The 60948-nt window shown below is 35.3% G+C and overlaps 2 protein-coding genes across 4 annotated transcripts in view; one reads left to right on the forward strand and one right to left on the reverse strand.

Moving 5' to 3' along the window:
* MS3_00006891 (uncharacterized protein) overlaps positions 1-12173 on the reverse strand; it is an 18995-nt gene extending 6822 nt beyond the window's left edge. The window contains exons 1-9 of the mRNA XM_051215127.1: positions 12045-12173; positions 11924-12006; positions 10017-10117; positions 9823-9972; positions 9697-9787; positions 9613-9644; positions 7210-7543; positions 4831-5083; positions 1-72 (exon numbers count right to left, since the gene is read on the reverse strand). The exon at positions 1-72 is cut by the window's left edge and continues 119 nt beyond it. Of these exons, the coding sequence (XP_051068309.1) occupies positions 1-72; positions 4831-5083; positions 7210-7543; positions 9613-9644; positions 9697-9787; positions 9823-9972; positions 10017-10067 (983 nt within the window). The 5' untranslated portion in view covers positions 10068-10117; positions 11924-12006; positions 12045-12173. The remainder of the gene's footprint in view (positions 73-4830; positions 5084-7209; positions 7544-9612; positions 9645-9696; positions 9788-9822; positions 9973-10016; positions 10118-11923; positions 12007-12044) is intronic.
* A 4676-nt stretch (positions 12174-16849) lies between these two features.
* Positions 16850-60044, forward strand: VPS39_1 (Vam6/Vps39-like protein). 3 transcript variants are annotated; one of them, XM_035733112.2, is made up of 14 exons: positions 16850-17408; positions 21972-22475; positions 24397-24719; positions 33457-33858; positions 38027-38338; positions 44184-44420; positions 45638-46066; positions 48206-48602; positions 50963-51516; positions 53976-54196; positions 55014-55239; positions 57024-57408; positions 58085-58230; positions 59649-60044. In XM_035733112.2, the coding sequence occupies exons 2-14, from the start codon at positions 21986-21988 to the stop codon at positions 59892-59894; spliced, it is 4368 nt and encodes a 1455-aa protein (XP_035589568.1). In that variant the 5' UTR covers positions 16850-17408; positions 21972-21985; the 3' UTR covers positions 59895-60044. The 3 variants fall into 3 exon arrangements, with proteins under 3 accessions (XP_035589568.1, XP_051068311.1, XP_051068310.1); XM_051215128.1 differs by lacking the exon at positions 59649-60044 and adding an exon at positions 55798-56245 and having other exon boundaries at positions 58085-58254; XM_051215129.1 differs by lacking the exons at positions 44184-44420; positions 45638-46066; positions 48206-48602; ... (4 more) ...; positions 58085-58230; positions 59649-60044 and adding an exon at positions 36581-36653 and having other exon boundaries at positions 38027-42414.
* Positions 60045-60948: the final 904 nt, after the last annotated feature.

Consider the following 60948-nt stretch of genomic DNA (forward strand, 5'->3'; position numbering starts at 1 on the left):
CGATTAGATAAGCGAGACCATAAGGAAAGCATCTCGCCATTATGACCATCACGTTTGGGTTTTTCCAGACTTCTACAAAATATGAAAACATTTTAACCAATGGAATAAAATATTGTAGTAACTAGTTGGAACAATAAATACACTGAGTCAGATTGGCTATAATAAATTGGAATGCATGAAGTATTTGGCCAGTAGTAGTGTTTAGGAAGTCTAGGTGGTTACTTCTAATGGAAGAATGCTAAGATCATGCCCTAACACGTTTATTTATATTTTGCCAGGTTGTAGTCGCTGCCACTAAGTCAAGCCCATATAGGCATTCTAGATTCTAGACATACCAATTTATTCCTTCTTGAGCCATATTTTGACCTTTTCAATTATTCACTTAACAATCGTGGCCGCTTTCACATGATCGTGTTCGTCGATTGTTCATCCTATTCATTACGTATATGTAAATTATTTTTGTCTGAATATAAATACTGAATTACGCTTGATCAAAACGAGTTGGCTCACTCGCCACATCGATGCGCGTCACGATTGTATGAAACAAACGTATTCAAAATTCATTCTCGTGTTTGGTTCATTTCATTCCGTTATTCACTAACGCGATTGTCGGCATGTATATTTCGGCAACAATCATCAGAAACAATCTGACTGGAGACAGATATCAGGCCACTAAAAGGTAAATGAAAATGAATGTTGCATATCTAGAGCTTCGTAAGTTTAAATGAGAAGGTGTAACCTGCAGAATTAACTATTTTGGATGTAATAAATCTCTATTGATTCCACTAGATAATCGCCCTTCACTAACATGAACTGGTTTACTATAGTTGGATAATGAATTTTTATGACTAAACGAGGTTTGCGAAAATTGTTAAATTCCATAGTTAACAATACAGATTGATATTAGACAAGAATAATAGGCTGTGAGATCAGAATTTTTAAGAATGATGACTTTTATTCATTTTAAATTTACCGAAACGATTGTTTAAGAATCCTCTTTTTTTCAGCAAATATTGATCGTTGGTAGTACCATTACAATGTATTTCCAAACAGACAAAATGGAATTTAAACAGTTATGATACTATCTGTTTACAGTGAAGAATATTTCCTCCTTATCCTATGAAAGGCCCATTTTATGTCCAAATAGTTCAGAATCAAATTTAAAGAGATTACTGTTAAGCTATTACAGTTACATATTTATATCCTATTAAATTCAGCCCTAATAGAAGTCAATCAAACCTCTAATGGTTCAGTGATGACTTCTAGAACTGTGTTGCTCTAAGCTCAACAAGCATAACTAAGTAATACAGTAAATCAATTCAAATATAGGCGTAGAAGTGTGGTATAGTAAATGAACACTTAGTTTATTGGTCTAAAGGTTGATAACCATGTTACTACCATTTTGTGCAGCTTATTTGCTTCTGCATCTGTCAGTCATAATCAACGTAGAACCTGGCACATATGTGCAACTGTTGAAGTCGGCACACCTTATGATTATGGCAAAATAAGAGAGTTAAAACTTATCTCAGAATAGTAGAAGTAGTGACGGTATCAATAATGGTAGAAAAAATTACACATGGACAGTATGATTCGAGTAGGAAGAATGAATTCAATGAATAATAAGTATGAGGTAATTTCAAAACTAGGGATCTAATTTCAATAATTGTTTGTCAGGTATACGGCTTACTATATAATGTATATTGACCTATTTGGATAGTAGGAGGATAGGTAATTAGACCCTTTCAAATGTTTAGATTTTCAGGCAGGTAAATGCTACTAATGAATGGAAATGATCAAACAAACTTAAAATTAAACCTTTTATTTAACTTCGTTTGATTAACCAAAAGTGTGCTATTAATTACTAGGAATCTACTAAAGTTAACCAAGTTAACAACGTTTCTTCATACGGTACTTTGGCATTTGTCCCATTATTTACGAAACCTCTGTAACAAATCGTGGAATAAATGTTAATGGAAAATAGCCGCATGAAGTTTCAATTTGTTAAGCATTAGTTAACCGAAGATGTGCTTACGAACGGTTTACTATATACATACTTTAGTTAATAAATTGTCCGTTGCTTTAAAGAATATTCAAAATGAACTTTAAATATGCTAGACATATAGTATTTGAAGATAAATAAATATTATATGATTCGAGTGGAATCATTTGCCCTATCAACAGTTCAGCATATCTGTTTGATAAATCACAATGCTTTGGTATAAGAAAATGCATTGTAGCAGATAACAATATAATATGAATGGTTGTGTATCCATTGTAACGTTATCTATGTATAAGTCTAATATACTTGATGTTATATCACAATATCGAACTAGTGAGTAGCAGTCAACGTCTGCTTATGAAATGGACAGTTCAATTACAAAAATAGACTACCTATTATAAGTAAATGATATATTCTAGTTATATTAAGCATTTCCTCCACTATACTATCTACCAACAAGTGAGAATATGAATGAACATTGAAGAGTTTACTTATTTTTTACTGATAATAATACTATGAAAAGAATTATATATATATATATAATGTTAGGTCTATCGATGGTCTAAATCACCCAATTGAGATACGCACAAAATCGATGTTCACAAAACCAATGATTTGTTTAGAACAGCTAATATTTATTGAATAATATACTAGATTAGTTACAAACTTCAATTTTTGAGTTGTTGGAGATGGTTGGAAGAAAGTTAAGGGCGGCCAAACCAAAACGTGGCATCAGTACTTGAAGTCACTAACTTGTAGTCTGAGCCATGTTGGTAGATGCAGAATACTTGGTTGGGGTCCGCGTGACTATCGTAACCAATGGTTGGAGACTCGGTGTGACATTGTTCAGAATCGATCACAATGGTGTAGGTGTATACACTCTTTGTCTTCCCTCAAACGATGAGATTAAAATTGCTTAGTATCTTTCTTTCTACGAACTAATTTCTTCTTCCTATACTATATCCTTATATGCAATTTTTCTTTTATATATTGCCACCTCTGAATTAACTACTTTTACGAATCCGGTGTTCATCTTGTTGTGTTAATGAGGTATGGGAACTTGGACCGATGCATATATGTGCCTGGTCCTACGTTGTAGCTGACTGACTTGTGAGGTGTCTGCGGTGTTTACCGCGTCTTTTTGTCTGAAATAAAAAGGGTTTCCGAATAATAGTAACATAAAGAATAATTCCAAAATACGATAGTGCAAAAGACAGCTTTTAGGTTTTAGCAAAAAACCGAACCAAGAGTAAACAATATGGAAACCGTTGCGTTTAAACAAGGGTTAAACAAATGCACAAAATAGTGAATAACTGCTACAGTGATTGAGATAAAGTAATCATAATGATAAATACAATAAATGTTATAAGTACATGTGAATATTTCAGAATATCACACGACAAACTTGAGTTACAACATCAGCTTAAACATTCCTAAGAATACAACTATTCACTGAATATAAATAAGTAGTATAAAACAATACTCAAAAGAGTCGAAGGGAAATGATTAAGGATTAAATGTAAAACCAACTTCCTAATTCTATCCTTGATTATGAGTGATTTCTCAAATTTAAATTGAATTATAATCTAAAATGAGGAATATTTGAGCGAACAATTGTTCTCAATAACTTCATCATCAGGCCGTACCCAGAGGGCTTTATCCTTGCATGTTCGTGAACATGTACCAGCAAGGTTGGGAAAAAGAGTCACTAAATCGATCAACAGCATTATCCTTTCTCACTTGGCAGATAGTGAACATCATATGAAAGTAGATTAGGCTTCCTCTGTCTTATATCAAGTTCTAAAAAATCTATCTCATGGAGCTAGATTACGGTTACTCTACATAGCCGAAGCCATCTGGATCAACTCCAGAAAACCAAACTTATGTATATAGTAAAAGGTATATCCAGCCTCTATGTTTACCTTGGCCTACGACTGGATCACCGGATACCTAAACTGAATATTACAAACCTCTCACTCTCGTCCTTTTTTTCTTAATTACCCGTATCTTAATCTTCACATCCATCATTCCCAATCAGTTTATCGTAATTACCTTGATAACACCCCTCTTATTACATATTATATTCACACAACAATATTATTATTATCTCAGTTGACAAGATAAAATACATTTCATTCACGCGAATTTTTCGCATTTTCATTCTTGCTATAATACTATTCTACTGATTGTGACTGGACACTTTACTCCAAATCATTCTGACCTATATTAAATAACCTTTCTAACTTGCGAATAACACAATTTTGAAGTATATATGTCGTAACAGATGCAAACGTTCACTATTTTTAATATAGAACATTATCAAATTCATTATTACATGCCTTATTTTGGAAAATATCTCAACAACTATGAACTTATAACTGTAGAGGCTGATGATAAAGTTATTGAAAACAATAGTTTGCTCAAATATTCTTCATTTTTGAATATTCTATGGGGATTCTTAAACTCAGTATAGGGGTTGTGGAGGTTATTAAGTTTTTGATTGAGATCATAAACCGATTAATGCTGGACCACCATTGAAAACTTAGAAGCACTGAACGGCCATTTCGTCCTATTGTGGGACTCTTCAGCAGTGCGCATCCACGATCCCGCTTACGGGATTCGGACCCAGAGCCTTCAATCTCGCGCCGTCCACTGATTTCAGGTTTCCAATGGCGTTCTAACATCAATAGGTTCATGATCTCAACCAAAAAAGATTTCTAAACTGTTGAATTATAATTGAAACAAATTACAATGACTGAATTGATTAAATCAGACATACATGACTACTTAAATGAGTTTTTTTCTAAATAATTTACTTCACATTGACTTACATCTCTTTAGTATCCATGGTATCGGACAAATTTGTATCTTTTGAATAAAACACTTCATTCTCTTTATAATTACACTTAATTGTTTGATTCGAATTACTATTGAGTTTATTTTCATCAATTGAGTTGCTATGATCATTTACTGTCAAGTTATCTCTATTAGTAGACATAATTTGTGTTGAATTTCTCTTCAAATAATTAGACGATTTAAGAGTTTTATTAGATTTTACATTAAGAAAATGTTTTTCAGCTTTAGCTAGAAAAAAAAATAAACAAGAAGCGATAATAAAGATTTTTTCATCTTTATAAATAGGGTACCAGGATAAAATACCATGTCAATAGAATTCAAAAAGCTTTTTTAGACGTAGGTATGCGATAGCTGGGTTTTAAAAGAAGGGGAGAATTTATTTGGAACTGACGAAAGTTTGTATCAATGTACGGCTAAGGGTGAGGTAGCCACGGATAACAGCCACTGCCAAGAAAGTCCTATTCACTGCATACTCTCGATGAGGGTGTCGTTTACGAAACTGAGAGGGCTAAAAGCGAATGTCTAGCGCTTTAACCGGGTTGGTGAATATAAAAGATCCACTTAGGAGAGTTGGAAAAGCCTGATTCCAAACCAATGGTGGTCTCCAGGATCTTGAGGGGACGAATGGCGTATGCGCCTATTGTTGGTCACTAGCTACCATGAAACTGCATCTCCTGACGTTGCTCCACTGATTCGTGAATTAGACTCTTAGATCAGAGGCTTGACGAGTGGCCACTGAAGAAAACCACCTGCCTCGGTTTGGGCGCTAGGGCATTATTCCAGCCCTCACACAAATCGAATGTTGAAGTGTGATGCATATGTTTGGTGCCTCCTTGTACCAATGTTTATGTGTTTCAATAAATAAATAACCACATCATATCGATGTAAAATTATACCCAGGTAGATGACATTACAGTTTTATAATCACTGTCAATTGTTGATGATACATGATTACATCATTATTACATAATATAAGAATTATAGTATCATGTGCTGTTACTTAGGAAGAGTAGATGATTTAAGATTCTGAGTTGGTTTTGATGACACAAGTCTATAAAATTTCTATTAGAATCAAATAAAGCTGTTTTATCATTTCTTAATCACTGATGGTGTTTTAGACAAAAATAAACTGCGACTCAATCAACGGATTACCAGAAATAATCTCGAAATTTTAGATAAGGAGAAGTCAGTTTGACGAACTCATAGACTTGAGCTGACTTTCAACGATTACTCCACAACTAAAATTAGTATAATGAAATCAAGGTGATGGATGATGCTTTACCAATTTGAGAAACAAAATTAGCTCAGTAATTAAAACCTTGACATTAGGAGAATTCAATGCTAAAGAATATATGGAGAAATTAAATTCTCTAAAATTCCCAACCAATTATCTCTTCCTTTTTTATTTTAGCGTGAAATGAATTCACAAGCTTATACAATGCTTATTAGCACCAAGTTCAGCGATACACCATACACGTTTCTTTGATACTGGTGAAATTTGAAAATAACATAGTTTATTAACGATAAGAAACCAAGTCCCATGATGTCCGGTATTTAAGGTTGGTTCGTGCTTCACTCGTATCCTTAAGATTAGGAATCCATGTGTGGCATTAGTCAGATATTACAGTTTCCTAATTCCCCTAGATAGACCTTTTGTGAAGGAGATTACGTGTGGGGACAACTGATTGTAGTTCTAACACAAACTTGCGAAATATCTTGGTAAAATATGAGAACAATACACTGAATACTTCACTTCCAAATTTCCACCATGTATCCTTTACATCCATATGATTCTTCCAGTTCACAACCCCTTCCTATTTTCCCTTCTATTCTCTTCAACTCAATCCTCTAAGCCTTCTGCTCTCATGTTTCTCACTTTTATTGTTTTACATACTACTTATGTTGACAGACTTAAGTAGCATACACTACAGACCAAGGCACCATCACGTTCTAAGCCAAGAAGCCAACCTACAACTATATGGAAACAACTCTCAAGTCTTACTATCTTTAACCGTACCAAGCTATTTTGAGGTTCTTTTAATTCTATTCCATTTACGAAGCCACACCATCTTAGAGATGGTGAATAATGTATTCAGTAGTTTGTATCACATAAACGAAATCCTTAAATCCTTAGATTCTAAATTCAATTTATTTGTTGAAACCTTAGTGTTGATTTAGTAAGACTAGTTAGCATATATATTAAATTACATTTACATTACTATCACAAAGCGTCTTTGGTCAACTTTAACCACAAACTGTCAAGCCTTTTAAGTTAAGAAGTGGATTAATAAAACAACAGTAGAAAAGAATGAAAAAAAGAATGTTGGGTTGAAAAAACAAGATTATTGTATCACCTTTAATGTTTTCCGATAAAATTAAATCTTCTTTATTTCGACGTAGATCACAGACCTTTTTACGTTCAGCATCTGAATAAATACGTCTTCCAACAGCCTGTCTCATTTGTCTAGCTTTATGCTCGTGTAAGCTAGAAGTTCTAAGTTTTAAACTTTTCACGAGATAAGGGAAACTATGAAGTGATAACGCCTTAGCACGACTGGACAAGTCATCAATACTCTGTTCAGTACATTTGCAATGATTATGTGTAGTATTATTTGTTGTTGTTGTTGTTATTGTACGACTAGATAAACTAGTTTCGTGTCTAGGTGATTGTTTGAAAAACTTTTCTGACTGAAAAAAAACATAAAAGGAAATAACGCGTAGAGAAAGGGGCTGTCACACCATACATTATGCCACTTTAAACAGAAATCAGCTCACAGGACGAAGTTATGTGTTTACAAATGTTTAAACAAACATATTTCGAAGTAATTTTAAAAACGCATCAAAAACAATTTTATGCCTATGAGAACGTGTAAAATCTCACCAAAAATAGGCTTCGTAAGTATCTATCTAACAATATATAGAAAACTGTAAGAACCCATTATTCTTCACAATAAATATCTTCATCAAATTGCATGAATATTACGATAGAAGTATCCCTTGTTATATCTCAGTAATAAGTCAGCCAGTCAGTCATCTACAACGTAAGACCAGGCACATATATGCATCAGTCCAAGTTGCCATACCGCATTAGCACAGCAAGAAGAACACCAGATTCATAGAAGTAGTTAAGTCAGTGGTAGTAATATATAAAAGAAAGATTGCATATAAGGATATAGTATAGGAAGAAGAAATTAGTTCGTAGAAAGAAAGATACTAAGCAATTTTAATCTCATCGTTTGAGGGAAGACAAAGAGTGTATACACCTACACCATCGTGATCGATTCTGAACAATGTCACACCGAGTCTCCAACCATTGGTTACGATAGTCACGCGGACCCCAACCAAGTATTCTGCATCTACCAACATGGCTCAGACTACAAGTTAGTGACTTCAAGTACTGATGCCACGTTTTGGTTTGGCCGCCCTTAACTTTCTTCCAACCATCTCCGATACCGGATAGCATTGCACGTCGTGGTAATCGGTGTTCGGGCATACGTAACACGTGGCCCAACCATCTCAGTAGATGAAGATTCATAACCTCATCAACTGATTTACCATCATTTCCTAATACCCTGCGTCTAACCTCACTATTACTTACCCGGTGATCCCAACAGACGCCAGCAATATTTCTAAGGCATCTGTGGTCAAGTACTAGTAGCTTACGAGTGTCTTATTCTCTTAATGGCCATGTTTCGCTGCCGTAAAGTAGGACAGAACGGACTGCCGCGCAGTCCAAATTTTTTGTATGAATGATACAAAGAATAGATGCCTTTAATATTAACTAGCAGTCATAGATAAGTAACTGATAGTTTACAATAACCTAAGTGTAATTTGGTGTTTGAAAATTACAAATAGAGATATCCAGATTTTTGCTTATCATTCACTACCTAATGGTCCAATAAACTTTGTTCTTTAGTACAACTAGGCTGATTGCAAAGTTTTGAAATTTAAAACGGTTTTAAATCAGTTAATTAACCAATATAAAAAAAATAAATCACTAAATAATTTACTTTCACATCGGTCAATGGCCAGGACTACTGACCTCAACTTCATTCGCTAATGTATAGTAAAGAAGGTTGGACAATATGAAACACTTCTATTGATATAACTAATAAAAGGCTACAACTTTTAGACCTTACATACTGAGACTAGTTTCGAACTATTGAGAATATTACTTCTATCATAAGTATTTAAACATAATCTCACTCGTTATAAGCAGAGTTAAATGGTCACTAGCAGTGAAACCCAGGAGACGCATTTCGCACTAGTTGAGACTAGTCAGTCCGATGCACCTACATTTCAGAGTTGAAGTTCACTAAGCTGAATGGATAACGTGATGGTATTTGAAGCGGACGGTGTAGGATTCAAGTTCCGAAGCGAGTACATTCGGCTGACCAGTCTCGAATAAAATGAAACGCTAGTCCTGGATTCCACTGCTAGCTAGCATCCAACTCTGTTTATGATGCTCGTGACTTAACAAAATATTTGAGCGATTCACTTGGAATCCATATATGTCAAAACGGACTGATCAATTAAGGTTTTAAACACCACTAGGAGGATTTAAACAAACACTACAAATGAATTATAATCCCACTCATATGTCAAACGCAATAAAAACCACAGGTTTTCCTTTTATGATTCTTTGACAAACAAACGGCTTAAACGGAAATGAAAGTTCCGTAGGATTGATAAACTTTAGACAAAAGATAATAACCGAGTGAAATAGATAAAAATACTACTAATAAATATAAACTTACATTGGTTAATACTTCACTACGATTACTGCACTCTACAAAAATTAGAATATTAACGAATTATAAAACACCAAGCCGTAAAATTACTTTGAGAATCTGTTCTGCTGGTGCTGTCACACGATGTATTTTGATTCAAAGTAGTAAGAACTGATTCACTGGGTAAATTAGATAACAGTTTCTAAATCTAAAGATAAAGCGTTCTAACATTCTTACGTCATCTATACAACTGGAATTAACTTTAGCAATTAATGATCTATACAATTTCGATCGCTTTTGTTCTGTTATCAAAAAGTGTTTTAATTTAGTTTCTTTCAATAACTGTTCATTGTGTGTTAATTCACTGATATATCTGGCATTTGAATCCTGGATATTATAAAATACTTTACCATTTAAAAATAAACAACTACCTCCGATGGTAGAGTAAAGTGGTCCTTGAGCACACAACTATTACAACTCATGTAAAGACGATGAACAAGCAAAAACTTTGTTTATTGATTATGCTGTTAATCTAAAAATAAGGAGTATAGCCATAAGCAAAGGAGTGAACTATTACACCAAACAATAATAAGAAGAAGAGTAAAAATAAATCAACGATCAGAGAATTAGCTTATAAATAGTGTCGTAAGAAAAGATATTATTAATCAGGTTGATATTTAAGCCAATAATAATCATATTGAGAATTAAGTGTTATATCCCGATGAAAATGAGTCGTACCTTTTGGAATCCATTTATGGACCAATACTATACGTATATTTTTATCGTATAATTGTTATGTAACTAAACTATTCATATTCGTGTTCCTTTTATCATAAGCTTTATTTTAATTTATGAACTGTTATTATATTATTTACCATTCTTGAACTATGCCATGTCTATGTATTACTAACTCTCTCTCACTTTTGAATAAATCCTGTACAAATTTTGTTTCATATTTTATGGTACGATGTGGTCTGTTTGGTTGATATATAAACCCAGTGTGCTTGGAATACATGATTCATATCGCAGAGGCTGAGATTAGTGTTCTGGACCTAACATGCCGGGCTAGGCGGAAAGCAAGACCGATAACGACTCTAGGCTGCTCGCACGGGTTTTATGCGTCATTGGTACAATCGATAATTCACTGTTCTCTAATTGGCAGTATCATTACATTATACATTAGCAGGACACACAAGCCACGTTATAACATTAGTTAAGTAGTTAATTACTTGTATATCACCATAAATGTTTAACATAGCGCAAATATATGACGATCCAGATTCCAACAGCTCACATAAGCAAAGAGAAACAAATCTCAATTTTCCCAAGCAGATTATCGGTAAAACAACAAGCATTACAATAGGACGATAAACCCAAGGAAAGAAAACAAACGAAAAGTCGGAAGAAATAGTATGGTAGAAAAAACTCAAGTTTTGTAAGAAAATAATAGATACAACTGCTTCACTAAAACCAATTTCTCGCAGTAAATCAGTTTCTTCAATATGACAATCTTACGGAATGAAACCAGGAGATTTTTACCAAACTATAACAGTTAGTTTTAAAAGAAATCTTCAGAATATGTGGATTAAAATACGTCGAATGTTTGTCATCATAAAACTACAAGTTTTGCACAAAGTTAATTGTCGATAAATATCCCCCAAATACACGACCTGAGAGGAAAAAATCGACATTCCCCCTGCATAACCGACTTATAGGCGAAAAAGCGACATTTCCGATTTATTTACGCTTTCGTCCCCTTTATTAGTCGCTTGGGTACTTCCATGGCATGAAATAAAACAAATTTTGAAAGTTCTTTAGATTAGAAGAAATGCGACTATTATTTAAGATCGACTCTTATCTCATCTGATGAGGAAAAGTGAGAGTTCAGTTGCTTTTAACATCAGAAATCAAAATTATCTGCCGAATACCACCATCATAATAGTTTGGTTATTCTGATAAAATACCGAATGTAATCTCGTTTTCCTGGTTTATAAAGGAGGTATACATAGTTTTGTACTGCGAGAAAATAAATAACTTTGGTATAGCGAAATTTTATCATGTTAGATATTTTTTAAAAATATTCAAAGTGGGCCGGCCCACTTTATTCACTGTAGCCAGAAGACAAAGTGGTCTCAAATGGCCCAACATTGCCGCAATCAAGGTGAATATTCCAGAAAAATCAGTAACAACCCATACAAAAGTGAAATATATCATCTACATGTTCATGAACACCACATGCTTGAGGTGTACCTAAAGTGTACTTTATAAATTGGAAACTTGCACTAAGATTTGCGGCGATAAAACTCTTCGATCATCAGCGAACCAGGACGATAATTACTTGTATATCATCTCCGTACACGTGTTTCACATTATTGCATAGGGTAGAATCAAAACCAAACAGTGAGAGAAAACATTAGCGACCTAAATACATATAAATACCAAAGAAAAACAAAAGTCACCGATCATTTATATATGAATTTTTGACTTGAAAAACCAGGTTTTCGCACAATTTTTCGATTCTATGATTATCGAAGTTTATGTCACATACGCATATAACACAAAATGCTTCATCAATCATATTCGAAAACGTTGCTTAATTTAAACACGGCTTCAGTTCGAAACGTCTGGAGGCTTGTGGGCCTGTGTCAATACTGCTGCTGATGGTCTCTCAGTTGATCCAACTTTCTTTAAGAAGAGTCCACGCGTGGAGCTACAACCACGTGCTGAGGTATTGAATTCCATTCGTTGATGATTCGATGGGAAAGCCGATATTCAGCTGACAAATAATTTGCTCTGGTCTCGTGAATATTTCGGAGTGTTCTCATAAATTCTTCGTTTTGGAAGACAAGTAAAAAGGGGCATATCAGATGTGAATTTATTACTAAGCAATTTGAAAACTGTAATCAAGTCGCCTCTACTTCTACGATATGACAACGGGAATAGGTTGAGCTTGGCCAGTCGAGCAGCATACAACAGCTTTGTTATTCTAGGAATCAGCTTAGTTGCTGTTCTCTGAACCTTTTCCAGAAGCTCATTGTCTTTTTTAAGTAGGGGCTGGCCGCTTGTATGTAGTACTCAAGTTTCGGATTCACGAACACTGTGTACAAAGTCAAAAACGTTTTAACATAGACATGATCGAAAGCCTTACGTATTGACCATAAGTTTATAGAACCTTTGGCGGCTATCGCACAGCATTGCAGCAGCCTTTAAGTCTTGGTTAACGATGACTGCCAAGTCATTGTGCGTCTGGACAACGAGCAGCTCATTGTCACTCATCGTGTATATATCTGTACCTTGATGACCAATATTCACCACAATACACTTGAAAGTATTTATCAGCAACTGACAGGCCTGAGACTATTCAAATAGTTTCTCCAGGTCATTTTGGATTTCTGAGCTGTCACCCTTACATCTCATCGCTCTCCATATCTTGACATCATCAGCATATAGCAAGGCAAATGATGATAATTGAGACATAACACTACATTCATTTCATCATGAGTTCTAGTGGAAGTTATCTGATCTGTATGCATCTAACCTTAAGTGCCTGATAAATTTAGTGAAAATTCATATTCTGACATTTTGTAAGCAAAGAAGGAAAGAAATGAGCTTAGAAATTTCGGCGAAACTCTAATTTAGGGACGACCTTTAAACGAATCTTAAATGACCTTGACAATTATTGGCCAATCAGAAGACATTTAGTATAAAGTGAAAATATATTATAAAAAAGTAATGAATTACAGTGGATATTCTTCTTTTACATGATTTAAAAACTTGTTAGAGTTTGGTAAAGGTTCAGAGGTTCTGAATTCATAATGTATATGGTACAGAAACTCGTCCACAGGTTAGGGTTAGGTTAGCGTTAGAGTTTAGGGCTAGGGTTAAGGTTAGGGTTAGAGTTTACGGTTAACGTTAGGGTGAGGTTCGGGTAAGGGTGCTAACATACGATCGGTTTACAACGGATTTTAGAGAAGAGGTGTTTATTGAGAGGCTACAACCCTAACCCTATGGACGAGTTTCTATACCATATGCATCATGAATTCAGAACCTCTGAACCTTTATCAAACCTTAACAAGTTTTTAAATTATGTTAAAGAAGAATAACCACTGCAATTCATTACTTTCTTATAATATATTTTTACTTTATACTGTCGTCTGACTGGCTAATAATTGAAATTGCTCAAACGCTTCTGATTGGCTCGTCCCTAAATTAGAGTCTCGTCGAAATTTCTTTTCAATTAGTTTTTCATCATGGCTCTACACTGATATATATATATATATATATGATTCACAATAATGGAATAATACTCGTCGAGTGGATACGTTACGTAATAATTACATAGTGACATTTCGACTACAAATTAAGTAAGTAGAAGAAAGAGGATTATTTATATTCAAAGTAATTATTCGAAAATCAAGAAGTTGCTACGCTGTATAATATATGAAAAAGAGAATGAACAGAATATTTTATTGGATGGTCAGTAGAATAGCAGTTATGTAAGAATCAAGAGATGAATGTTGAGAAAAAATACAAAGTTCAAAAAAACCGAATGAAAGAAGTACGAAAGTAGTTCTTCTGTAAGCATACTGTCAAGGATCCCTTTGAATTTGTTGAGAATCTGAAAAGCCTATCAGTGAAGAACAGCTTCATGACATCACTATAGGTATCACCCCTGTTCACTTACATTCCACTACTTGAAACGAATGAATATCAAACCTCATGTGAAGTAGACTAATCTACATTTTGAGCTAAATGCGGGTTAATAATTAACTGAAGCTTTGCCTCGGCTTTTAATTCGATTTTTACAGTTTTCCACATCAGAGCTAGATTTAGTATATCCTAACATTTTGTACTGCGCGTTTTATCTGTTGCACCTGCTTCCAGGGTATTGCTTTTTGTTTTACGGTCGTCAATTTTGATTCAATCTACCAAACAACTTACATTTAAACACGGTCATGAGGAACTCATGTAAGCGACCTGGATGTCGTTTTGCTGTCCCCTGTGGTATGCAATGTGACAAAATACAAATGCTGGTTTTAAGAACAATGTAAATGCTACCAAAGCTTAGTAATAAACAGTCATAGCCAAACATAAATATAGATGATCCATTATCAGTATCTATCGAGCTAATAAGCTATGAGTACTAATCAGTATTACAATACGGTAGGACGTGTGATTATTATTCATTAGACTAGTGGAAGAGTGTTTTAACATAAGTAAGCGCCGATCGATTAAGTTAGTATCAGTGGATCACTGGTGCAGTCAGCTGGGAACCTGGCAATGTCAAACGACAAAAGAGAAAGAAGTACCCATAAGATGTTTGCGGATAATAATAATAATAATAACTGGTAGAGTATATTGAAATATTATTTTAGTCCCTAGGACTCCAATGAAGATACTTGGATCAGTTTCTACGGCAGTGAATTCCACAGCTTGACTATTCGTACATACCTGAGTGAAAGCCCTCGGTCGCGCAGCGGAACACAGATCACGAGTGGGTACTCTGTTCCACGCATCTCTTGTAACTGCAGTACGGCTCATGCTAGGCGCTTCACAGAATATAAATGGCATTCAAAATATATCCTCGAGCCCTCCATTTCTGACTTCTGAACTGAGTGCCTTGGTACACTTCAATTATAGTAGTATTTCGAGTAAATGGGTTGTCAAATTCGAATACATGTAGCATTTTCGGTGGTAACACCAACGTGATTTGGTACACCAGCTCGTTAGCTGTCGGTCTGCTCCTTGCTAGAACATTACAAGTAGTTATTCGATTTTTATTTTCACCTATTATGAAATTACTTTCAGGTTTTCGGATACATTTTCCGCCCGCCAAAGTTTCTTATTTTTATCACAATGGGGCAGACAAACTAATTATTGAATAATATGCCTTTTCGCATCACACCATTCAACTCGTGCCATTCTGGCCGACAGTATATTAGTTTGGTTCACTTTGACAAGCCCGGTGGGCCAGATTCACGCGCACAATTTTTCGTTGTGAGAGTACTATTGCGTGAGCTTAACAGGTACGTCACACCTAGGATATTTACCAGTTATGTTTCGGAACCTTACGAAAATTTGAAAAAGGCTATACTTAAACGTCGAGTTCTAACCGACGGACAAAGTTTAGTCCAATTTGTAGTGGCTTGACTTCGAGACAATTCCTTGCCTCGTTTATCGATCACCGTTATTATATAGACCCCAACAACGTAAGAGTTCAGAAGGTAATAAGAGGTGGCCACTTCAGTCTATTACTGGAAAGTACAGATGATAAAGTTACAGGCACGTCGAGTGAATGTGAGAAGAAAGGCTTATATGTTCGAGCGAGTGAATATAGAGGCGGATTTATGGTCAAACCGATTCAAGGCGCAGCGAGGTAAGACATAGGCTTAGCAGGTTGTGGCGAACCGAAAGATATAGTTAGGATCAGGTTACATGTAAAGGGGGGCGGACTATCTCATCAAGTGATGTTTAAGAGATGATTATTCAGGGTAGGGTGAGGAATATGAATTTTCGTCTGTCACAAGCATACACATTTGTACAGACATGGTAGCGATCACAACAGTACAAAGAAATAGACGAATTGTCATTGTTCGAATAACACTGTCTGCTAAATAATTTAATGAAAGGGATCGGTGAAATTAAACGTAATCAAAATTAATTTTGGGGGAGTTGCCATGATCTCTTCAACGAAATCAAACCTGTCACACGAAGAAATGGTGTCCGTACATTCTACTGACCCATTTAAAAGAAGATTGGGCGCCTACAGAGGTGTACTATAAAGGGACCAACACAGACTGTAAGTCTCATATCCTTAATACGCAAATGTGAATCAAGTTTGAGTCCAGAATTGAAATAGCTGCTTGAAAATCTGGACCTCTTTACTCTGTCCTATCGAAGACTAAGGGGAGATCTAATTTTGATGTACAGAATACTGAGAAACGATTTCGGACCTAACTTATTCTCGCTTTTTCTTCACACTAGATCGGGACATCTCAGAGGATATAGCAGGCGAGTAGAAAAGCCAAGAACGAACAAAATATCCGCGGCATACAGGTTTTCACACCGAGTTGTCAATACTTGAAAATTGCTGCCTGAAGTAGTGGTATCAGCACCTTCAATTGATTCTTTCAAGAGAAGACTGGACACTCACAGAAGCATACTAGAAAAGGAATAACATAGGCCGTAGGCCTTCTGTCCTTACTACACAAATCTGAATCACTACATAAATCTGAAAGCGCGAAATTCAAGTATGTACGTTGCTGTGGCTTTTGAGATGCTTTACTGTAGACAGTCTTTAACTTGTTTTTCTAATCAGTTTTGCAGAAAGTGCTTTTAACCCTATTTTTACAAAAATCTTGTATCTATTCGTTTTTGGTATGAGTTCGATGGTTTGGCACCCATCATTCAGTAACATATATTAGACCTAATCAACAGATATCGAATGTATTGATGTTGATACGTTGACCCACTATCTGGAATTGAAAGTGAATTTAAAATGTATTCATTTAAAGTAGAGTGATTTACTATGTGTATGGTCATTTTTGTTATTTCGTCAGCTGAAGCCGGGACGTTAATGAGAATATAATTTTTCCTCCAGGTATTTGGAGATAGTGGTTCAGTCTTAAATCTCTAACATTTTTACTGTATCTTGGAACAATTTGTAGATCAAATCATGGTGGTCCGGTGCTTGGGTTTGGTTTCAGCTATTTTGAAAACAGTTTGCAACGACATATCGTGATTGTTTGCATATTTCGTTGAAGATACCTTTCTTTAAAACTGCCTCCTATCACATTTAAAACTATGCAAACAGAGTGTAATAAGTAAGATATATTACTTTTTACCATGGATTGATTTCATTTTCCCTGAGATTCACCATCTGGATCCCTCTACTTTACGTCTTTGTTTCTTTAAAATAATTGTCTTCAGTCCCCAGTAATAAAGATAGGAGGTCTGTTGACCTATATTAATCCTTGCAGTTTGTAATACTGTAGAGGTCCAATCTCGTTTTGAATATATTAACAGACGGTGCTGATATTACGTGTTCCGGTAGAGAATTCCAGTAATTCAGTACTCGGTGCGAGAAACGGAACTCCAGACGTAAACGGTTTGATCTCGGTTTTTGAACTTTCTTCGAATGTCCTCTCAAATGATCGGTTCTAGACGGAAGCAAAAGATAAGACATGTTAATACCAAGGTCATCGTTCAGTATACGATAAACCAATATTAGATCACCCCGTACTCTACGGTAAGATAACGGAAATAAGTTAAGGTGTCTCAGTCTGTCTTCATAAGATAGGCCAGCTAGACCTTGTACCATCTTAGTAGCTCGTCGTTGGACTCTTTCTAGCATATCTGCTTCATATTTGAAACAAGGACTCGCTGCTTGAATCCCGTATTCTAAATGTGGTCGCACATAAATCGGGTATAGTAATCCAAACATTTCATCATCTAAATACTGAAAAGACCTATGAATTGACCATAATACCCTATAGCCTTTTGCAGCAGCAGCCTTACAGTGACTAGTCGTTTTGAGATCATTGCTTAATATAACTCCTAAGTCTTTACAGTTTCTTGCTTTGGGTAGCACGAATCCACGTAGTGTATAGTCATACGATTCATCAGAGTTATTTAACTGCATCACTACACTCTTATTAGGATTTACTTCTAGTGATCACCTGTCTAACCATGACACCAATGAGCTAAGATCGTCCTGTAATACTATTCTATCCGACATACTATGTATGGGTCTCCAAATCTTTATGTCATCAGCGAAGAGTAGAACGGGTGATTTTGCTACAGTTGGCAATTCATTTACATAAAGTAAAAAGAGAAGAGGACCTAGGATTGTACCTTGGGAACCCCCACTTTTTACAGGTACCCACGAGGAGAGAGTCCCATTAACCCTTACCCTTTGTCTCCTGTCATGGAGAAAGTTACTTATCCAATCGACGACTGTATAATGGATTCCAAAACGTTCCAGTTTGAATTTAAGACCAGAGTGGGAAACCTTATCAAAGGCTTTACTTAGATCTATGAAAATTACATCCACAGAAGCATTCCAATCCTTTGCCGCAGCCCACTCTTCTCGTGCAATGAGAAGATTTGTCAAGCAAGATAGGCCTTTCCGAAAACCATGTTGTGCCCTGGAGAAAAGATTTTGCCCTTCAACATAGTTTATAACAGCTATCCGAATGATTTTCTCCATCAGTTTCACAACTGCACTAGTTAAGCTAACGGGTCTATAGTTACTAACTAAATCCCTACTCCCAGCCTTATACACCGGACTTATTATGGCGTCTTTCCAGTCTCTAGGAAGTCTGGACTGTCTCAGAGACATGTCGAATAGTATCGCTAATGGTTCAGCAATTTCATCTGATATGGCTTTCATAATCCTAGGATGAATATCATCAGGACCACTGGACTTATCAGGTTTGAGATGCTGAAGTAGCCTTAAAACAGTATCTTTCTCAATGACTACAGGATCCATCAGCGAGCCATCACGGTCATGATGAATCATTGGTCGTTCCTCACTACCAATAGAAAACACTTTACTAAAATATTCCGATAAAGCTCCAGCTTTTTCGGCATCATTCTCTGTGTTTGAGATGTATTCATTCATCAACCCACAGTAGTCTCTGAGTCTGTTGGTTTATCGGTTCAATTCGTTATCTGTTGCAACAAAGTATATTCATCCAGCAGATTGGTTTTTGGATGCCTTTGTATCAAGTTTCCGGGGTAATATCCACTATTATTACATAACACCTCTAGCTTACGGACAAACCTATCTCTAATATCCCTTAGTTTGTAGGTCGGATGTTTTTAAATGGAATTTAAATAGTTACCAACCTTATCCTTCACATGACTACAAAACAGTGTGAGGAATTAGAATTATGATTTGCAGTTGGTAACTAGGGTTAGGAACTTGATTTGGTGTTTTCGTCACAAACTGACATCAGCTACAATTCCAAAACGCTACGTAGTCAAATAGATGAATGAATTTCATGCCAAAATCCAAGACTTGCTATCTTATATCTTATTGATTCGTCCTTAAATTATAGTCTCGCCTGACTAGCAAGTGTACTCGGACAGTTATTTTCATAAGCCTTAAACTCTTATTTCCCCAATCCCACTTCTTTCTAGAAATATGATATTTTTTAGCTGCCTCCCATAGCCTGAGTTCCTTCCTAACCGTGACTTTATCAGTAAAGCTTCATGTAATCTAATTTTAACCAAACTGGACTGTGTAGGACATTCTGTAAAAACACTAACTACCGCATTTGTTATAGCACCATCAGCATTAGAAGCCTCATACTGTAAAACAAATAAGCCCTTTACCTTTTTAACTGATGTCAACTGGTTGGTTTGATTTCATAATATTTCCATTAACTAACATAAGCTAGTTTTCCACGATATCATGTTATCGAGCGTACAACTCAAAGTAAACACAACTATCTAGTCTAGCATCCAATTTAGTTGGATTACATCTTAATCCAAAGTACCCAAACAAACCAGAATAATGATTTGGACCGGATCAATCGGTTAATTTCGAATGGATTGTTAACGCGATATTTCTGTCTTATTTTTACTTAGTCCAACACGTGAACCTTTACCAAAAACTTAAACGCGCATGATTTCCAGAAATGCAGAATGAACTTTATATGACTTAGACCGACAAGAAGCTTATGCCAGAGAATTGTCCTTACCATTAACATCCCCATTTGGTTATCTAGTCATACCCAGTAGTCAACCTATTTTACTTCATGTATATTCACTTTTATTTTTTCCACAGGTTTCTTGTCCATATTTTTAACACTGAACACTCACTGTTTACTTCCCCATACCTGTCTTTAGTGCCTTTTTTCATACGTGTTAGAAAGTGAGTACTATTACTAAATGAAATATGGGTAGGTTTTAGGCCTTCAAATGCCCTGGTACGACCGAGAGTGGGGAGAGTCCTCTCTCGCTCTTGAAATGCTCCCACATGGCCACGCGTATATAGTCTCTGCCTACTCACTGCCTTCTCGTGGCGGGGGTGTTGTTTACGAAATTAAGAGAACGAAAAACGAATTTCCGGCGCTTAAACCGGGTTGGTGGACACGGAGAGTTCACATAGGGGAGTTGGAAAATCCTGATTCCAAACCAATGGTGCACATGGGATCCAGTATCCTGTATGAACCAATTGTTGGTCACCGACTACCATGGGATTGCATCTCCTTACGATGCTCCACTGCATTGTGCATCAGACCTTCAGGTCGAAGGCCCCGGGTGTTGCCCCCTAAGAAGACCACCTGCTTCGGTTTGGGCACCCAGGCAGTATTACAGCCCTCACATATATCAAATGTGATCTTTGTGGCGCATATGTATCTGGTGCCTCCTTGTACCAGTAATTGTGTTCAAATAGATAAATAAATGAATAATTTGTTCATCTCCTTTCTCGGAGTAATTCAACCATATATAACTATATTTCTTTACTTCATGAATTACTAAGTCATTTGATTATATTTTCAATTGAACGTATCTGTAATATTAATCGTCTACTAACCGTTGAACTGCTTGATATTAATTTAATCACATTATATTTCAGACTGCTAGCTTCATACTTCTAAAATAAAATCACCATCTCTGAAATATCCAAATGGGAGAATAAATGCTATTTGTTGAGTCGTATATCGTTTATCTTTTATTATAGTAAGGTGGTACCCACATTCTACTTCCGGAAGAGCTGAATAACTAATAAATTCCCAAGCTTTTCGCTTTATGGAAAACGACAGTGCTGCTAAAAGTGCTGTTATGTTTTGTTATTTTCCTTAAATATCTAATTTTGCGTACATAGTTGAAACTACATATATTTCATCTGAATACATAAATATTGGTGCAAAAAGACACTGAATACATATGCGACACACAAATCCCGTTTGATTTGTGTGAGGGCTGTAATACTGCCTGGGTGCCCAAACCGAAGCAGGTGGTCTTCTTAGGGGGCAACACCCGGGGCCTTCGACCTAAAGGGCTGATGCACAATGCAGTGAAGCAACGTCAGGAAATGCAGTCTCATGGTAGCCGGTGACCAACAATGGGTTTACACGCCATTTGTTTCTTCAGGATACTGGATCCCATGTGCACCATTGGTTTGGAATCGGGGTTTTCTAACTCCCCTATGTGGACTCTCCATGTCCACCAACCCGGTTTAAGCGCCGGAAATTCGCACACAATCTTGTACGTGTCCAGAAAATTGGTAAGTGTATCTGCTTCCTTTGAAATTTCCATGATAGATTTTCGATTTCAAAACCAACTACTTTCTTGTGGTTACTTTTCAGTACTTAATTGTAATAACCGAACATTGACTTTTGTGTGTGCTAATTCTCTTTGATTATTTATTTTAGATGAATGGGTAATAATGTATTCTGCTTTTGTACCTATTCGTTTATTGAGTGATTATCCGTATCCACTGGAATGTTTAACATGTTATGACAATTTCCTACTGGTCGGTACAAAACAGGGATTATTACTAGTATATGAATTAACACCGAAAATTGCTAGTCATCCTGAATTTTTCATTCCGAACTTAAGTTGTTTAAATAACCATTTAAAAGAAATTCCATTCAAGAATGAAATTCAATCAAATGCTGTATCATCATCTTCCCCTTTGCCCACCTTTTTCACTCATGTAAAAATTACACGAACACTTGGAAAAAAACCGATCACACAATTGACAGCTATTCCTGAATTAAATTTATTATTAGCACTTGCTGAAGGTCGTATGAGTGTATATCAACTTCAAAATTGTCAGCTAATTACATCAGTACCAAACAGTAAAGGATCTGGATTATTTACCCACTGTATGCAATATTCAAAGGTTTCAACTGTATCCTCATGTAACATAACAGGTATTTATAGTTTTTTATTTATATATTTATATTTTTTCGTAATTGGTTAAAGACTATAAATATAGATCAATTTTCATCAAAATTTCTGGCATACGTACTGCTAATTTAACCGATTCCGGTCGACTCTTTGTCTTTCTACACTTAAAAATTTTTTAGTAATTCTTTGTCACTCACTTTCGCTTGTTCTAATTCATAAAGCTCAAGTTTCATGTCATTTCTACTTTTTACTATTAAGTCACTGGTTTTTATTAAAGTTCCTACAAGTCAGATTAGATGAAGTGGCCGTGTGACGCAGTAGCCACTAAACCCTCCATTTGATATGACGGAACAAAAAAGCTAGATCATACCTTTTCAATTCTGTAATTTCTCTTCAACATGACTCAGTCTGGTAATTGCTCAGCGTAATATGTTTCATTTTCTGTGTGGTATTTTGTATAGTATTGGTTTTTCTCACTGTGACGTCTACTAAGGATAATTTTTTGTATTAATTTATTGTGAACTTTGTTTAGTATGTTGTGTATTATAGGTTTCTTTTTGTAGCGATTCTATTTATTTCCTCCATACCTGATGCATGCTAACCAGTCATCAAGTTTGTTTAAAATCATGAAATGAGTGTATTATTTGATTACCGTTAGTGTCTTTTGACGTCTTCAATAAAATATTCTTTTACTTATTTGGGTCGTTAAAATTACTATAATTTTCAATATCAAATATTACAGCAGCACTTTCTCCGTTACTACAGTCAGTTCAAACAAGGCGGAATACTGTGGATATATTGTATCTTGTTATTACCTCTTTAGCCATACATGAAACAATTTATTTTATTTATTTATTTGAACACATAAATATTGGTGCAAGAGAGCACCAGATATATATGCGCCACACAAAAAATGAGAATTCGAAGAGAAAAACAAAGAAAAATAACGAACAGATTAGTGTAAGGTAGTGTAATAATAATAGTAATAATGGGGAAACGGAAAGGTACAATCAGAAGAAATCTTTCAGTTAAGGAAGAAATAACCATTTTTTATGAAGAAAGTAAAAGGTTACAGCAGAATCGCCACTGGCTTCTATTCGACATGAAACAGCATGAAACAATTTGTCAAAGTGGAAACAGTACAGTAAACTGTGGTTTACTAATTATGCCTGTGATCACTGACCACCTCAAATTATCATTAGGAGCGGCGGCTTACTAATTCAAGTACTGGGAATGCGAACACTTCTCATGTCTGGATCCTACCTCACTTACCTTGGTTTGGGAAGCTGGATAGTGTCGTTCGCATTCACACGAAATGCGTCATTGACAACCAAGTGCGAAAACTTCTAAATAGTTATCGAGCACCAGACATCTCAACAGCGTTTAACGTTAATGTGTTAAAAAGTCGAACCTAATTCCTGAGTTTAACAATCAACATTCTAATCCATAATCATTAGATTGCAATTGATCACTTGATTTTTTCCAAGTGTAATCAACTCCAGCATAGCTCAAAAGTATTCGAACATGAAATATATCGTGAGTGTACGCACTACTACGTAACCTGATACAGGTTTTTGTACTCGGCTTTCGGTTACATTTCGTGCGTTATGATTACTCATAGTATCCGACTTTTCAAACTGATATTGGTGAAATGGAACTAAAGCATACTACTCTACTGGTTAATGGTCAAATATTTTAATTACTAAGTCTTAGATGAAACAGTTATTTAACTTGGCTAATTTTCTGTCTTGCTTCTATCCATGTTAATTCATAAGAGCAACTTCTAGACTGGTCAATTCCTTAAAACGATAGATTACATATAATTTAATGTGCCATTTATAATTTCGAAAGAAATTATCATGGGTTTGTATAATAATTAAACAGTTTCGTTTATACTATTAGTTTAATGTGATTATTTACAAATTATATTTTTTATGTAAATAGGCAATTCATTATCGTTAAACAAATCACAGTCATCATCCTCTGAAAGTATTTTAAATGAATCGAAAAATTCTAAAGACTCAAAATCAAATTCTTTAGAATTACGCATTTGTGTTGGTGTGAAGCGTCATTTATACTTTTGGAGATGGAATCCTAAAACACGTGAATTTGTATGCCCTGGAGGATCAGATGATCTACTTACACCTTCATGGCCAAATGAAATGACTATTCCAGAAGTTGTTCGATCGATTTCATTTTGTGGACTATCAAAACTTGTTGTAGGACATCGAGGTGAATATTTATTAATCAATATTATTAGTGGTGAGGTATGTTCTTATTGTTAGCCAGTTAATTCACTAATTTTTAACTTTTGTCATGTCATATAGGCAAAGTCGTTACCGAAGAAATTGTGAGTAATCTAAGTAGAGTCCTTCTTGTTACTTTTTGGTTATCATTACGAACTGGTGTCACCTGTAAGGCTATTACTCCATTACTAAACACTTACAAAGCCCTCAAGAACAAAACCCACAACCTTTAGGTCTTCTGCTGAGCATATTACTATTTGAATTGCTCGGCTGACTTTCAGCGGGTCATATTTCTCGACTTCAATCAGTTTGTGAAATGACCAAACCATGATCCAGCGTCATTAATAAACTACTGTTTTCTTCTTTGACTGATTAACTTCACAAGTCATAGCTTCTCACTGAAACTGAGAAATTCATCTAGTAGCTGTCCATTAGCAAGCATCTGGTAATAATTATGGTAGATGAGTTTCAATAATAATTGATCAGTTAGTAGTAATCGTTGTTAACTGTAGTCACTAGTTCTGATCGTACTTCATTTTAACAGTAACAACAAAATATTTAAGCATCTCTAGTTCAGTTCATTTACCAGGTGTTAATTCATGTCCTTGGCTTTCAGCCACAATCTGAGTGTGAGTGCTGTAGATACAACTCGGTTATTCAAACGCAAGTAAGTGGAAGCCGGTTCAAATCTGCGACTTAGTGGCTGTAAGTTGAACGCTTTAACCAATGAGATACCGCTCTACAATCGTATCTAGTTGATGGGTTTCAAATAGAACCGAATGTACATCTTAAAATTTCACTACGAATCACCAAATATCATTGTTTTTAAGTTCTAATTAAGTTTCGTCCACTTACAATAATTTTCAAGAGATAAATTGTCAGTAAGGGGTTGTGAGGGTCGTTTAATTTTATTAAAATCACGAAAAGTTCTAGGTTAGACCACCATTAAAAACCTAGAGGTACTAGACTGCCGTTCCGTCCTAGTATGGAACTCCTCAGTGGTGCGCACCCACGACCTCGCACTCGGGACTAGAACTGAATACTTTCGGTCTCACATGCGAAGACTTAACCTCTAGACCACTGGGTCGGCACCTAACAAATTCTGTCAGACAGAAATTTCTTACCGAATGAATGTTCTATCAGTATATCAGCCATGACTTTAAGCATGATGAAAAAGCTCTTTCTCTTATGTTCATAAAGTGATTTCTTTAAATAATCTCAGTAAACTAAACATTTACTAATAAACTAATAAATAATAATGCTTACAATAATTTATCTTCATGATATTAGAGATTTTTTCATATGGAACTCACTAACTAACATGAAAGTATTTGATTCAAATTTTTGATTAGCTACTTGTTATAACGATCATAAAATATTACAGTGTTTGAAAAGTTTACTCGTCACCAAATGAGCCGAGTGAATATATTCACAATGAACAAACAACGTTAATTTTTGTTTTTCATAAATTGTGCTTCTAAATAGAATATAGGATTCGGGTTTTGTCTTATTCAAGACTCATCATAACTACAGATCTCTAGATCATAGTATTGTTGTTCATATTAAGACTTAAAACTGATACCTATTGTTTCAAACACCAACATGTTGTTCACAAAATCATTGAGTCATGAATTTAAACAACGGTATAGTTCCAAACCTTTTAACACAAAATTCATGGTATATTTGTTTATTAATGACCATCTGGATACTTCTTCAATATAATTAACTTACTACTTTTATTACTTACTTTCGCCTGTTACTCCCAACGGAGCATGGGCCACCGACCAGTATTCTCCAACCCACTCTGTCCTGGGCCTTCCTTTGTAGTTCTATTCAATTGTTATTCGTTCTTCTCATGCCTGTCTCCATTTCGCAGCGTAATGTGTTCTTTGGTACTCATCTTCTCCTTTGGCCTTGAGGATTACAAGTGAGGGCTTGCCTTGCGATGCAGTTCGATGCTTTCCTCAATGTGTGTTCTATGCACTTCGATCGCTTCTTCCTGATTTCTTCCTCCGCTGAGATATGGTCTGTTCTCTCCCACAGTAGGTTGTTGCTGACAGTGTCTGGCCAACGGATCCGGAGTATTTTGCATAGGCAAATGTTAATAAACACTTGTATCTTCCGGATTATGGCTTTCGTAGTTCTCCAGGTTTCTGCCCCATACAGTAGAATTGTCTTGACATTTGTATTGAAAATTCTTACCTTGGCATTGATTGACAAGTTTTTTGAGTTCCAGATGTTCTTCACTTGTAAATATGCTGGTCTTGCTTTACCGATCCACGCCTTCACATCTGCATCAGATCCATCGTGTTCATCAATGATGCTGCCCAAATATGTAAAGGTTTTCACATCTTTCAAAGCTTCTCCGTCAAGTGTTATTCTATTGGTGCATGCTATGTTGTATCGGAGAATCTTGCTTTTCCCTTTGTGCTGTTGAGGCTGCTACTACACTGATCGTCTTCTCCTGCATTTGTTGTTGCGTGTGTGATAGAATAATACTTTTATGAATACCATCTAAGCCTTTTTGATTTAAGGTGTAATGAAAGAGGGCTCAGCCGAGGATAACCAATCTATTGTTTAACGCCAAGTTACAAAGTAGTTTAATAAAGTCTGAAAATGGTAGATGAAATACGTCATTTCCACTTCTTTGCGTTTTCCTTCTAATACTCCACTTATATTGTCATTTCCATTGCTTTCCGAGTTCCTTTCTATTCTCTTCATTTCAGTCTTCTGCTGCTAGGCATTTCACTTCCGATGGGTGCTACATACTACTTATATCTGTCAGCATAAGTAGAATACATCACAGTGGTATTCAGTCATTCAGAATGGCTCGTGGTGATTAATCTTCAAAATTTAAAGTTAAACGCAGTTTACCTTTTTTTCTCATTATCTACAATTATCTGTTTTCAGTAGTAAAATGCTAGTTTACAGTCTACGGAAAAAGATAGCACATGTTCTGATAAGCTCAACAACATAACACACAGTATGCACTATAATCTCTTGTCTATCACGTTGTATCGATATATTGTCATATTTACTCACATATATATTATCACAAGATGCTATAATATGTTAACGAAATTTGTTTCATCCATGTCAATTAATTTTAAAAACATTAAGTTAGCAATTACATAAACAAACTTATAATATGAATGAGATAGATAATTTTTTCAAATATAAACCTTAGTAAAACATAATTTTTCAGCGAGTAAACCATAGTGTTATTCGGTTGTTTAAAATGACTACTATGTGCATCACCGAATACTTGTTGCGGTTAACGTTTTAGATCTAATTTGTGGATCTAATTTTAACTTTACGAATGAACTTGCCGAATAGTTTATAATACCCTTTGTTATCACATACATCATCCCTGTTAGGATGATAAATGTGATAAGAATCTTTATAACGATAGTATTCATTGACTAACTCTAGTTTCATCTTCAGTCAAATATCTGTTTGCATGTCCAAGGGACGAATAGACAGTTATCCTTTGATTTTATCTAAATTATAAAATCTCACGTCAAAGATCAATTGAAGGAGGTTGAATCATTTTTTTGAATGAATGAAAAATAACCTTTCAGTATTTAGATACGACTTCATTTTTCAAGTTACCAGTTATAGTCCTGTTCTTCACATTAATTTCAAAGAATATTGGAATACTTCGCTTCAACGTAGTAAGATTATAAACTTAAAACATCAACTTGTTTAAAAGTGAAATTTCTTCTTAGTGAATGTAAGTAGTCTCCGCCTGGAGTCCCTCCAAGGGCTACTGCCGGTCCCAAGCCCGGATAAAGGAGGAGGGTTGGGCATGGGGTTAGCGTCCCCATCTCGTAGAAAACTAACTCGCTAAAAAAACGTTAACCAGAAAAAATTATTCAAACCTTTTAAACTCTGCCCTGGGAGTCAGAAGGTCTTCTTTTAGAAGAACTGTGACGCCTCATGATGAAAGCTGAATTCCTTCGGAAGTTACGAGGCCGATGCCCCTTCTGACAACCAGAGCAACCATTTATTTAGGTACATGGAATGTTCGTACAATGTGGAACACCGGGAGAGCCTTCCAAATTGTTGCAGAAATGAGGAGATACAATCTATAGGTGCTTGGGATCATTGAACCATATTGGACGCAAGTTGGACAACAACGACTAGCTTCAGGGGAGCTTCTGTTATACTCCGGCCATGAAGAAGAAAATGCCCCACATACACAAGGAGTTGCATTGATGCTGTCCAAACAAGCACAAAATGCACTTATAGGATGGGAATCTCATGGACCAAAGATCATCAAAGCCTCCTTCAAAACAAAGAAAGAGGGCATTTCAATGAACATCATCCAATGCTATGCGCCTACCAACGACTACAATGAAGACGCTAAAGATCAATTCTACGATAGGCTGCAGCTAGTCGTCCAGAAGTGCCCAACAAAGGACCTGACCATTCTGATGGGAGATTTCAATGCCAAGGTTGGAACGGACAACACTGGATATGAAGACATCATGGGACGACACGGACTGGGAGAAAGGAATGAAAATGGTGAGAGATTTGCAAACCTATGTGCCTTCAATAAACTGGTCATAGGCGGCACCGTATTCCCACATAAACGCATACACAAAACCACATGGACTTCACGGGATCACACTACACAAGACTAAATCGACCATATCTGCATCAGCAAAAAGTTCAGGAGGATGATGGAAGACGTAAGAACCAAGAGAGGAACTGATACAGCATCAGACCATCACTTGCTGGTCGTCAAGATGAAATTGAACCTCAAGCAGCACTGGACAATGGGGCGGACAATATCACAAAACTTCAATACGGCCTTTTTTAGAATACTAAAAAACTCAACAAATTCAAGATAGTCCTCAGCAACAAGTTCCAGGCCTTTCATGATCTACTCAATGGAGAAGGAACTACTGTAGAGAGCAACTAGAAGTGGATCAAAGAGACAATCACTTCAACATGTCATGAGGTTCTGGGTCACAAGAAGCACCATCACAAGGAATGGATCACTGTTGATACACTGGATAAGATTCAAGAAAGGAGGAACAAGAAGGCAGCAATCAATACCAGCCGAACAAGAGCAGAAAAAGCCAAGGCACAAGCTGAATACACAGAAGTAAACAACCAAGTGAAGAGGAGCATCAGAACCGACAAACGTAAATATGTGGAAGATCTAACAATGACGGCGGAAAAGGCTACAAGAGAAGGAAACATGAGACAATTGTATGACATAACAAAGAAACTCTCTAGAAATCGCCGCAAACCAGAACGACCAGTGAAAAGCAAGGAAGGCGAAGTAATCACCAACATTGAAGAGCAACGAAGCAGGCGGGTAGAACACTTCAAAGAACTCTTGAATCGACCAGCTCCACTGAACCCACCCAACATCGAAGCAGCACCCACGGACCTCCGAACCGATGTTGGCCCACCAACAATTGAGGAAATCAGCCTGGCCACCAGACAAATCAAGAGTGGCAAAGCAGCAGGACCGGAAAACATTCCAGCAGAGGCACTGAAAGCAGACGTAGCGGCAACTGCAAGGATACTCCACATTCTCTTCAATAAGATTTGGGATGAGGAACAAGTACCAACAAACTGGAAAGAAGGACTACTGATGAAAATACCAAAGAAAGGAGATCTCAGCAACTGTGATAACTACAGGGGCATCACTCTTCTCTCAATACCGGGAAAAGTCTTCAACAGGGTACTGTTAAACAGGATGAAGGACTGCGTAGACGCCCAACTTCGTGACCAACATGCAGGATTCCGTAAGGATAGATCGTGTACAGACCAAATCGCAACTCTACGGATCATTGTGGAACAATCAATTGAATGGAATTCATCACTCTACATCGAATTCATTGACTACGGAAAAGCATTTGATAGCGTGGACAGAACAACACTATGGAAGCTTCCTCGACACTACAGCGTGCCTCAGAAGATAGTCAATATCATACGGAATTCCTATGATGGATTAAACTGCAAAATTGTGCATGGAGGACAGTTGACAAGCTCGTTCGAAGTGAAGACCGGTGTCAGGCAAGGTTGCTTACTCTCACCCTTTCTCTTTCTCCTGGTGATCGACTGGATCATGGAGACATCAATATCTGAAGGTAAACACGGGAGACAGTGAACATCTACGATACAGTTGGATGATCTAGACTTCGCAGATGATCTGGCCCTTCTATCTCTATCCCAAACGCAACAACAAATGCAGGAGAAGACGATCAGTGTAGTAGCAGCCTCAACAGCACAAAGGGAAAAGCAAGATTCTCCGATACAACATAGCATGCACCAATAGAATAACACTTGACGGAGAAGCTTTGAAAGATGTGAAAACCTTTACATATTTGGGCAGCATCATTGATGAACACGATGGATCTGATGCAGATGTGAAGGCGTGGATCGGTAAAGCAAGACCAGCATATTTACAAGTGAAGAACATCTGGAACTCAAAAAACTTGTCAATCAATGCCAAGGTAAGAATTTTCAATACAAATGTCAAGACAATTCTACTGTATGGGGCAGAAACCTGGAGAACTACGAAAGCCATAATCCGGAAGATACAAGTGTTTATTAACATTTGCCTATGCAAAATACTCCGGATCCGTTGGCCAGACACTGTCAGCAACAACCTACTGTGGGAGAGAACAGACCATATCTCAGCGGAGGAAGAAATCAGGAAGAAGCGATCGAAGTGCATAGAACACACATTGAGGAAAGCATCGAACTGCATCGCAAGGCAAGCCCTCACTTGTAATCCTCAAGGCCAAAGGAGAAGATGAGTACCAAAGAACACATTACGCTGCGAAATGGAGACAGGCATGAGAAGAACGAATAACAATTGAATAGAACTACAAAGGAAGGCCCAGGACAGAGTGGGTTGGAGAATACTGGTCGGTGGCCCATGCTCCGTTGGGAGTAACAGGCGTAAGTAAGTAAGTAGTCTCATCTAATCAAGAAAAACCGATTAGTTTTACACATCAATTACGAGTGATTCAGTCGCTAATCATGTATACTACCCTATTAAAGTTTAGCTCAGTAGTTTTTTGTCAATCTGGAATTACAGTGATATTCAGAAAGAACTCACATTATTCATGTAAGTTGTACAATCTCCAACAGTCTTAAACTACTCTCTGCGCTGATGTTAGAAAATGTGTTGCTTTTTAAAAAATTGCTTAGAAACAAAAATATTCTTGAATTGTCATTGTTCAAAATCACGCACAAAATTCATATTTTAAGCTACTGAATGTCGTATTCCTAACAGTAGACCAAATGAAGTTTTAAGAACCCTTGCATCTCTCTTCATGTGATTGTTAGCGGCGATAACAGTCATACACTTTAGTGTGTTCACGTGTTTTCTTATCTGTTAGGATTTTAGTGCAGATCGAGTGCGAAATCGCGTTATTAACTGTTGTGTGTTGAGTCTCTCAGTTGTATTACTGTAGTTATACTATACATGATATCATCAGTCGTAACGAGTTGAACAAACTGATAATTTACGTGCATTGCTGATGTAGATTTAGACATCACTTCAACTCAGCTAGAAAAGATATTTCTATTTAATGAATAATATCCAACTACTTATAATACAAAGTAGCATATTTTCTTTAAAGCGAAAATAAACACCCTTATTACTTAAAGATATTATTCCCATGTAAAATTTTGTTAAAAGTGTACAATCGTATTTTAATATATTGCATTCAAATAACTGTTCATAAATAAATAACACGTTAAAATGAAGTTATTACATGAAATATTCGTCTCGTAATCTCAACAGAGTGAATCGATATCATCATGATATGAGGTCATGAAAATAATTGATATAGGAAACAATTAACTCCGATGCTAAATAATGACAAATAGTTAACAATAAATAGTTCATGTTACCGACTGACTTGAAGTAAGTAACCATTGAAAACTAGGAGGTACAGAATACATATATCATCATAGTATAAATCTTCCCGGCAAAGTAGGATTGTTGGTTCTTAACTTCATCTTCAAAAATCGACTAATCTATACAAGATTCTTATCCTAATAATAAATAACCAAGTAAAATCTCTATTTACTGGATCATAATTGTGAGGAAATAAGAATTTTTGCAGTTTAATCATGCCGCTTCTAGTAATTGTCATTGAACAACTGTTATTGGTAGAACGAGTTCGAACCTGCTTCTGTGTAGTTGGAAAAACTGATGAACCACTTTTAAAGGGTCATATTGTTAATTTATTACAAAATGAGGATCTGTCTTTGTTGCAACATTCGTATCGTATTACACTTGTGATCTTAATAGGTTATCTCCCGCCAAAAACCCTCACCAAGTAGTAATCACTTAGCTAGGTAGATAGAATTCATGCTAAGTGTTTTAAATCACTATAATAAATATCTTTTAAATAACATCTCCAAACCCTGATCTTCCCGATTACTGCCTATACTCTTACTACCTCTACCACCACGCGATTTGAATCGACAACCGCATCTCTGTGCTAATGTGGTATGGCAACTCGAACTGATGTACTTACGTACGAGGCTCTACGTTGTTACTGACTGATAATAAATATCTTTAATCACCTTAACATTTTTGTTATTTACAATATAATGTTTACTATAAATAGTCATTCTCTTCTATTTGTAGTCTGGTATCCTAGTGCTAATGTAGTAATAATAATAATAATTATTTTTGAAAAGGTCGATACTATTTTCATCCTTCAAAGTTGGCTTACTTTTCTTTTTAATACCTTTTTCAAATCTACATATTTAGATGCAGTTAATTTCAGCTGTTGGCAAAAATCAGTTGCCAATAATAACTTCACTTTCTCATTGTTTTAATTCATCTAATTTGAATGAATTTGATTCTTCTTGTATATTTGATAAATTTTATTTTTCTAAAAATTCAACAATCAATTCATTCATTATTAATTCAGAAAATTCATTAAATCAATCCATATTAGATAATAATAATAATGATGAAAATAATAATGATCAATCTTCATTGAATCAATATTATCAGCCAATGTTACCAGGTTCATGTACATTTCTAGGAATTGGACGTGATGATATATTATCTGTTATTTCACCATTTCATGAATATAAGTCTATATTTCAAATTAAATGGTCAAATGTACCATATCAAGTTCATATTTTTCCACCTTATATAATTGGGGTAAGTTTGACATGTTCATATTATTATTAACTTGATCTTCCAATTATATTAGTTTTAAATCCTAGAATACATTTTTAGTTGTATTTAGAACTCGTCATTTGAATGTATCTTCATCCCTATATTGACGTGTACATTAAGATTCGATCCTAGTACTACCCATCATCTCAAACTCCATGTAGTTATTCATTAGACCATTGAACTGTAATAATCACTAACATATACACTATATGTGATATATTTTTTTACTAATCGTGAAGACAAAATATATTCCGTTCTTCACTAATAGGGATCATCCAAAAATATATCAGACTACAGATAATATCAAGGTATACACTCAAGGAATCCATATGGGGTACCATTAACAAAAGATTGGGAAGTATAACAATGAAATTACCATCATAATATGAATTTATCAGTATTAAACTATATCATATATGGAGATTCAATCAATTAAAAATGTTATGTCAATGCTTAAATTTGAAAACACTTCATTCTACTACTACTAATCTCATAAGTTATATGCATATTTACTACTTAGTAAAGATTTTTCAGTCCTAATATCTCTGTTGACTTTCACTGAGTTGTTTTTACTTAAATTTACTAGAAATCACTAATTGTTTGTTTGGTTAAGAAACAATTTCAGTAAATTTGTGTACTCATTTATATATTGTCAATATCTCTTTTTCAGTTGATGTCTACTTTTATCATTTTAAATAAAAGTTTAACCATGTATACATAATAAATAACTTTTTGTTACTAGGGAGAAAAATTAGTCTTATTTGTTATCCATAATAATATGAGGAAATGTATATTTGTAAAATGTGTTTTCTTAACCTTACATCAGATGTGATATTAATGATTAATTACTAATTTTCGTCTGTTATCCCTCGTGGAGGAGTATAAGCTACTCACAAGGATTCTCTATCGAACTATGTCCTGGGCAATCCTTCCTAGTTGTTTTCAGTTGCTGTTCATTCTTCTGTTGTCTGTTTCCAATTCCCGACTCAATGTGTTACTTGGTCTTCTTTTTTTCTTTTTCCTTTCAGTCTTCTAGGTTACTGCTTGCCTGGTGATGCAGTTTGATGATTTTCTCAATGTGTGTGCCTTATCTTCTTTCAACATCTTTTTCTAATTTCCTCTTCAGGTGTGAGCTGGTTTATTCTCTCCCACAGTAGGTTGTTGCTGATGGTATCCGGCCAACGAATACAGAGTATCTTGCGTAGATAATAGTTTACTTTTTTGATGATTGTTGTAGTAGTTCGCCATACAGTAGAAATATTAATGATAATGTAGAAATATTGAATTTGTGTAAAACTTGGGGATTTAATAATCAAAGACAAAATCTACATTTCTTATTGGCTCGTACTATCAAGAGTATAACTATGATATCCTCATTATTTCAGTTTAAATATTAAATGAATAAATTTAATCATTAGGATTTTTCATTATACACTTGTCTGATCGACTTGATTTGATTCAAAAAACATGAAATATTTAATTTGTTTTCAAAAATTAGTTGGTATACCAACGATTATAATGAGTTTTGCATGTTATTACTTCATACAATCAATCATAACATTACTAGTAAAAGTCCTAAACATTTGTTCAGGAATAAACTTATCATCTTACTAACGTAGGTATTCATTAATTGTGAAGTTAGCAATTTCACTTCCTTTGATTAGTGTCCGAAAATTGTTGTCAATTTCAAATTTCTTTATACTGCTCACGAGACCATAGAATCTGCTTATGAACGCTTTGCTGTATTCTGATCTTACTGATAACCATGAATCATGACCAGAAATTTTAATTTCTATTGATCCTGTAACTCTTTCTATTCTCAGTAGCCAATTAGACCATAAAGGCCACAAAGAAATTTATCTTTTATTGTTAGATTGTTTTTCTAACTGAAAAGCTGAAGATTTTATTCACTAATTACATTTATTTATTTTAACACATAGATATTGGTACAAGGAGGCACCAAATACATATGCACCACACAAATTTCATTCGATATGTGTGAGGGCTGTGATACTGACCGGGTGCCCAAACCGAAGCAGGTGGTTTTCTCAGAGGGCCACACTCGGAGCCTTCGACCTAAAGGTCTGATCCACAAGGCAGTGGAGCAACGTAAGGAGATGCAGTCCCATGGTAGCCGGTGACCAACAATGGGTTTACACGCCATTTGTTCCTTCAGGATACTGGATCCCATGTGCACCATTGTTTTGGAATCAGGGTTTTCCAACTCCCGTATGTGGACTCTCCATGTCCACCAACCCGGTTTAAGCGCTGGACATTCGTTTTTCGTCCTCTCAATTCCGTAAACAAAAGCCCCGCCACGAGAAGGCAGTGAGTAAGCAGAGACTATATACGCGTGGCCATGTGAGGGCATTTCGAGAGGGAGAGCGTACTCGCCACACTCTCGGCCATACCAGGGCATTTGGGGGCTACTCACCACAAATAAGAAATAATAGTGTACATAAATAACTTTAATGTATTACAGAACTGATCATTAGGTACATAATCAATTAACAATAATCTAGGAAAGGTAAAAAAAAAGTGTGATGTCAGTTTGTGAATGAAATGAAAGCTTTCAATATGAGCGATATGAAAAAAACCATAAACCAATTATTTAATAATTACACAATGAGAATATACATAATAATTCTTCGTAAAATAGTTCTAAATGTCCGATTTCTACCAATTATTCACTCTAATCTAACAGAAATGAAAATAACTGAGGTGTGTAACTTCAATAAATAAATCTCAAATGCTAGAAAATTAATCTTCACCCTGAAGTAAGTTACCTTATTTCTCATAATAAACAATTCATTAGTTCCATGGGTTCAACTACTATGCTTATAGATTCAGTTGAGTGCATAATGAACTTATCTTTTTTAATCTAATAAAAATAATTTTCCAGTCATATTGATTTGGGGTCATATTCTTGTATATAGTCATGTAATTTTTTGTTTACTTATGTTTTCAACAATTACAATGTATGGTAAGTTATAGGTTTTTGAATTTTGCAAACATGATAACTTCGTATTTGTTGTATATTTATCACTTATCCGTCACTCTACATGAATTTGATGAACTAACCAGAATCATTCTCAAGTGTTCCAAATAAAAAGTCTAGTTGAAACAACTTTGAATATAAGAAATAATCGTGTTTATCATGTAGTGGGTGAATTGTATTATCAAGTATATTTTAGGATATTATTCAAAATGTACTTTATGGAGTTGAGGTTTATGTATCGTGTGGAAAATGTATCACTTTGATCAACGTATTTCGTTCACTACTACCGTGAGTGTCTCCCTTTAAAGTGTGTCAATTGGTTAGAAAAGTGTAATATTCCTTGTTTGTATTTGCCCCCAAACGCCCTGGTACGGCCTAGAGTGGGGAGAGTCCGCTCTCCCTCTCGAAATGCTCTCACATGGACACGCGTATATAGTCTCTGCTTACTCACTGCCTTCTCGTGGCGGGTGTGTTGTTTACGAAAATGAGAGGACGAAAAGCGAATGTCCGGCGCTTTCGCCGAATTCCAAACCAATGGTGCACATGGGCTTCAGTGTCCTGAGGGAACAAATGGCGTATGAACCAATCGTTGGTCACCGGCTTCCATGGGATTGCATCTCCTTACGATGCTCCACTGCCTTGTGGGTCAGACCTTTAGGTCGAAGGCTCGGGGAGTGGCCCCCTAAGAAAACCACCTGCTTCGGTTTGGGCACCCGGTCAGTATCACAGCCCTCACACATATCGAATGAAATTTGTGTGGTGCATATGTATTTGGTGCCTCCTTGTACCAATATCTATGTGTTAAAAATAAAATAAAAAATGTTTGTATTTACTTCTTTCATATCTAGTTTTGTTAGTGCATATTAGTTAGGTATAAGATATATCTATCTGAACCATCTTATACCGTAAACTACATTGGTGACTAAGATAGGAGGCTAGAAGAATCTTCGGAGCTGCATATCTAATACATTGCGTCAATGCATGAAATGACCGACTATGTATTCGCGTTAAAACCCCAACAAATGAATATAGGGCTTCAACAGCATAATTTAAGACAGAATGCAGAAGCTCATATCCATTTGAATTATGTTTACCGTTAAGCTAAAATATATTTCTTAATACAACTAATATTTTCTTTTTCTATTCTATTAGACTATGGATAATACATTGGAAATTCGTATTTTAAATCCTAATAAATTAATCCAACAATTGGCTATAACTCGTGTTACATCAATGTGTTATTCAAAATGTGGATGGTTTTATGCAAGCACAGCTCCTGCCCCTACAACTAATACACTTTTCTCTACAGATTCTTTTTCTTATCAACAAAAAGTTACTGTAACAGAATCGATCAATAATGATTCTTCTTCTGTTGTACGTGGTAAAAATAACAGCGGTAATGAAATTTGGCTTATATTATCAGCGAACAGATTAAAATTTATTCAAAATTTAGTTGAAAAAAAGGTAAACAATGTTATTAAAATCATTATTGTCTGCTTTTAGAGATGGTATTTATATCTGTAAGTGTATATAAAGGTGTGTAATTAGCTAACTGTATAATTTAAGAGTAGGAATTCTAACCAGCTTCAATATGTCAGTATTTTTATCTCTGCATGTCTAATATACAAGTGGGGCAACTTATGTATTTAATACGCAATTAAAGAATGTTGTAATAAAATATGAGGACTATACATTGAATACTTCATTTGCAAATTTCCACCATTTGTCTTTCACATTCTATATGGTTCTTCCTATTCGCAATTTCTTTCCATTCTCTCCAACTTCTTAGCCTTCTGCTACCAGGGTTTTCACTTCCATTTGGTGTCTGTCGACATAATTAGCATACACCACATACATACATAAAAGAAATCGATCAGTTAAATTGAATTCTTATAAAAGTGTGTAAACATCGTACTTTAAAAAAAATTACATAGAATTATATTCACATTGTTATAAATTGGTCATTATGTTCATTGTGTTTAGGTAATAATAACACCTTATGATAAAGTATTTTAAAAAGAAAATAATGGCCTATATATTTCTAAATTTACGCTACTAGATTTTGATGATTGTGATCCAAAGCAAGATAAAATTAAAGTGCACAATACATACATTCTTTTTATTTTCTATTGTCTTAAACGACTGTTATCTAATAAAGCATTTCAACTCTTATTACTTACTTATGCCTGTTACCCTTCGTGGAGGAGCATAGGCTGCTCACCAGCACTCTCCATCCAATCCTATCCTGGGCAGTTCCTCCCAGTTGTTATTCATCCTTTTCATGTCTGCTTCCAATTCCCGAAGTAGTTTATTCTTCGGCCTTCCTATCTTCCATTTCCCTCCAAAATTCTATGTTAGGGCTTGCCTCGTGATGCAGTTTGGTGATTTCCGTAATGTATCCACTTCCAACATCTTTTTTTAATTTCATCTTTTTCTAGAAGCTGATTTGTCTTTTCCCACAATAGGTTGTTGCTGCTTCGGTCTGGGCATCCGGGCACTATCCGAACCCATACACAAATCAAGTGACTTGTGTATTCGGTGCCTCTTTTGTACCAATATTTATGTGTTCAAATAAATAAATATTAGCTGTTGCTGATGGCGTCCGACCAACGGATATCGAGTATCTTATGTAGATAACTTTATAAATACTTGATGATGGTTGTTGTATTTCCCCACAGTAGAACTGTCTTGATGTTCTTATTGAAGATTCTGACTGATGTTGGCTGACAGTTGTTTTGAGTCCCATATGTTCTTCAACTGGGTGGTGCTGACCTTGATTTGCCAATCCTTGTCTTAACATCTGCATCAGATCCACCGTGTTCATCGATGATGCTGCCCAGGTATGTGGAGCTTCAGAACTTCTCCATCACGTGTGATTGGGTTGGTGTTCTCCGTGTTGTATTTGACGATCTTGCCTTTCCTTTGTGTATCTTGAGGCCTACTGCTATCGAGGCTGGTGCTACACTGGTTGTCTTGACCTGCATTTTTTTCGTGTGTATGGGATAGGAGGGCCAGGTTATCTGCTTAGTCCAAGTTGTCTAGTTCCATCTAAGCTGTCCACTGCTTTTCGTGCTTCCCCTCAAATGTCGAGGTCTTCATAATCCAGTCGACCACCAGGAGGAAAAGGAAGGGGAAGAGTAAGCAGCCTTGTCTATCTTCGTTCCTCACTTGGAATTCATTCGTGAGCTGTCCTCCATGCACGACCCTGCACTGTAGTCTGTCGTATGAATTCCGGATAATGTTGACGATTTTCTCAGGTACACCATGGTGTCGAAGAATTTAGCATAAGGTCCTCTTGTCCACACTTTCAAATGCCTTCTCATAGTCAATGAATTTGATGTATGGTGACGAGTTCCACTCAACTGATTGTTCAACGATAATCCATAGTGTTGCGATTTGGTCTGTGCACGACCGATCCTTACGGAATCCGGTCTCTTGATCACGAAACTAGAAATCTACTGAGTCTTTCATCCAGTTCAGCAACACTGTTGAAAACTTTTCCTGGCACTGACAGTAGTGTGATTCCTCTGTAGTTCTCACATTTCCTCAGATTTCCTTTCTTTGGTGTTTTGATGAGGTGTCGTTCTTTGCAGTTTGTCGGCACTTGTTCTTCCTGACTAGAACGTGGAGCATGTTTGCAGTTACTTCTATGTCTGACTTCGATGGTTCAGGTGGTATATAGTCAAGTCCTGCTGTTTTTCCACTCTTGATTTGTCTGATGGCCATCCTGATTTCTTCGATCGTTGGTGAAGTGACATCTATAGGAAGGTCTGTAGGTGTTGCTTCGATGTCCAGTGGGTTCATTGGAGCTGGTCTATTCAAGAGGTCCTTGAAGTATTCCACCCATCTGTTCCTCTGTTCTTGAATCTCGGTTATAATCTTGCCTTCTTTGTCCCTGATCGGTCTCTCTGGTTTACCGTAATTGCTTGCCAGTTTCTACGTTGTGTCATATAATTGTTTCATGATTCCTTATCTTACAGCTTTTTCCGCTGTCGTCGCTAGGTCTGTTTGTCAGCTCTAATGCTCCTTATCACTTACTTGTTTACTTCTGTGTATTCGGCTTGTGCCTTGGCTTTCTCTGTTCTTGTTCGGTTTTTCTTAACTGCTATCTCCCTGTTCTTCCTTTCTTGAATCATGTCTGGGGTTTCGGTAGAGATCCATTCCTTATGATTATGCTTCTTGCGATCCGGAACCTCCTGACATGTTGGAGCGAGTTTTTTTTGCTTTTCCAGTTGTCCTTCATTGTCGTTTATTCTTTTTCGAGTAGATCCTGTAAGGCTTGGAGCCTGTTGTTGAGAGTTATTTTGAATTCGTTGAGTTTGTCAGTATGTCGAAGGAAGGCTGTAATGAACCTTTGTAATGCTGTTCCTCCAGTTTTCCAGTGTTTCTTTATCTTCACTTTCATCTTGGCCACAACCAGGTGATGATCTGAAGCTATGTCAGTTCCTCTCCTAGTTCTCGCGTCTTCCATTGATCTTATGGATATTTAAGTGACGCAAATATGTTCGATCTGGTTCTGTTTAGTGTGATCCGATGATGTAGCTTTGTGTACGCGTTTCTGTGGGAATGTTGTGCCACCTATAACCAATTTGTTGAATGCACGCAGATTTGCAAATCTCTCCCCATCTTCGTTTCTGTCTCCCAGTCCATGTCGTCCCATGATATCTTCATATCTCGTGTTGTCCATTCTGACTTGGGCATTCAGGTCTTCCATCAGGATGATGAGATCCTTTCTTGGGTACTTTGCTATGATCGAGTTCAGCCTCTTGTAGAACTGATCTTTATTGTCGTCATTGCTGTCATTTGTTGGTGCATAACATTGGATAACATTCTTCGTAATTCTCTCCTTTGTTTTGAAGGGTGTTTTGATGATCCTGGAATCCCATCCTATAAGTGCATTTCGTACTTGTGTGAACAGCATCAGAGAAACTCCCTGTGTGTGCGACGCATTTTCCTCTTCGTGACCAGAGTACAGCAGCATCTCTCCCGTATCTAGCCTTTATTGTCCAGTTTGGATTCAATGGGTTCCGCTGATTCGGAGCACTGCCAAGTTGTATCTCTTCATTTTTATAGCTATTTGATTGGTCTTTCCGGTCTCCCATTGTCCGGACATTCCATGTACCTATATAAGTTGTTTTTTTAGTTAGAAGGGGCATCGGTCTTGTGACTTTCGAAAAATCTCGGCTTTCATCATGATGCATCACAATTCTTCCTTGAACTCGGAGGGCAGAGTTTAAATTGTTTAATATGTTTCATCTGGTTGACGCTTTTTAGCGAGATTTTTTCTATGGGATGGGTTTGCCGAACCCTCTCCCTTTACCTGGGTTTGGATATTTCTAGAAGAGCTACAGAAGGAGTTAACTCTCTTATATGACATATAAACAAATTCTAAACCTAATCTAAACTTTTCGGATGTCAACTACTAACCATTACTTAAATTATTATCAAATGAATAAACCTTAAGTAAGTTTTTAGTTCGAAGGACCAATTGAAACAAATGACCATTGAACAAACACTTTGTTCAAGTTTTTAGTTCTGCACTAATATACATTAAATAATTACAATAATGAATATATACTGAAGTTTAAAACTATCAAATTGTAATTTTCTATCTTGTTTACTAATAATAACACTCTTGTCATAATATTTCAATATCTTAAAGTTCTATCTTCTATGGTAAGGGGTATATATTCTATGAAAGACCTTCAAGTTCCATTATAATAGTTCATTATTTCCTGCTAAATTATGGTTAATTCTTTCACGCGGAATGTAAGATATTAGTATTCATCGTTATTTCCAAACCACAAAATTGTTCGGCGATGTTATATTTACTTTATAAGAAGTATAGAATGTACTGTATCTCATTTTTAGCAGACTATGTCATTATATACTTTAAGTTTGTATGAAAAGAAAAGTTTGGATACTTGATTGTACTTTTGTAAAAACAGTCTTCATAATACATGTAGCATTCATTTCTACTTTCCTTGAACCGACAAACACTTCAATTAATCATCTTGTTTGTTTGATACTGATTTCTTCATCTTTTTGGTAAATTTATTTAAAGACAGATTTTGATAGAACCGCTTACTTTACTGTTTATGATACGATTATATTCTTTACTGGACTCTGAGAGTTTATTAATGGTAGATGGGTTTTCGAATTTCAGTAAAAAATTTTAGTCATCACATACTCTTGTTGTAGGTTATATTTCTCATAAATTAATTTCATTTATGATACAACTGGAAACCTATGAACTCTGAACAGCTATTTCGTCCTGATGGAGATATTCTCAACAGCGACTGATGCAGTTCAAACATGTCGGGAGCGAAACCGTTGCTAGTAATGGGATCGGATGATCGTTACTCCATGTCACGTTGATTAAAGTTGCCCATCAAATGGTTCGAATGGTTAAGTGTGTGCTACGAGACCTGAAGGTTCCTGAGTTGAATCGCTGGTGGGGTCATGGGTGCGCAATCCCCATAGATCTCACACTAAAACAAAACAACAGCCCAGTTTTCTCTGATTTTTAATGACACTTCATCTGAGATCACCCTATGAAAAATACGACCTAACAATTTAAACCATTCTTTACTAGACTTTCTAAACTACGATTTACTGTTTACATTATTGATGTAGATTACTAAGCTTGATCTCATCTGCTTCTATTTTAAAAGTTTGCTGGTATAACTAGCTTTTTCACGTCAAAAAATTAACCATCACGGTCGAGTAAATTAATCAAACTTGGTCATTCAACCAGCCATAATCAACCTAAACCTCGGAAAATATATATACTGCTTCGAGTAGCCACACCACATCAGCTCAGTGAGATGAATTTATCAAAATTAATGTCAGAGAAGTAGTGACAGTAGTAATAGAAAATATTGTATATAAAAGATATGATTCGAGAACAAAGAAAAGATTACATAGGATAAAAACAATCATTATTATAAGTGAAAGAATAAATGCATATCATATCACCCATCATCTCCAACCATTTGCTTCGATAATCGCAAGAAACCATACCAGATAGTTTGTATTTATCAAAATTATATATTCCAACAATCAATGAATTTATGGATTGATATCACTTATCATATATTTGTATGATTAGTATTTTTGTTGAGAGACCTCAGTATAAGTGTACTAATAATATTTTTTTTATTTGTTTAATACTTAGGTAGTATCATTGTTTTTAGATTACTGTGGATCTTGTGCAAAATGATAACATTATAATATTCTACTGATTATAATCTTCCATAATGTGCATTAAATGTTAACTATATTCAGCTACATTATCTTATTTATTTAGGAATTTGAATTGGCTATTTGTTTAGCCAAAACTTCATTATATAGTGGTCAAAATCCTGTGGAAACATTACAAATTACTATATTGTATGCAATTTATCTATATCATGAAAAAAAGTATTCAGAGGCATTAAATCTATTCACTGAACAATTAATTAATCCAATACATGTACTTGGTTTATTTCCTGGTATGTTATCTGAACAAGAACAACATCAAATAGAACATTCTTGTGATATCAAAGTAAGTTAATGTCTTAACACTTTTTTCTGAAAAATAACATTTCTCACAGTTATATGTTCAAAAATAATGATCAAATAGTATACAGCTAAATCTAAAATAAATATCAATATGAGACGTTTATGAAAGTTGTTTTATTTTACTATTTACATCATGGATTGGCCATAGTTAATCAACCAGCATAAACCAAAAAGCATTAGAAAGCTATTTTATCCTAGTATGGAGCTCCTTATCGGTGCGTATTAACTACCCCAGTGGTATTCGATCATTAGTTTGGTTTGTGTAAGCATGGAGGTAGTTCTTTTAAGAAAGCTTCGGTTTTCGAATCCTTATGGCTAATACTATCATCTGAATAGCTGTCTGATTTCTAGATTACCATTAACATAGTAGGTCAGTGAAAATGACTGAATACTACTGGCTTTATTCATATATTGTATTGTAAAGTAGAGTTATCGTTAATTTAATTATTCTTTGTTATCACTAATTTGGACTTTCGAATGGTTACTTCCAACCGTTTGATCATTAATTAGTAACCAACCTCATGTCTTTGTAGTCCTTTATTGTGTCGATCAAATTCTATCGATCAAGCTTCAATGTTTCCACTAATCACGGGCTGGTTAACTCAGACTGTGAAGCTGAGTTACGCGTGATTGAGTCAGTCATCTGAGTCTATAAACCCATATCATTTTAAAGTCTAAATTTCGTTCACTAGATGTTTATGTTAAATCCATATGTCACTGATTGAAATCATGAGTCAATTGAAGCTAGACCACCATGGAAAACCTGGAAGCACTGGACGGCCGTTTCGTCCCGGTATGGGACTCCTCAGCAATGCGCATCCACGACCCCGCACCCCGCGAGATTCGAACCCAGGACCTGTCAGTCTCGCGCCAGACGCTTAACGAACTAGACCACTGAAGTTAGACATTAACACCATTGGGTGCCGGCTCAGTGGTCTAGTGGTTAAGTGCTCGCGCGCGAAACCAGTAGGTCCTGGGTTCGAATCCCACGGGGTGTGGGGTCGTGGATGCGCACCGCTGAGGAGTCCCATACTGGAACGAAACGGCCGTCCAATGCTTCCAGGTTTTCCATGGTGGTCTAGCCTCAATTGACTCATGATCTCAACTGTTTAGATTACTACAATCTCCACAAAACCCCTTCTGATACATTTTTTTCTCATTATTTCCTCTCTTTTTTTAAAATAACTTTTCATTCACAAGATTATTAGTTCATCTGAAATGATTAATGCATTTGAACCATTAATTACATATTTATTAACATGGAGACGTTTATTTAAAAAAAATCAACAGTCAAACAATATCCAATCATTGATAAAATCATCGAAACTATTCAATTCCACAATGATAGAAGAATCTCAAAAATCTCAATTATTAAATAGTAGAAATGAACACTATCAACAACAACAACAACAACAAATCACTATCACAAATGAATTTGAATGTTATTCCATTAAAGATAGAAGTAGAATGATTGTGTCATATACTAAATTATTAGAATTAATTGATACAAGTTTATTAAAATGTTATTTATCAACAAATACAGCTCGTGTTGCACCATTATTACGTCAAGAAAATGCATGTATTCTTGATGAGTCAGTTAAAACATTACTGGAACATAAACGTTATCACGTAGGTGTTATTTTTATTTTTAGTTTAATTATTGGTCTGGGCAATTGATAATTTTAATAATGATGGGGAATATTTTGTCCTAGTATTATTGGACCTTTCGGTAGTAAGCAACACCCTTAGCCTCTCTAGCTATCAAACCCAAAACTTTCAGGTCTTGTGAGTTATGTTACACTTTTCGACAATTAGGGTGAAATCCAATGATATTTCCAACTTGATTATTTAGTGATACAAGTGGTAATCGTCTTACTCCCAATATGATTTCCCATTAGAACGTTTGGAACTCACCTTATTATCATATGATATATAGTTTGCTTAATGGGTTTTCTAAAGTTTTATTTGTTGGTCGTATTTTTCATAAGTTCATTCCAGTTAAGTTAATGTTTGAACCAGTCGATTAATAATGTTCAATATTTGCTGACGTAAAACAAATTGAATCCCTCGAGGCGGGGTCGTGGGTGCGCACTGCTGAGGAGTCCCACAATAGGACGGAACGGTCGTCCAGTGCTTCCAGGTTTTCCGTGGTGGTCTAGATTCAATTGACTCATGATCTCAACTATTGAAATTACTACAATCTCCACAAAAACCCCTTCAAATACCTATTTACCAAAATACGGTCTATTCAACAGTGAATAATGACTACTGTTAAATGAGTGTAAGTGATAAGTCGTGTAGGTTGAACGCTATATACGAATCCTAAGCTATTCCCGTAACCCGCAGACTAGAACTACACAACGACTTGAACTCCAGAAAGAAGACACAAGTATGAGAGAAAACACTTTATCCCAAGGTTCATTCTAGTACAGAAAATCAAGGGTATTTATAGATGTTGGCGTCTGTTAAATCAACATCATATTTCAGCCAATCCGTTAACGTCATATTATGCTACCGACCAATAGTAGCACGCCACGCTGGAATTCTCGAACGTTCCATCATACTTTGATTGGCTAGGGCCCTCCGGCTCCTTTTTGGGCCTCTGGAGGCTCCGTTGAAGTTCTCCGGAAGCCGACCCAACACCTCCCCCGAATAAGATTTCTTTCTGGGATCTACTTGTAGTTTGACGACTGGGTTGCGACGGCGTTCCATTATTCTTGTCGTCTTCCTTGTCCAAGGCTACTGTGATCGATCGATAAAACGCTGATTATCAAAACCTGCAGTCTCACACGTTACAACAGTAAGACAAGATTTCTGATCATGGCGGTCGATATGTAATGTCGAACCAGAGGCCTTGCTGTCTCCTAAAGAGAACAATATCATTCAACCGTCGATTCAAAATTGAGATATTCATATTTTCTAACTAAAATAATATTGGATCATAAACTATTAACCACTTAGCGTCAGAACACATTCGTCTTTACTAGCTAACATGGGTGATGGATAACAGTGGAATCCAGGACGCGCGTTTCCTCCTATTCGGGGCTCGTCAGCTGGATGTACCTGCATCCCAGAGTTGATGTTCTCTCCAGGACTCAAACCCAGTACCGTTCGATTCAAGCACCATCGCGTTCTCTACTTAACTACTGAGTCCTGATAGCTACTTTTTTGTGCAATGGGGTGAAGTTTAAATTCAAATAGGATTCGAGCAAACAATACCAAGTGAATTTACACTTGTCTTTGCTTGCAATGTAGTTGATCACTCAGCTTATAGCTATATATTGGCGATATGCATTTTTATTCAACTGTTCCTTACTATTGTATCAAAAGCTTCAGTGGTGACATAAAAACTGCATTGATAATTTAAGACTAGATCAATTATCTACATTCAATGTTGATAGAAACGTCGAACGTATGTAAACTGTGCCTTTTAATGTTTGGTTTTCCATCTAAGTAATCATTAATGAACCGAGTTTAGTAAAGTTGTCTGTGCATACGATTTTAACTATAATGTAGGGTTGAAAACACTATGTGAAATGCATAAGCAATGAAAGAAGAATCTGTCTTCTGAAGAATTTCAGTAATATTTTGAATAATGTCAACTAAGATGAATTAAATCTTATTATTCTGAAATGGGGAGCATTATGGAGAGCATAAGATTGATGAATCCTTGATTTTGTAAAATAAGGCTTTTTGTGAACTCAGTTCTTTCATCTGTTGTTTCGTCTGTTATTGCTTTCAATTCTAACCTTATTTTCAATAATGAAGGAATTAATAATGTTATATCAATCACGTGGATTACATCAAGAAGCATTATCTATTCTACAACAATTCAATATCATACGTATGAAGCAAACAGGGTATGCAATAACCATGACAGAATCAAATTCAAATTCTAAACTTCCACTTAACATTACCTTAGAAAACAATTATAATCCTGGATTAATTGAACAGATCGGTCATCCAAAACGTATAATTCATTATTTCATACATTATTTAAATGCTTCACACTTGAATCTACTGCTTGACTATTCTAAAAATTATATACTACGTTATCATCCAATTAGTTGGATACGTATTCTATACTATTGGGAACGGAAACTTACCATGAAATATCAATCTGAATTTCTTCTCAGTACAACATTATATGATAAAGATAAAAAAGGTGTGAGCAAGTTACCTTTATTTATATTATATAAATCAATGATTTTTATCTAAAAATTTCTGTACTTTAACATAAACTAAAGGCTACATAAATATCTTGATGTATATGATAGACAGAGAAAGTATTTGTATATAATGTATTTAAGAATATTTCACTGCTTTTGCTCAGATAGTAGACAATCAGAATGCTGTATGATTTTCATCTACATAATTTAATTTATGAGTTTAGTAACATCTTAACTAGTTTTGTTACATGATCATGATTGTTAATACTCAACTCAAATAGGTGTGATAATTGGTGGAAAGATTTCAAGCTAACTTATGTACTGTTTTGAAATGATTTTAACCGACTTATTGAGTGTAACCATTATACTTGATAACATATCAACAGACCACGCCATTAATTGCAGTTTGTTACCTCCAAATGTCAGGAACATTACGAAAATAGTAATAAGCACTCATTCGTCTGCTTTATACTCGCTTCACTTTAGTAACTATTATTGGTACAAATATTTACCAGGAAACATTCATTTGATGTAATTTCGTTTAAATATACTCTAAATGTTTTCGGCATAACTACCTAATGAACCTATCTCTTTAAATGCCTTGGTACGACCGAGGGTGGAAAGAGTCCGCTCTCCCTCTCGAAATATTCTCATATGGACACGCTTATATTGCCATCACTAGGAAAGTCCTACTCACTGCCTTCCCGTGATGAGGGTGTTGTTTTCGAAGTTAAGAGGACTAAAAGTGAATGTCCGGTGCTTAAACCGAGTTCATAGGTACGGAGAATTCATCTAAGGGGGTTGGAAAATCCTAGTTTCAAACCAATAGTTCACGTAGGCTCCAGAATCCTGGAGGAACAAATGTAGAATGCACTTACTGTCTGTCATCGGTTACTATGGAACTGCATCATCTAACGTTGCCCCACTACCTTATGGCTTAGACCTCTATATCAAAGGGTAGAGGAGTGGTCCCCTTAGAAGACCACCTCCTTCTCTTTGGTCACCTGGGTAGTTTCCCAGCCCAAACATAAATCCAATGATTTGTATGGCACATATATTTTTCGACCCCCTTTCATGCAAATATGTACGTGTTTAAAAGAATAAATAACCTTTTAAAAGCTGGAGTTGTAGTCAGTAGAATATAAACTTGCGTGGATTCTATTAATACCGGTTAATCAGTTAGTTTTTGTTTTAAAATCAAATTGAAGCATGTTTACATATGTTTATTGCTAATTTTACTGCTAGTCTTTATTCTCTGTCGTAACTGACCTAGATTCGAACTTGCAACCAAGTGGTTGAAAATTCAATGAATTAACCACTAAGCTAAACCACTTTATATCAAAAATAAGTTGTTGCATTTACTCATGACGATTAATGAAGAAATCGTAAATTATAGAGAATTTGACAGCTGTGAACTGTTTCACTTTTTGGTGTCTCCCTAAAAGTATAGAATTCTCAGTACTATCGAGCTCATTATCTGTTATACTATTGACGTTTTCTTCAACTAGCTTGTTATCTGAACGTTTCTGTTATTAGTATTATACCTTGTACGATTTAGAAAGTGATTATTTTTTATTTGTGAACCTGTTACTAATTATATCCAAGCGATTTACCAATATGCTTTCCTAGTAAAAGATCTCACTTTTATGAATATGCATATGTGTTGAGATATGAGATGTCTCGTAGAATGTATTTTTATGATTGTTCGACCAGGTATCAAACCGGCCTTCGTGAAACTTGAGCCGAATTTACACACCGTATTAGCACAATGAGATAAAATTAGCAAAATGAATAGTAAAAGCGGTCGGAATGATGTAGTAGTGGTGACAATGAGAAGGGCTAAACATTGCAAATATGATTTAAGAAGACAAAGTGGTAAGGTATATATAAAGGAATACTATAATTCATGATTGAGAAGATAAAGAGTGAATGTAGCTGGGCCATTGTGAACGATTCTGAGTCATATCATTCAGTTTCCAATCATTGATTGTGATTAATTTACTCAAACCTATCAGATAGTCTGCTTTTACATGTGCAGTCGAAATCAATAATCATTAGCTTAATAAACTAATTCCACATTTTGTTTTACACTGCCAAGTTCAATTAAAGTCAAATTTTGGAAAGAATCAAATTAAAATTCACTATTCATTTGTAATTACCAAGTATGATATATACATTCCCCTGTAATAGTTGTTGTTAATAACCATTTAATAAATTTTCTAATTAAAATGTAATTTTGACTATTATTACTAATAGTATAGTCATATTCTTTTCATTTAACTCATAAAGTGTACCATAGTTATTAGTTTTGTACTTCTCTATTTGATATTATTATTATTTCATTTTATTCAATCAGATCAATTCACGGTATTTTGTTCGAATTATCGAAATCAAATATTACATTATATGGAACAATATGCTTCACACTTAATTATTCCTTATTTAGAATTAATTATATTTGTACAGTGGAATGTTCAGCATAATGTTGATATTGACGACGATGACTATTATGATGAAGATGAAGATGTAACTGAAGATAATGAAATAGTAGATGAAGGCGAATCAGAAGAACAAATCGGTCATGAAGAAGAGGAAGATGAAGGAGAAGAAGAAGGAGAGGGAGATAGTAATGAAATTAAAACCAAAGAATATGAATCTGATAATCAGAGTGATTTTAACACTGATGATCACCAGAAAGAAGAGAAAGTCATAGAGAAGTCAAAATCTAGCGCTACTCATTTGAATTATAATCATACTGAATTAAAGCAAAGTACACCAAGAAACTTTGATCATAAATTAAATAGATCTAGTCCTCGTAATGTTTTAAAATCTAAAATACTAAGTGTTTCTCAGTTGTCATGTGGATCGTCCTTGGATTCAATGCAATCTGGATCTATGTCTCCAGGAAAAGTATGTTAATTTGTATACTACCTTTTAAACAATAATTGGTTATATCATGTGTTTTTTCCCTTCACAATCGGATATAAAATTTAGATTTTCATGTCACTGATGTTGATAGATTCATTGTCCTTTTGTTTAAGTGTAACGATTGATTTTTTTCTAAAAATGAAGAGCCAGAACATGTTAGATATTAATTCGATCACACTCACCATCATTCCCGAGGATACAGGTATAACCATGTAAGCTGTGTATCCCAGTTTGTGATTTGTTTAAGTAGCTCTGTAGATAGGAACCCATTCTCAACATTGTTACTCGTATATTAGCCGAGTCTTATGTATTAATTTAAGTGAAATGATATTGCGCAGTTAATTCTCACCATCAAGTGATCAATGCTTCTGAGTAATTCATTCCAACAAAATGTCGATCTTGATTCTACTAGTTCATAAGTAATATCTATTATTTTAATATTGAATGACATAAGTTAGAATCTATAAACAACTAACAGTTTCTCTTCACACACCTCAAGTTTACCTTCTTTGTGAGTGTCAATGGGCATGAAGTGCAATTTCCTTTCTTTATTTAACTACAAAGGGGTTAATAACGATTTATTTTGTTTGTATGTGGTTAAATTAACACTTAATGAATTAAAGAAAAAAAAGTCGTGTTTCTTTGCTTCAGAATGTCCTTACATAAAATTATGCTTCACATTAGACAACTTTACGCTAAACTGTTTGACTTATCTCCCCCTACTCTTTTATTATGACTTTCAATCTATATTTGTCTTTTTGAAAAATATATTCATCAGCTTAGGTATGTTAATTTGCTGAAAAAAAGAATCACTACTCCAAAGAGCTTAACTATGATCAGTATAGAATTATGATTCAGTAATACTGATAATCAATAAACTGTAAGTTATAAATGTATTCTGAAAATCGGAATTCACAAACTTAAAAACAACACAGTTCTCACCAATCAGTTTAAATTTCATTTCAAAACGAAGCTTTAAATCATCCATATATCAATACTTTGTGTATTAATAGACTTATCCACTTTTGTTATGTTAAAACAGGTAACTATCAGTCAGTATCAACGTAGAACTTCGTACGTAAGTACATCAGTTCGAGTTGCCACACCACATTAGCACAGAGATGCAGTTGTCGATTCAAATCCTGTAGTGGTAGAGGTAGCAAGAGTATAAGCAGTAATCGGGAAGATTAGGGTTTGGAGATGTTATTTAAAGAGTATAATCCAGTGAAATAAATTTAGAAAGAGGAAAAAAAGGGACACGAAGGATTCAGAAGATTAGAATTTGGGAGAACACAAAGAGTGTATGCACCTGCGCCATTGCAAACGATTTTGAGCCATGTCATTCAGGGTCTCTAACCATCGGTTGCTATCATCTCGTGGTCCCCAACCTACCAACATGACTCAGTCCACTTGTCAGTGACTTCATGGACTTGTGCCATGTTTTGGTTTGGCCGCCTCTAGCTTTCTTCCAACCTACCCCTATACCACTGAACATAGCACGTCGAGGTAGTCGGTCGTTGGGCATACGTAACACGTGTCCCAGCCATCTCAACTGATGAAGTTTCACTACTTCATCAATTGATTTGCCATCCTTACCTAGTACCCGTTTCCTAACAACTATGTTACTTACTCGATGGTCCCATGATATACGAGCAATGCTTCGAAGACACCTATGATCGAATACTAGCAACCTACGAATATCATCTACTCTTACCGGCCATGTTTCACTGCCATAAAGTAGGACGGGACTATAGAAGTTCTTTCCATCTTTTAGCTGCAATTCTTAGTCTTCGTACAAGTTTACTATTATATTTTAATTCAACATAGTTTGTCTTTATAAAAGAAACACAGCAAACGCTAATAAACCTCTGTGATGGTGTCTCACTGATAAACTACTAAGACGTTATTGTCTCACTTACTACTTTTTATTCATGATCGATGTAATTTGATGAGTATTATGGAGTAAACAAATATGATATTGGCCAATACTCAGTGATTAACCTTTGTCCTATAGGAGATCATTTGCTCCGCGAATCAATCAGTGGTAACGTCTGAAACTGACTACCTTCAACCACCTTGCATTGCTCACTTCATTCATAATCTATACACATGTTTGTTTTTTTCTCATCTGGAAGATTTAGTGTTTGCAACTAACTAACATCAATTTAAATAGTAAGAGAGCCTACAAACCATTGAATATTCATTACATCTTTGTATTTGTCCTACTTGTTGGGAATTTTCTAACTTTTTTGTTCAAACGCATTAGTTCAACTTGATTATATTAATTAGTTTTTACATGTAATTAATCACTGATGATATGTCTGTTATTGTTGTTGATTCCAAGACGATATATATATTCTCATATAAACATATAACTATCTTCTTCATTTCTTCTTTCAAATAATTTCTTTCATTTGCTTGTTTTTCCTTTATTTTTAAAGCGTTCTAATCAGTTTAGAGATATGCTAACAAATTCATTATGGCCTTTACCTGATCAAGGTGGTTTTAAACGCTCGCGACTAATTAATTCACTTATGAATAGTTCATTTAAAGATGACAATTCTTCAAAAATCTGTGATCCAGATATTTTACCCCCTATTCCACAATATCCCTCTTATATTGATGTATGTGATATACATACACGCTACGCAGTAGCATTGATGTAAGTTAGTATAAATATTTCTCTGCTTCAATAGTTTGTGTGCGTGCGTTTGTCATATGATGAGTAAGGATCAATAGATTAGTGCTAAATTGTCCAAGGAAATCGACAGAAAGTTGTGAAACTGTATCATGCTAGGTGATATTCGTTAGCACGGATTGTCTGAAGTTCAAAATAAATACTCCTAACCTTGGAATTCGAATTCAGTGTCTCTCATAATAGACTTAAATTGATTTAATTACAGAATGTTTTTAACAGCACAATTATTTTGACCCTTCATTTTCAAACAATCTCTCAGTAAATAATGACATTTGTATGTTCTAGAAGTCCAGGGATGATCAATCTCTATGTATTGACTAAATGTTAAGTAGTTTTGTACCGTTTGGATACAATTTGATGCTGGATGCTTCAAAGGCAATTATGAAACTCTTTTAAACTTTGGATCTTATTAGAATTGACAATTATCTAAGCATATGCTATGATTTACCTTCCAGTTCAGCTTCTATGCACGTCGTGAAAGACTCAAATAACGATCGTTACAACCCATATGTATTTACAAGTGGCAAGAATGTCCCCATTTACTACCATTGTATGATCTGTTTGATTTTCATTAACATATAAACGTGATTCTGTAAAACTGTAAATCAATATTTCGAACATTCACTTTTACTTATGAAGTCACTGTTTTGATTCCTGTCTCATCTGATTTGATTCATTACAAGTAGTACGTTGGGTTCCCATGTAATAAATACTACCAAAAATTTACATTTTACAATTCATTTAGTAATTACATTTTTGTTGTCGTTTTTTTCTGTTCTAGACGTAGAGCACAATCATTACAACCGACTAATAAACCATTTGCATTTAAAGTTAATGATGAAAAACCGAAGTCTGGAGCTGTAGCACGGTTACGTCTACGTCTTTTGCGTTTTCTCATACATCCTGGTGCAAATTATTCTTTTAGTCGACTATTATCTAAATGTCCTTATGATGCATTTTTTGAGGAACGTGCTTTCCTGTTGGCCAAGTTAAATAAACATGAACAAGTATGTTATGTAGATTATCCTGTCCTGATTAATTTTTTATTCATATCTAAGAAAGATTAAACTTACGAAATTATTAGACTGTTAATTATTCTATCTATTTTCAATATATAATTATTCAATAATTGGTCTATAGTGACTCCATACTGTTTTAGTGATAACATTTTACTTAACTTATTAATCTTACTGAAATTGCGATTAAATATTTATTCACCTATCACTCCGTTTTGTATCCCTTACAATCCACTTATGCATAGAACAAGATTCCTTACATGTGATGCGTTAGTATTGGTTTTGAGTCAGAAAAAAACAATTTGATATTTATCAGCTAGCTAACTGTCTATTTGAAAATGAAAAGTAATGCATTGGGTCAAGAGAAATTAAGATTCTGGTCATTGTGGATAGTCAGTTTTGTCATTGATTAAAGCGAAGATCATTGGTCAAATAGCTAAACTTCTAATTAGTCGAACCTGTGCTCTTTATTACTTGGCAATATAAAGTTTGTATTCATAACATATTCAAGTGGCGAAACTAGAAATATGTTATTTTTAATATTTATAGGTTAATAAAGCATTTCTTTATGTGAAAGAGCCCTCCCGATCTACGATATTGTCCGTACATTCCATGTACCGATATTAATTGTTCCTCTGGTTGTCAAAATAGCCATCAGCTTCGTGACTTCCGAAGAATTTCACCTTTTACTATAAGGTATCTTATTTCTTCTATATTCGGACCGTCCAACTCTCAGAGCAGCGTTTGAATTGTTCGAATGATTTTTCTTGGTTAGATATTTTGCAGCGAAGTTATTTCCTATGAGACGCGATTGTTAACCCTATGTTTAAATGAGAACGGTTGGATACTGACTCATAATGGTCTAAAGGTCAAATGCTCCCTGCGAGATCTGAAGTTTCTATAGTTGACTTTCCAGTGGAGTCATTGATGTGCACCGCTAAGGAGTCATATCCTAGGACTAAACAGCTGTCTAGTGCTTCCTTGTTGTCTAACGAAGGTCAGTTCATAATGTAAACTTTTAAAACGATTTAGTTATTTTAATTCATTTGGCATTGTTTTACTTGAACCTTCCCATTGAATTTTAGGACTGCAATTGATCAGTCTCATATTGACATATGTGCATACTGTGCACATTGCCTTAGTTCACAAGCATTATAAGCAAAGATGGATAATGGCTAGCAGTGGAATCCAGGACTCGCGTTTCGTCCTATTTAGGACTCGTCAGCTGGATGTACCTGCGTGTCAAGGTTGATGTTCACTTCGGGACTCGAATCCAGTACCGTTCGCTCCATGCTAAGTGAATTTAAAGTAAACCTCATTGCACAAGCAAGTGGTTATCAGGACTCAGTAGCTGAGTGGATAACGCGATGGTGTTTGAAATGAACGGCACTCGGCTCGAGTCCCGGAGTGAACATCAACTTTGGGATGCGGGTACGTCCATCTGACGAGTCCCAAATATGACGAAGTGCACGTCCTGGATTCCATTGCTAGCCACCACCCATCTTTGCTTATAGTGATTTAGTTATCCATATTGTAAGTTTTAGCAGAAACAGTTTTATGGTTATGACACTAATCGACTATCAGATAATAATTGAATATTCCTAAATTGTCGGAAAACGTTAGTATAACTTAGGAGTTGGCACTGCAGATGATCAAGTATACAAACATTTAATCATATTATATTTTAATAAAAGATATCGTGATACAAATCAAACTAGGCATTTTTTTTAGTCGCACCTAACTTACATATTTTATATTTATAATAATTTTCCTAGGCTCTTTCACTTTGGGTTCATTTACTAAATGATTGGAATAGAGCTGTAACTCACTGTATTAATGTTTATCAAAAAGGTGAACATCATTTGAATAATGTTGAACATGTAGATACGGATATTGTTCATACAGATTGTGTTGGCGCCTGTGATGGTAATAGTGATGGTAGTGGTAGTGCTATAATCGACAAGAAATCTTTATCATATGCACAAAATATGCGAAATTCTCCTTCATTGGCCAATTCACCATTCATAGACAACAATATTAATGTTACTAGTAAACATCATAATGAAACACTGACCAATAATGATTGTGATATATTTTTTCTACTTATACAAATTTGTTTACATCCTACCGAACCTGCTTCTTTGGGCATCGTTCTACCTTGTAAGTTTGTTGTTTTGTTCTTGATTCAAAGGAGCTGTTTGTTTTGCCCTATTAAGAAAACAGTTAATAGATAACTGGTGACTGATAAAATCCTGCAATTTCTATTCTAATATATATTTACCTATTGGTTGTTGGTATAGACACTAACTACTGTGTTTGAGTCCGCGTGTTTATCATAACTAATGGTTGGCGTCTTTGAATCGTATGGCTCAGAATCGTTCGTAGTGGCACAGACATATTCATGCTTTGACTTCCACTCGATTCTAAGCTTGAAAATGATCGTACATCTTTTATTCCGTTGCTCAATCTCTTCTTTTAAGTGATATTATTATTTGTTTTTCATTTGATAATTCCATTTCTCTGTGACTATGTGGTGTGACACTTCAAACTGATTTACATATGTCAGGTTGTACGTTGCTTTAGACTAAATGGTTGTTATTCAAAATAAGATACTTATCGATGGTGATTTAACATTGATCAGTTCAGGATCTCAGTTAAAACTCAACAATCTTAACAACCCTATACTGATAAGATACTTAAGCAATAAACACTAGCGAATAGTGCTGTTATTATTATTATTAGTGTGTGTAATTGTCATTTCCAGTTGAATTATTGGTTTAAAATTGTGTATTTCACATTTAGTATCTTAAATAATTAATTGTATGTATTTTGTTAGCATCTCCCAACAAATCTACATCATTTACTCCGAAACTAAAGAAAGCACTTGAAATCCTTCACCAATATAGTACACTTGTAGATCCTGTCAAAGTGATACGAATCATACCTACCGTTGCTTTGAGTTCTGTTGGGAACTACTTAAAGGTATGCAAAACTATCAATAATTTTATACATTATGCTTAGCTAGTAATTCTATTGCAGGTTTCATGTTAGTAAATCTTAAATTACTTTACACTGTAAGCTTGTTTAGATAGGGCTTATGTTTGACAAAAAGGCGATTGCTTTTATGATTTATTCCTTTTAATTTTAACAACATTCAAACAACTACCGAGATATATAAAGTACTCGGCAATTTCCAACATTTTAATGATTGATATATAGGTAGGCTTCTGATGGGTAACTAAATGTGTAATACACTTCGATCATGCACAATGTATTCTATATTAACAATGCATAAAGGTGTTTGTACTATACCTTACTAAATTAGATGTTTGTGTAAAGGACTTTAAGAACAATTAACCAAACAAGGATACCGACTAATAAACAGCTCCTAAGTTCAGTCCTGTCAAATGATTAGCTGCATGTTTAGTTCTAAGGAATGCGACATTTATTGATTTACAAGACCGGACACTATTAGCAACAACCTACTGTGAGAGAGAACAAACCAGATCGCAGCGGAGGAAATCAGAAAGAAGCGCTGGAAGTGGATAGGACACATATTGAGGAAAGCACCCGAATGCGTCACAAGACAAGCCCTCACATGAAATCCTCAAGGCCAAAGGAAAAGAGGAAGACCAAAGAACACATTACGCCGGGAAATGGAAATAGACATGAGAAAAATGAACAAGAATTGGATGGAACTAGAAAAGAAGGCCCAGGACAGAGTGGGTTGGAGAATGATGGTCGGCGGCCTATGCTCCATTGGGAGTAACAGGAGTAAGTAAAGTAAGTACATAAATGATCAGATTAACCAATACAACTCTCAATTCGTTACTTGATTTTTCATTAAAGTTCCAGTTTGAGCCCGTATATAGGGAGTTTCCAGGTCAGTATCAGAATCAGTCGACTACCCAACCTAGCTTCATCTAATTCATGGATTATCTCTTCCTATGTTTCAAGTGAACAAGATTTTTCCACTCATTCTAAATGCCAAACTTGGTTTTACAAATTTGATTCCTAGGTCTGCGTAACGTTTTTTACTTAAGGAGTTCGCCAACCTGTTAGCTGTAACTTAACTTTATCAGAACCGAATTAATTATATTAATCAGTTATCAGACAATAATCAGCGCTATACCTTTCAGTCCTTATTATCAATCAACTTCTATTGTTATCGTAACTTTGGTGAACATCTCTACATGACCTAGTTTTTAGCCCAAAAGAAACTCATTACTCAAACTATAGAGATAGAAAAAAATCCCTAACCCACCTATGTCATTATCGGTGCTCAAAATATACGGGTTTTTATCATATTGTTCTTCGATATCTGTACTGTTGTTCTGATTTATAAATTTTAAAACTAAGCGTTTACTTTTTGTTACTGTTCTTTTCTACGATACATCTAGAACATGTTTATATCTCAAGAGAGTACATTGAATCAATTAGTTTTTCTTGAAAATGCTGCAAAATCTGAATTAATCGCATCATGTAGAGATCGTATAAAAGTTACAAATAATCATTTTTCAATTTTATCATCTACACGTTGTCGAATATGTCGTCGACGTATTGGTAATAGTGCTTTTGTTAGACAACCAACAAGTGATGAATTAGAACATTATGGTTGTTGTCAAGATTTGATAAGAAAAAAATAATTAAGAAAATTTATGCTGAATTTTTTTATTTGTTATTTTCTTTACTACTTATTGATTTCATGCTACAATCATAATAATTATAATAATACATCATAGTATATTGATATCTGTTTATTTACAATACACGTTGATTTACAATATTTTTTGAATACATTACTGATTTCTTCTAATCAGTGTAGTTTTATTTTGTTCATAAGCATAAAAACATGCGGGGTTACAGTTGCCTTGGTAGTATCATCACTTTTCAAGCCTTAGTTCACACAAATCAATAATACATAGATAGACTTCTTAAAAATAAGAACCAAACCATACTCTGATGAAAAACAAATATTTTAATATATATTAAACACTTCATCGCACAATTTATAAAGTCATCGAATGATTTATGTTCTGTAATTGTAGATTCACAATTCTTAATATACTCAACTTATACTCCATTTCCTTGAAGTGTACATGATAGCCAAGTTGCAGTTTGTTCACTTGTTTTGTTTACGAAAATGGGTGGGAATAGTATTGAACTCTCATATCTAGGAAACTTTGTATTTATCAACTAGAGTTATAGTTCAATATCCATTTAATTAACAATCACCTTCCATCAACTACCAACAGTTAATTCAGAAACCGGTGACCCATAGCTCTGTTTTTACAAATCCTTTAATTGGATTCAGATCGAACCCATAACAGAATAATTAGATGGTAATTACTATGCTCACCAATCTACAAGTACATAGGAAATCATTCATAAAGTTTCGATTATGAGTAATTTCATGTTTCGTAATTGCAGTATATGATCTGCTATGAATTTTAACAAACCTGTCGAGTTAGTCGTTGAGCGTTTATATCTACTAATCAGATGTCTTGTCCATTGAATAATCATATGAAATTGATATGATGGTTGATGGTTTAGGATACAGGTCAGTCTTTTTTTTAAGGGTGAAGATCCCTATAACTTTAGGAACAGGTTGTAGAAAACCGATATATTACCATCATAATATGACATTTCACACACTTCAGAACTGTCTAAATTGCTGATTCATAAAGACCTTGACAAAAC

This window comes from Schistosoma haematobium, chromosome 2 (assembly GCF_000699445.3).
Source record: "Schistosoma haematobium chromosome 2, whole genome shotgun sequence".
NCBI lineage: Eukaryota > Metazoa > Platyhelminthes > Trematoda > Strigeidida > Schistosomatidae > Schistosoma > Schistosoma haematobium.

Excerpts from the sequence above, each read along its gene's own strand:
- VPS39_1 (XM_035733112.2), top strand. The coding sequence starts at position 21,986 with ATGTATTCTGCTTTTGTACCTATTCGTTTATTGAGTGATTATCCGTAT. Across the intron at positions 54,197-55,013 it reads CGCTACGCAGTAGCATTGAT|ACGTAGAGCACAATCATTAC; the intron begins GTAAGTTAGTAT and ends TTTCTGTTCTAG. Across the intron at positions 55,240-57,023 it reads AGTTAAATAAACATGAACAA|GCTCTTTCACTTTGGGTTCA; the intron begins GTATGTTATGTA and ends TAATTTTCCTAG.